Source organism: Akebia trifoliata, chromosome 4 (genome assembly GCF_017979445.1).
Source record: "Akebia trifoliata isolate Shusen 1 chromosome 4, ASM1797944v1, whole genome shotgun sequence".
Taxonomy (NCBI): Eukaryota; Viridiplantae; Streptophyta; class Magnoliopsida; order Ranunculales; family Lardizabalaceae; genus Akebia; species Akebia trifoliata.
The window spans coordinates 27299229-27371317 of record NC_141378.1 but is presented as its reverse complement, the minus strand read 5'-3'; the positions used below and the strand labels follow the sequence as shown (position 1 = coordinate 27371317).

At 34.7% G+C, this 72089-nt stretch overlaps 1 protein-coding gene across 3 annotated transcripts; it reads left to right on the top strand.

The window, feature by feature from the left end:
* The first annotated feature begins 37134 nt into the window (after positions 1-37134).
* PFI (tubulin folding cofactor E / Pfifferling (PFI)) lies at positions 37135-67957 on the top strand. Of its 3 annotated transcripts, none has more exons than XM_086440666.1 (15): positions 37135-37635; positions 39378-39548; positions 47465-47511; positions 53177-53323; positions 53412-53486; positions 55374-55483; positions 55639-55715; positions 55806-55867; positions 58864-58971; positions 59058-59092; positions 60601-60666; positions 65837-65928; positions 66024-66100; positions 66246-66323; positions 67700-67957. In XM_086440666.1, exons 1-15 carry the CDS (start codon positions 37263-37265, stop codon positions 67796-67798), a joined length of 1617 nt encoding a protein of 538 aa, XP_086296792.1. In that variant the 5' UTR covers positions 37135-37262; the 3' UTR covers positions 67799-67957. The 3 variants fall into 3 exon arrangements, with proteins under 3 accessions (XP_086296792.1, XP_086296793.1, XP_086296791.1); XM_086440665.1 differs by having other exon boundaries at positions 37136-37635; positions 55573-55715; positions 67700-67956; XM_086440667.1 differs by lacking the exon at positions 66246-66323 and having other exon boundaries at positions 55573-55715.
* Positions 67958-72089: the final 4132 nt, after the last annotated feature.

Genomic DNA, 72089 nt, shown 5'->3' with positions numbered 1-72089 from the left:
GTCAATCAAGTAAGACTAAAGTCAAAATCTTAAAGTCAATCAAGTGAGACTAAAAGTCAAAACCCTAATAGAGTTCTAATTAAATAATAACTCTATTTAAAATAATTCTAATTAAATAATAACTCTAGTTAAAACAATTCTAATTAAAATATAACTCTACCTTAAACAATAAACCTCTCTAAAAGAATTATAATTAAACATTAACTCTATCTAAGAGGATTTAAAAAAATCTATAAATAGGGGTCCCTACAATCTATTTTGGTATCAAAAAATAAACTCTAGAAAAAGTAGGTCAAAAAGCTTCCTTAGCATTCCATAAACCCTAATTTTGAAGTCCTAACTCCTTACCTAACATCCATACCCAAACTTTAGCTCAAAAAATACCTAGAAATCCTTCCAAAACACCCTAGAAATCCATAAAAAATTTAGAAAAATTCAGAAGGAGATATTTTATTTTGGAGATCCAAAACGAATCCGGTGACAAAACGAAGCGATGAGTGCTGTACGAAGGAATATTCTACCAAATCTGAGAGAATAAGACCGTTATCTTCGTAAAGGTAAAGATTTAATTTTTTTTCATCGATTAGGTCTTTTTTGCAATGTAGTTCTATTTGGGAATTAGTAGAGACCGACGTTTGCCGGGCGGGATTGGTGCCTAACACCTTACAACCCCATAATGTGATCCCCGAACTCAGTTATTTTTTAAGTAGACTAGTTGTTTTTATTCGTTTAGAGTTGATGTTCAGTTCATAGACCGCAATAACTAGGTGACGACTCCCAAACCTCAAAGGTCAAAAGTGGATCCGCGCACGAAGCGGATCCTCGCACGCCGCTGATCGAGGGCGTTTTCATTCTCTAGATTGTTAGTGATCACTGACCAATCATCTTCGTCTATGCCTATCAGGCGTGCATGTGATTCACAAATTATACAAGTCCATTCATATACGACCACCTTTACAATACACGTTCACTAGTAAAGATAGAGGGGAATGGACTTAGATTCTAGTTATGACTCCACTCTTATATGCGTCCCATACCACGTATGAGCTTGGTGGTTCCTACTGTACATCCAAGGATAGTATACCACTCCGGATGATATGACGCACTATCCCTTGAGACATTCATAGATCTTTAACAGTTCACAAAATACCCATATATATTATTTTTCTTAAAAAATAAAAGAGAAATTAACATAACAAGGTTGAGAATGGATATCTAGTTTCTTACCATGCAATTGTGGCCACCTAACCTAAAATAAATAACAAAACTCAGAGCCTTTACACCAATATAATTTAAATAAACATGCAACCATTCATTATCCTCGAATATCCTTTCACCAACCTACACATAACATATAATGTACAATATAGACATCACCCTTCGGGTGTGATTCTGACATTTTACCGATTCATCCCTTTCCCATTTTTCGGTGTTTTCACTTCTCAACTTCGCAACCAAAATCTTTCTTCTTCAAACTTTCAAATTTGCTTAGATCATTCAATCGAAAAACTATCAAATTTTTGTTAAAATAGGGTCCCAATAAGTACGCTAAGGCAAACTGTCAAAATTGAAAAAGCTGGTAGAAATTTGACAAAGTATCAAAAACTCAATTTTTTAAAATTCTCGAAATTGAAAATGGGTTTTTGTACTTGAAAGCCTTTCATATGAGATTCGACATCATGTAATTTTTATTTCATAATTCATAGAGACGCAAAAGATATTCGCTTTTGAAAATTGGACGAAAACGTCAAAATTTACATTTTGTTATTGAAACCAAAAATCAAATTTTGATCCTTTGAATTTTGGATTTTAAAACTATTCATATTTTTTCGAAATGGGGGGGTAAAACCTTAGTTTCATTAAAGAATTTAAAGTAAATGGAAAGAAAAATTAAAGAGGACATGGAAAATAAAAAATTAAAGGGTGGGAATACACCTACAAGTGATAGGGAGTTTAAGGTTAAAATATGATACAGTTTCGAGAAATATGTTTGAGCACAGTGGCACCATGCTTTTTCACGTTCGATCACCATGGCACTGTGGCCCTTCACGGTGGAACCATTAGAAACTCGCAAACTTGTGATTTTTTTTTTTTTTTTGGTTTTTCGCTCATTCTTCAATCATACCAACCTAACCACGAATTAAGGGTTTAAATCATGATAAAATACATCAAACACAACAATTCTAGCATAAATTTGAAATAATTTAAACGATGTTCTAAGATTTTAAAACACACAATAAGTTTCGAAAAATCCTTAAATGCAAGTTCTCAAAATCTACAGCTACTAATAAGAATTAAGAGTCCCCTACTTGGTTTGTGATTGTTGAATATGTGAAGCTAGCAAGGAGGTTCAAGTGAGACCGCGATGAACTCAAAATTTGGTGAACTTGGGTGTCAATGGTTGAGTTGATTCTGAAACCCTCGATGAATGTGTTCTTCTTCTTCCTATGACGATGAATGACCCTTCCTTTAGATGGATGAGAATTCGAGTGGGTAATATCGAACCTACACGCTGATTTCGGGTGAGAGAACAAGAGAAAGAAAGGAAAATAAAGGTTAAACAGGTTGAAGATGCGGAGCTCATCGATGCCGAGACTTTCTCTCCTCTGCCGATGGTCAACTCGGACTCGCTTGTGATAGAACTTGATAGAAAGGATTGAAACCCTAAGTTTGGGAAGTGGGCTGATTCTTTGTGAGTTGGAGAAGAGAAAGTGAATAAAAAAATGAGTTGGTTCTTTTTATAAAAAAGATGGAGGGCACTTTTGTATTTTTCCTTCGTTTATATTTTCGATGGAATCCTAACCGTTCGAACTTGAAAAATGACACATAAGTATTCATTTCGAATAATTTTTCGTTGCGGACCTAATGGTGATGTTTAATTTTTTTTATTCTCGCTCTAACAACATTTCACTATTTTCGATCCCACTCAACATGAAATTTGAGGTTTTTATAACTTTCTCATCTGAACTGGAATTCGAGCATGCTTACAGGCTAATGTATGTGTTTCGACTATTTTGAATCCAACGGCGAAGTCTATTTTCATTAACAATGAATGAAGCAAAATTTGAGTATTTTATCCTTAATCTTTCGTTTAGAAGTTTTCCAAAAATTTCACTATTAGATTCCTTTGAGATACGAGTTAAAAACTTGGGGTATTACAATTTTGCCCATCTTGTAATCCTTCAATAAGCCTATCATCATGGTCTTCTTATAATTTCTCTATTCTTTCAACAAAGACCTTTGGTCAAATTGATCCTCACATCAATGTAATTGCTACCTTAACCCCAATTTGTTAAAACTAGACCAATGAAGATTACATTATTTCCTCCAAGTTCTTCCTCAATCTAAGAAGGGTCAATGTAATTAGACCAAGTTCAATGGGTTTTGACAATTTTGCCCAACTCGAAGAATTCTCTAGAACTTATGAGCAAAGACATTCTTAACTTTTGGTTGTTAGAGGATTAATTAGGCTAGATGAACTTAATGTCCAAAATCCAAGTCCATATTTGCATGTCATTTAGCCTAATTTTCTAGGATTTGACTCAAAGCCAATGACCCAGGTCCTCAAAAAATTCTCTAGAAATTATGACATTTTACAATTATATCCTCTTGATCATCGTGATTAGTGAGACTTATAGGTGAGTAAAAGACTATCAAGTCCAAGGAGAAAATATGTAATTTGAGTTTTTCCTAGAGATTTTATTGAAAATATTGAGAATCCTATGATTTAAGACAAGTTTATCCCCAAGGATCTCCCAAAATCCTATAAATAGGATCACATCCAAGGCAAAAAAAGAAGGATGAGTTCAAGTAATCTAAAATTCTATCCAAATCTCTATTCCAAATCTTTTAGCCTACCAAAACTCTGTCCTAATCCCTTCCCAAACTTTCAAAAAACTCTAACCAAGAAGAAGAAAAAAAAGCAAAAGAAACCAAGGTGGGGTTTTAATTATGATTTTCAAAATTTTCTACTTAATTCTCCTTCTAAACCTCCCTCTTTTGCCTATCCCTCTCTTTACATTAACCAAGTTTATTTCATGCTTTCTTTGCTTGTAATAATATAGATCTTTATTTTCCTTAGTGAGGCTAGGATATTGAAAGTAAAACCTCCTAGAGAAAATTTCCACCTATAAGCCCTCAATATGCTCTCAAGAGTATTAGCATAATGATTTATTTACTTTTTACAAGTTTTAAATTCTTACATTAGTTGTTCTTTACTTTCTTCATAAATTTCAATTTATAAAATAGAGATTTTTCTTTTCTTTTTTGATGGCAATAAAAGTAGATAGTAAACCCTCATTGGAAGTAATCTTCCCTTGATAAGTTGACAACATGTATACACTTTGCACGCACTCACGTCTAAAATGGTTACAAGCAAGAGTGTAGGCCCCTATGGACCTATATCAACCTTTAAAGCCAATAAAAATAGTTTAAAATGGATAAAATTTCATGCAAAATATCCCTAGTCTATTCTTGGTGGTGTCCAACTCATGGACACCTTCTAAAGGCTAAACTAATAAAAAGATGCTCTCAAGTGAGTACATAACCAAAAAAAAAAGCCTTGGGATCTAAGAAGATGAAATCTATGTGGATTCCCACCAAAATCCTAAGCTCATAAAAATTTTCAACAAGCAACTTTTTCATTCTAACTTGCTCATTAGTTTAATTTTTTAACTTTCTAAAACTAGACTATAGTTTTTTTGCCTCTTATTTTTTATAATTTCTCACTTTTAAAATAAAAAAATGTTTCCTAATTACACTATTTGATCATCTACCATCTTAGGATGGGACAAGGTGCTTAACCCATTTCTTGTCCATCAATCGAACCTCTTTACCTTAGATTTCTAGGTAGACTATTTTCCTGTATCTTTTGGATATATGAATCACTACAAGCCAAAAAATAGAATTTTATCAAATCTTTTAATGGTGCCCATTTACACCTTAATTGAATGGTGGCGACTCCTAAACCCGTATAGATGAGCTCAAAATCTCTTCAAGGATTTCGAAACCCACGTATCTACAGCTTGACTACTCCACTAGAAAAATTGAGGGTTCAAACTAGAATTTTAATGACCATTGGTGTAGATATTGAAACATTAACTAACTAATTTTTTTCTTATAGTTAACATTATTTTCTTTCCTTTGTGTTTATTATTTTGAGTAGTGAATGTTGTAATAATGATGGATTGATTTGGGTTACCTTTTGGAACTGATTTCATTATAAAGTTGGCACACCTTTGTTTTAAAATACACTTGTGCACATATTGATCATAGTCAATGCACAAACCACTCGTCCTATAAAAATTATCTAGTCCCGAATCCAAGTAATTTTACACCTTGAGGTCGTTTACCGTAAGAAACTAAGGTAAAAATATCCAATTCAATTACCAACCTATGAAACACTTACTTCGACTTGTGTGGATGTTTGAAGATTTGAGAACCTTTAACCTACCTATCGTCAATCATGCATAGACTTTAGTTAGAGGTTTAGGACACATATTTTGAAAAAAAAATCCCAACAAACTGTGTGCCAACTTCTAAAAGCATTGTAAGTCCAAATCGACTCAAGAAGGTCAAGTTGTAAGGTTTTGTTTCGATTGGTCCATGTAATAGAATAGGGTATCTCACCCTTGGTAAGGGGGGATTTTCTTTTTTTTCTCATTCTTTTAAGCCTTACAAGACATTTCCTAATGACCTAAACTCCCCAAAGCCAATTTTCAACTTGAAGAGGGTTAAAACCTAATAAAACTAGTTGAAAATTGATGTTGGGAAGGAAAATTTTAGCAAAAAATAAGTTTTGATCCATGGGTCAAGACAAATATTGTGGGTCCGTACCTTACCCTTGGCTAGGGCAAAATTTTTGCTTGGCCAGGGCAAAATTTTTGCTTGGCCATACCTTATCCTTGGACAGGGTAAATATTTTGCCTAACCATACCTAAACCTTAACCAGAAATAGACTATTATCGAGATAAATTTTTTATATTAAATAATGAATTAAACTTTTGATGAAATATGAATTATTTTTTTGAGAGAAATCAAGATATAAGAGATTTGATGAATGAAAGAGAAAATAAGATTTTATAGTTTAAAGACAATTTATGATCTTTAAAGTGAAATAGAGTAATTGATAAGGTAAGATAAAATATCTTACTAGTAAACAATTAATTAATTATTTGAATTGAAATAGATGAATTGATCGAGTATGACTTATTAATTGTTCGAACTAAAATGAAAAAAAATGGATTAATTGTGACAATGATTTTTTTAGAACAATATAAGTTATGATTCAATAATGATTTGATGAGTATCCAATTGATTAATTAAGGGTAAAAGAAAATTCATGATAATATAGAGATTTATTATTTAATTTGATGTGATACTTAAAAAATATTGATTTATTATTTTTACTGATAATATTTAAGAGATATGGTGAAAACTATGAAATAATGTTATTAAAGACATGCATGTATAGATGAATAATTTGTGATTACTTACATTTATTTAAATTGTTGGAAACATGATATTATAAAACAACTAAATATTATCGGTAATAGATATATTATCGAATTAATTCATAAAGATTTTATCAAAAGGATAGTTGATCAGAATATGATTATCGATTGTATTTTTCTTAAGAGTTCGTGATTCAAATTGATTCTAAGCATATTTTGATTATAAAAAAATTTGTGTTATTATGTATTATTTGGGGAGAATGATAACGTTTAAGAGACCATGATGTTAACAATGATTTTGAAATTTACGATTTTTATTTTAAGTGTAAAGAAATTAATTGATTTAACATTTAACATTAGTCAAAGTGAGAAAGAATATTATTTATAATTTTCAAATGATACATTGGGTTATTTATAATTTGAAAGGATATTGTGATAAATATACATATTTGAATAATGAATGATGTACTGTAATGTAAAGCTAATTGAATTATAAGGGTGAAAATATCAACGGAAAAAAATACGAAATAAGATATTTAAGATATTATTATTAAGATTTTTTAAAAATGATATTATTTTCAAATAATCGATTAAAGATAAGATTGATGACAATGTACCAATAAGTGCCAAGGAAATTGAGATGTGCAAGTTGAGAATATAGTAAATTTACGCATTTTGATATTTTTAGTAATATAGATAATTGATTTTCTAGGTATATGAGGAAAATATTTATTTAGGTAAATTAAATAGTATTCATGAATTGAGGAATATTATTTGATATTGGGATTGACTATAATAAAAAAAGAATCGATGAAGAATCTTGTCTGAGAAGTCAAGTACAAAATAATCGAAAATGGGTAGAAGGTAAACTTATAGAAGTAAATTTGATGATAATTTTAGGAAGAAAAGTGAATATTTTCTTAGTGACTTAAAATTCAATTAATTGTATTTCATGTATGCCTCAATGGTGATATTGACTTAAATTTAAATATCCAATAATTGTATCAGTTAGAAACAGGATTAGAATTTTGAAAACAATTAGGTACTTCTTTAAAGAGGAGAGTTTACGTTGATTATAAAGATTATGTTCATGAATAAGGAGTCAATCATAATGATCTGTTAGGAGAAAGTTTTGCAGGGACATTGTTATATCAAACGAGAATTGAATATGTGAGAGTATTTTTGATCCAAATGATTGAATACTATTTGAGGATTGAAATGTAGATTCAAATTTCGAGAATAAAATTTTTTTAGGGGAGGAGATTTTAACGGTCCTAGATTTTTAAACATGTAGTTCGAAAAAAAATTTAGAGGTCAACGAAAAGAAGAATTTTTTTTTTAAGTTAGAATTTTTCGAAATCAATTACACAATTAGATCTGCATCAGAATAGAATATAAGATCATAAAATCGGAGTCAGGACACAGACTTTTTAATTAAAATAAAATAAGTTGAATAATGCCCGTTACGTCCTTTTTACTATTATAAATATTAAAAATCACAAAAATTCTAGAATTTATCCTCTATTCACATTCTCTTCTTCTAAAAAATAAAATTCTAGAGAATCCTAGCCTCCCTCCATCTTTAACCTAAGTTTTCATCTATTTTAAGCATTCGTTGGACTAGACATAAAAGAGAAAAATGATCAGATCATCGCAACCTTTGAGGAGAAATAAAAACTTAGGTTTTTTAATAACATACGATACGAAACCTCCGACCCAACTCAATTTTCTACGCTTTTCGAATATTTTTAGGCATAAATTTAAGAAAATTGAGAAAAAGTAAAATAAAGAAGAATGAATCGAATTTTGTTAACAGATTTCAATATTGTAAGGTAAGTTCTCATGACACATCTATTTTATATACTTAGTAAATAAAAATTAATTATATAGTATGGTTATGTGTTTATTTTGTGATTATCGATTAATAATGTGATATATGAATGTATAATAGATTTTTATGATAAATCTTTTGTTGTCGTGATAATGTTTGTATTGAAACTGTATGAAATATTCTTTTAGAAGATGAATATGAAATTACATAATCATGGAGACGTTTTTGAATGATGAATTGAACAAATTAGAACTTTAAGTCTTTGGGTGAAAGACCCTTGAGGAAGGTTTCACGTTTTGGAATAGAGAATTTGATTGAACTATTAAGAAAATTGGTGATGATAGTTATGGTCAAATCGGTGGGAAAATTGATCATCATTGCATGCATTGATTATTTTGGAATAGAGAATTTTACTAAGCTATTGAAAAAAGTAATTATGATTATTATGGCAAAACCGTTGGAAAAAGTGGTCATCATTGCATCCATTGATTGTTTTGGAACAAAGAGTTTGACCAAGTTGTTGGAAAAATCAGTGGTGATGGTAATGGCCAAGTCGATGGAAAAATTTATCATTGCATGCATTGAATATTTTGAAACATATTATTTTAGAATGATTTTGTTACTTGATAATAACATGATCATATATTTCTTTTTTATTTGTATGTATGAATACATAGATGTTTATGTGACATTGACTTTCCTGCAAGCTTTAGCTTACCGATTGTATTGAAAAACATTTCAAATAATGACCATTGAGATAGGAGTTGGGCGATGAAGAATCATCAATGAAGATAGTTTATATTTTTTTTTTGTTAGTTGTTTAATCTCTTTAGGATTTAAATTTAAAATAGTTTTATTTTATTTTGTTATATTTGGTTTAAATGTAATGAGTACCCAAAGAGTATTATTACATTTGAAATTTTGATCGGGTTCTAGGAAGATACTCTCCATTTTGATAAGCATTAATTTATATTTATTTTAAATTTTTTTTAGATATTTAGTTGATAAGATTCAATGGTTCTTATTTCTTCTTATACCCTAAATTAGAATCTGAAAGCGCTCTCGATCCGCGGGGTGCGCGGATCCACTTTTGACCCTTGAGGTTTGGGAGTCGCCACCTAGTTATTACGGTCTAGGAACCGATCAATGACTCTAAATGGATAAAAAAAAACTAATCTAGAACCAACAAAGCTGAATTCGGGGATCATGTTACGAGGTTGGAAGGTGTTAGGCACCAACCTCGCCCGGCCAAAGCCGGTCTCTACTAACTTCCCAAATAAATTACATTGCTAACAACCTAGATAATAATAAATAAATAAAATAAAAAAATTATACCTTTCCGATAGTAAACTTTATTCCCTCAGATCCGACAAAAATAGCTCCTTGTACCGTACTTCTTGCTTCGTTCTGTCTCCGGATTTGATTTCCGATCTCCGAGGCGATGTATCTCTTCTTTCTTGGATCTGAATTCTTCGAGTTTGTTAATGGATTTTAGGATGTTTTTGGAGGGCTTTTAGGTGTTTTCTAAGCCAAAATCGAAGGAGGGATGTTAGGTAAGGAGTTGGGACTCCAAAACTAAGGTTTACGGGAGGCTAGGGGGGCTTTTAGACCTACTTCTCTTAGGGTTTATGATTTGATACAAAAATAGGGTGTGAGCACCTCTATTTATAGATATTTTTAGGGGTTGCTTTGGATAGAGTTAGTGTTTAATTAGAGTTGTGTTTTAGTTAGACTTGTTTTAGGTAGAATTGTGTTTTAATTAGAATTATTTTTTAGTTAGAACTCTATTAGATAGAGTTATTATTTAATTAGAATTCTATTATGACTTTTGGTCTTATTTGATTGACTTTTAATATTTTAACTTTAGTCTTAATTGATTGACTTTTAATATCTTGACTTTAGTCTTGCTTAATTGACTTTAATTTTGACTTTAGTCTTGCTTGATTGACTTTAATACTTTGACTTTAGTCTTGCTTGATTTACTTTTAATTTTTGGAGACCCCTCCTCCATTATTTCTTTAATTCTTTGAATCCCCAAATGGAGGGGTCCTTAAAGAAATATCTCACGAACCCTCAACAATTTTACTTGAAAGCCCGATTGATCGATTTTTTTAATTCAAAATTTTAAATTAATTTTATTAATGTTTCACTTTAATTATTTAATATTTTATTTATTAATTTCAAAATTTTTAATTATGAAAATTGTGAAATTACCGTTTTACCCCCGGAGAGGACTTTTCACGTTTTAAGTCGATTTTTAATGTTCTAGGATGTTTTAGAATCGATTTTTCATAAGGAATTCAATGAAAATATTGGTTTGTGTCATTTATGAAATTTTGTGTGTGAAATGGTCATGAACTTTATGAGGGGCATTTTCGTAATTTTGTTGAATTCTGTGAAAATTGGTAAAATGATTTATTTGGTTCCGATTTGTTATTTTATGTATTCGAAAGAGTTTTCCTAAGCGTAATGCAGGCTCTAGGGTTGTTTTGATGTTAGGGGTATTTTGGTAATTTGGTCAATTTTTAGTGATTTTTATCGTGAAACTTCTTTTTATTTGCAAGATGATGATTTCTATGTTTTTGGGATCGTATTTTCCTAGCGTAGCGTGATTTCTAAGATTTTGTCAATTCGAGATACCTCATCCGGATTTCTAAAGCACATCTGGTAACAAAATAAAGCAATGGAATACACATCCATCATTGGGAATCATTGCGATCGGGTTGACGAGTTGATTAATCAGGCGAGTACAAAAATGAGGTGTCTACAGATGCCCCTCTTTGGCAGAGGATTGAAGCAAACTAGATAGCAAATCTATTTTGGTAGATAGTGCAATATCCGAATGCCAAAGCTAGTGACAGTTCATTTTGCAGCCTGATTTAGCAATTCGTCGGGGTGTTCGGATCCTTGAGGGTAAAGCTCTCCCCGAATTAAAAGGTTGTCAGGTCCTTGAGCACAAACTCTCACTGACGGTGTCAGATCCTTAAATTTTATAAAATTCTCCTTGACTGATGTAACAACTGTGCAAGTGTGTGACTTAAAATCTGTGATAAATTTCAAAAAGTTTAAGTTAGAACTAAGTAAAATCTGAGCATAAAATGAATATAAATTGAGCATAATTTGAGCATAAACTGAGCATCGACTGAGCATAATTCTGAGAAAACTCTCGGCGGTAACTGGGCAAAATCCAAGTTAACCCTTGGCGGCAACTGAGCAAAATCCGAGATAACCCTTGGCGGCAACTGGCTGAGCATAATTCGAGCAAACCCTCGGTGGCATCTGGCTTAGCATAATCCGAGCAAACCCTCGGTGGCATCTGGCTGAGCAAAATCCAAGATAACCCTTGGCGGCAACTGAGCAAAATCCGAGATAACCCTCGGCGGCAACTAGCTGAGCATAATTCGAGCAAACCCTCCGCAGCAACTGGTTGAGCATAATCCGAGCAAACCCTCGGCGGCAACTAGATGAGCAAAATCCAAGATAACCCTTGGCGACAACTGAGCAAAATCCAAGTTAACCCTTGGTGGCATCTGAGCAAAATGAATAAATCTAGGAAAGAGTGGATGAATCTAAGAAAGAATGAATAACTTGGGAAAGAGAAAGTAAGGAAAAGAAATATTAAATCTGTGAATGAACAAATCTGGGAAATAATGATGAATTTGGAAAGGAATGATTGAATCTAGGAATGAATAAATCTGATAAATCATTAGTGAATTTGGAAAGAATCATGGAAATAATGAATGAATCTGGGAAATAAATTCTAAGTAGAATAAAACTTAAAGGTTGAGAAAATCTCTGGGAAAAGATCTGAATTATCAACAAGTTTTGTGATACTTTTATCCCAAAAAAAAAATTTGAATAAACACTAATGGAAAGAAAGTTTAAAAAGAAAAACCTTGAAAACTTCTGTTCAAAACATATTAGGCATCTCATTCTCTTTAGGCACATGTTCCAAAACGATCTTTAAATCAGAATTTATTTCTTTTTGATAAACCTGGTTTGACAATATCTAGATTTATTGAGATAGTTAATTTTTATTAAGTCAAGATTGCTCAACAGACAATTCGAACACATAAAACATAACAAAAACTTCAACGACTGAGATAAAAAAAACGCCTTTATTTAAAGATGACAAAGAATAGACAAACATGCTTGACTCAAGTGACCTCATCCTTTGAAATTCTGAGACTTTTAAGAGCATCATATGTGCAACTTTGAACATTATTTGAAAAACTCAAAATTTGATGAACATTGAAAGTTTGAATTTTTCTTTTGAAGTTTGAAATTAATCTGTCTTTCTCCCTTTCAGATCATTTAATCTAATGAACATTCCTTCGAAAATCAAAGATGATTTCGATGTCTTCTGAGTTTTTGTCCTTCGTCTAATCTTTCTACTACGGCATGAGCCTTGCAGGAAGTTTCGTAGATTCTCCTCTCGGATTCTTCTTTGATGGTGCCTTAACTTTTGTCAGAATTGTCTTTATGGGTTTTCAATCGAGTAGGTTAGGAATTTTATTTTTTATATGCTCTTCTTTTTGCTTAGACCGTCTTTTCGAATTTTCAATCTAGCGAGCTTGCTCTGACTTTTGCCTAAATCGCCTTTTCAAGTTTTCGATCTAGCGAGCTTTTTTTTTTTTCCTTGACTCTGATTATTACCAAAGTTGTCCTTTCAGATTTTCAACCTTGCGAGCTTGCCTAAGTCGCCCTTTTCGGGTTTTCAACTTAGCAGGCTTTTACTTTTCTTCATTAAGAGATCCTTATTAGCGATAGCACGAACTTCCCTTGACCATTTTACGTAATACCCAGGAGGACTTTTTAGGTGGGCTTAGGAGGGTTTAGAAAGAAAGGATATATGGTTCAAAATCCCAAAAAAAATACCCCTAGTCTAATGTACTCTCCATTTCTAAGTATCTTTTTTCTTTGATTTTTTTTTTATTTAAAAAAACTAGTTTGGCATTCTTGATTTTCTTTCTTCTATACTTCGGATGAAAGAAAAATACTCCATTCTTTATTCATTTTTTTTTCTAGGAGTAGAAATCTCCTTTTTTTTTTTTTTAACCGGGACTGAAGTAACTTCTTAAGTTGTCTACGTACCCCAATTTAGTTTGGGATCAGGTCTAAACGTAGTTCGAAATACCCTCCCCTAGGTTGGTTGGTTGGTGTGGTTTAGAAACAAAAATGATTATCTTTACATATTGGATAGAGGGGCTAGCGAAGGAAAATATATATATATATATATATATTTTTTTTTGAAAAAGGGTGAGATTGGGAAAAGTGCATGGATCAAATAAAGGCCTCCTTAAATGGGGTATCACATAATTTGATTGAGGTTAGTTAATACTTTGCCTTATACGGTCTCTTTAATTATAACTGATCTGCCCTAGTTGGGCTCAAATTTCTGAACAAGTGATTTTATTTTTAACATTGAGTACTTGAGCTGGTCTTCTCTTATAGTGTTGATTCTAGCTCTTAGAGATAGTATTTTTTCTAAAGGAAAAAATTTTGCCCCTTACTTGATGTCCACTTTTTGGCCTCCATTATATAATGTTCATTTCCTTAACACCCGGGATGGTAAATTCTGAACGCTGTGATCTTGAAGTGTTTAATCCGATTTGATGGATTACTTTGAGTATTTGAACTCATTGGTGACATTTGATTCTTTTGAGTATAATTCACGCTCTAAATTTTTTCTCTCTTGACCATGACTCCCTCGCGATGTGATGTGTCTTCGAACTATCAGAATAACCTCTAATTATAGAGATATATGTCGTACCCATATCATTAGACCAAAGATTCATTGTTGAAAAATATTAATGTTCACATTAGGCGTATCCTCATAAGATCATGCAAAAACATCTCTGAACTCCTTAAGTAAGTCCATTATTTTCTCATGTTCTTCTAGGGATTGGACAGTTTTGATTCGCACTTCTCAAGAATTATCCTTATATTCAATTTTTAATCAAATTCATTTTCAACATTTGAAGACTTGTTGCACACATGATAATCGAAAGAATTTTTTTATTTCATTGGAATGGAAGGATTCCATTATTAACCTAGAACAATGACTCTTGTAAAAAGAAATATTCTTTTTAGGAAAACTTATATCTCTATAATTGGTATTTTATAGAGACAAAAAATAATGGAAAGATTAGGAAAATTAAATGGTATTTTATCCAGCAGACTCAACATTTCACTTAAAGGTTATCTTCCTTGCGTCGATGAGGTCTTGAATAGCATGGCGGAGAGATATACATTTGTCGGTGTAATGACTTATAACCTGGTGAAACTCGTAGAACTGGTGACTTTCGCCATTTCTTTGAGAGGCATTGGGTACGGATTTAGGCTGTAATAGTCATTTCTTTATTAACATCCTCAAGGCTAAAGTCATCCCGAGATTATCAAACTTTCTTCTAGGCTTGGATTGTTTAATAACATTAACTGTCGATTGTATTGGATTCGAGTTAGCGACCTTCAGACTAAAATGCTTCGTAAACTCTTCCATGATTTCTTCCCAAATATGAAGTTGAGACTGTATTAACAATATAAGCCTTTCAAGAGCGGGTCCTTTGAGAGTGGTACAAAATAATTGTGCCATTTGTTCACTTCCTAAACCTCGAAGATGCATGTCCCCAACATACGAGCATAAGTGAGTTCTTGGACAGGAAATTCCGTCATATTTAGGCATGCTTAGTAATTCATATTTTTTTGAAGTATTGATTCTAGTCGTTGAATCCCCTCTATGTCTGTCTTCGTTATCTTGGAATGCCCCTATCGGGTGGCATTGGCAAGCATGATTCATCTGGTTCTCAAAATCTTGCATGATTTGATGTAGATTAACCGTGTTGAAGATTGATAATCCTTTGGAAACAAATTCGAGTTCACGATCAATAAAGGCAAATGATTTGACTAAACAATAGAGACTATGCTCAGGCGACAAGTTAGATGACTTGACAGAATGACCGAGGTAAAGACACAAAATAAGATGGTGTAGAATGTCTTAGAGCAATTTCGACCAAATAAAATATTTCCTTTTTCATTAAATTCGGATGTAGACACCCCAATTTGCACGAACCCATAGGAAAATCCAAATTTTCTCGAATTAATTTCGATTTAGAACTCAAGTTCTTCGACGGACCCACATTGCTATTTTGCATCATTTTCATGCATACATGCATCATCTCATATCATTGCATGCCCATGCCTTGTCCCTAATCCACTTAAACCTATGCCCATCACCCAAACCCAAATCCAAATCCATATCCCAAATCCAAATCTAAGTCCATGTCCTAACCCAAAACCAAGTCCATCCTAAGCCCCAACCCAAGTCCACATCCCTAACCCAAAACCAAGTCCATCCTAAGCCCAAATCCAAGTCCATATCCCAAACCCAAACCCAAGTCCATTCTCTCACCCCTTATATGATGACACATGTTGATACCTCATAAGCCCCCAATACCCAATGCATCATCTAATTGGAGGGTCAACTTTCCCTTTGTGAAAACTCAAGAATGCCCTTCTCAAAAGGTTTAGTCAAACCAAAAAGGTTGTTTGGTCTTTGGTAATAATCCATAAAGGTGAGGGAACTTCCCATTATACCCTCAAAAGGTGGGAATCTTCAAGTACATACATGGAGTTCTCCCATTGGTCCATTTCAAAATTAGACTTCCACCCTTGCTTTATTTGTTATTTACAAATGAACCAAAGTCTACTTTTCACCTACCACTTCACCTTTACACATGTCATCCTCTTATTCACCCTCCCAAATGTGCTTTTGTTTTCCCATTGGTCCATTTCAAAACTACACTTCCACCCTTGCTTTATGAGTTATTTACAAATAAACCAAGATCTACTTTTTACCTACTGTAGACACCCCATTTTTGCATCCGCCTGATTAATCAACTCGTCAACCCGATCGCAAAGGTTCCCAATGATGGATGTCTATTCCAATGCTTTATTTTGTTACCAGATATGTTTCGGAAATCCGGATGAGGTATCTCGAACTGACAAAACTTAGAAACCACGCTACGCTAGGAAAATACGACCCCAGAAACATAGAAATCATCATCTTGCAAACCAAAAAGAAGCTTCACGATAAAAATCACTAAAAATGATTAAATTACCAAAATACCCCTAACCTCAAAACAACCTTAGAGCCTACATTACGCTTAGGAAAATCCGTTCAAACACATAAAACAACAAATCGAAACCAAGTAAACCACTTCGCCAATTTTCACAAAATTTCACAAAATTACGAAAATACCCCTCATAAAGTTCACGATAATTTCACATAAAAATTTTCATAAATGACACAAACCAACATTCTCATTGAATTCCTTACGAAAAACTGATTCTAAAACATCCTAGAACATTAAAAATCGACTTGAAACGTGAAAAGTCCTCTCCGGGGGGGTAAAACGGTAATTTCACAATTTTCATAATTAAAAAATTTGAAATTAATAAATAAACATTAAATAATTAAAGTGAAACATTAATGAAATTAATTTAAAAAGTTGAACCTAAAAAATCGATTAATTGGACTCTCAGGCAAAATTGTTGAGGTTCGTGGGATATTTCTTTAAGGACCCCTCCATTTGGGGGTCCAAAGAATTAAAGATATAATAGAAAGGGGTTCTCCAAAAATTAAAGTCAATTAAGTAAGACTAGAGTCAAGTATTAAAGTCAATCTCATTAGACTAAAGTCAAAACCCTAAATCAAAACCCTAATCTAAACTAATCGAGTCAATCTCATAAGACTAAGGTCAAAATCCCAAATCAAAACCCTAATCTAATCAAGTCAATCTCATAAGACCAAAGTCAAAATCCTAAATCAAAACCCTAATCAAGTCAATCTCATAAGACTAAAGTCAAAACCCTAAAACCCTAAAGACTAAGTCAAAACCCTAATTGAAACCCTAAAAGAAACCCTAATCAAACCCTAATGCTTCTAAAAACTTTATAAATAGGAGCCTCCACACCCTATTTTCGTATCAAAGAAAAAACCCTAGGAAAAGTAGGTGAAGAAGCCCCCACAACCCCTCCAAAACCCTAATTTTGGAGCCCCAACTCCTTCCCTAACACCCCTACTCCGATTTTAGCCTAAAAAATACCCAAAAACCTTTCAAAAACACCCCAAAAAACCACCACAAATTCGAAGCATCCAGATCCAAGAAAGAGACACCTTGCCTCGGAATCAGAAATCAGATCCGGAGACAAAGCGAAGCAAGGAGTACGGTACAAGGAACTGTTTTTCAGATCTGAGGGAATAGTACTTTGTGCAGATCGAAGGTAAGGTTTTTTTTTATTATTTTTTAAATCTAGGTTTTATCATTAGCGATGTAGTTATATTTGGTATAGTAGAGACCGGCATTGGCCGGGCGGGGTTGGTGCCTAACACCTTCCAACCCCGTAACATGATCTCCGGATTCAGATTTCTATAGTAGACTAGTTCTTTTTTATCCATTGTAGGGTCAGTTTGGTTCCTAGACCACAATAACTAGGTGGCGACTCCCAACCTCAGGGTCAAAAGCGGATCCGCGCACCCCGCGGATCGAGGGCGCTTTCACCTACCACTCCACCTTTACACATGTCACTCCCCCATTCACCCTCCCAAAAGTACTTTTGTTCTCTCACCTCTATTTACCAAAAAACCAAGGATCAAAGCATGCTTTTAGGGTTTCTTCACAAATGTCATCTTTACCCCTATACAAATGAAAAATTCAAAAAGAAATAACCTAAATCTCATGTCCATTTTCTTCATTTTTAGGGTTGGATCACTTTATCCCCAAAAGTCTTCTAAAAACTCTATAAATACCCTCAATTTTCATGAACAACTCATGCTCTCAAGCCCCCATCTCTCAACCTAAAACTCTACAAAAATTCCTACTCATTCTCTCATCTTCTAAACTTCAACTCAACCCTTAACCATCTCATTCATCTCTCAAGCCTACTCTTCAAGGTCCAAGTTCACCATCAAGGGACAAGGTAGGGTTTAAGATGTAGTTTACTTATTTCAAAGTTTGCATTCTCTTCTTCTAACCCTCTCTTTATTTTATTTTTAGAAAGTCTTAGGATGTAACGTATACCCTCTCCCGTCCCCGGTAGATTGGACTAAGGTTCGATCGAAAGGATGGGGGTTGAAGCCCTTTTCACCTCAATCTCATGCATCATATTGTACACAATGCACACACTCACCTATGCATGGCAATGATGAAGAAATGTGTCACCCTCTTGATGGGGTGAAACACTAAGTTTCTAGCCATGCATACATGCATCATGGTTGTGGCCTTAAGGGAACTCCATCATGGAGTCTCTCTAAAAGTTCAAACCTACATTCATATTCATAAATTTAATGTGGCTACATGGGTCATTCTTTTCCATAGAATGCCCCTAATGCCATGTTAAAAATCAAAAACCCTTTGTTAAGGGAATATTCCACTTAATGCACACACCACTCTTACCATACATTCTCATGCATTTTAATATTTGTTTTCTTGAATTTTTTACAAAATAAAATGGCCAAGCAAGGTAACCACCTTTGGTGGAGAGGAGGGGTGCCTAACACCTTCCCCATCCTCTATCAGACCTCTTACCTAGATCTTAGGTAGACCTTGCCCTTTCCAACAAATGAGAGTCACTACAATGCCATGGAAAAAAATGATTTTCAAAAAAAATCAATTCGGGTGCCCATTCACACCCATTTCCAAAAAAGAATGGTGGCGACTCCAAACATGTAGTATTGAGGTTCATTGTGAACATTTCATGTCTACATCGGATGCATCTTTTATCATTTCTAGGTTTACCAAAATAAGAAATTAATATAATGACCTACAGTCCGATGGGCAAAGTGATGTGACCAATTTAATTCATTTGATCATATGCAAGCATAATGAAATAATAGGAACCCGTTGATTTGACTGGCTCCACGAATGACATCACGCATCCAATCAAGTTGTTAGTTCTATTTAGATCGATCTAACCGAATTGACTAAATTAGACTTTTCTTTGCTTGTAATCAATTGATCCATTTGATCATGTAAAAGTTAATCAAAAAGCTTATTCCAAATAGGTCAATCGATTTACTACAAATTAACTAGATCCATAGGTATTTTAGTACGTTTCCAAGGTCCATGCAAAAATAGATTTTTTGTAAGTCATTTTCTATGAAAGAATAAATCATTTTGTAAATTATTTGTCCCTTATTTTCTTTTGGAAAATATTTTCTGAAATTTTTTTTTTTGGAAAATCTTGTTCTTATGAAAAATATTTTCTTGGAAAATATTTTTTCTCTGAAAAAATTTTTCTTGGAAAAATTTTTTCTCTGAAAAAATTTTTTTTATTTGGAAAGCATTTTCTCTTAGAAAATCTTGTTCTTATGGAAAATATTTTTTGGAAAACGTTTTTTCTTAGAAAACATTTTTTCTAGAGAATAACACTTTTTTCTGGAAAACACTTCTTTTGAAAATATTTTTTCTGGAAAATACTTTCCCTTTGTAAACGATTTTTCTTCTTTGAAAATTTGATTTCTATTTCAATTTAAATGGCCCAGTCCATCAGGATTGTTGGATCGAGTTGGGCTGGGTAATATGCAAGAGATGGATTCTTTATTGGGTCGGTACACACATTTTAATTTCAAATCAGGTTAAACAACAAAAAAAAAAATTATCCTTGAGGACAAACCCGCACATTCCTGATCTCATCATTCATATCATTCGCATACATTCACCAAGCAAAAGGTTCTATTCAATAAACAACCCGGGAACACCCACGATAAGTTCGAGTCGTGACCTACAGGGAAGGTTTCTAGACTCTAGGCTTACTACGTGCAATGCATTTTTATCTGGCCACCATTGCCCAAGCACACCTATATATCTCTCGATACGTGGTGACTTGGTTTGATATACCGTATAGGTGATGATCTAAAACCTCAACTCACTTCTCTGAAGTCAAAAACAGCTAGCTTGATCTCCAGTTGAGAGGTGGCGCACAATGCTGAGCAAGGGCCCACTTAAATACCTCTCGTCTAGAATAGACGTAGTCTATCCCCCTCGTACAGTAGGGTACAGCGGGGCAAGATCTTGCTTAGGCATTGGTTTTGACCAAGAAGTGCAATTGATATACTTAGATTACCTTTTACATACCTATGGGTACGAGTCAAGAGTTGTAGCTTTCATAAATGGTTTGGCATCCCACGAGGGGACCGACCACGTACTAGTACTACGTTGGCAATCGGGACATGTGATTGTGTGGCTCATATTAGGTCAAAGGCTCAGGTCGCTCCAGCCTGGGTGCATCAATATACCTCTCAGAATCACCTGATCAGACGGTATTGATGCCCCAGTTTGATATACCTTAAGGTACGTGACTGGAGTTGTGGTTTTCATGAATGACGTCGCATCTCCGAAGAGATCGGGCCACGCACTAGTGCCACGTTGGCTATATGGGACGTGTAAGTGTGAAAAGCAGTAAACATGCTAGTGGTGTGTGCAAAACAGGGTGGGGTGTGCCCGGGGCCTTTTTCAGACAAATGGGCCCGTGGGCCAGATTAGATCATCAATGGGCCACAATCATAACAAATGCAAATATCAAAAAAATTATTAGAAGAAATTAAAATCAATCAATCAATCCAAGCCAATCAATTAATTAAAATTAAGCAATCAATATGTTAGACTCAATGGTTCAATCAATCAATATATCCAAGGGATATGATCACATTAATCGGGTATCAAAAGGAAACCATGCACCCTAATGTAGCACGTAACCTATTCAAATGTGAATTTATTAAGTTAACTCACACATAATATTCAACATCATCTAACATGAAAAAAAAAAATCACATGGAGCATCATTATATCATATGGAGAGAATATATGAGAACCAATAAATTGTATGAAACCAATAACTTTAAATAAGTCAATTCGACTCATTACATTGAGAATTGAGGTATCATAGCAACACATTATGGTAAAAATCACTCAAATAAGTAGCATACAATTAGCTCCTCTCGTGAGGGAGGATGAGTTCACCTAAGTTGATTCAAAAAAATTCACCCTAACTTTTTTATTTAAAAAAATGAACTAGAACAAAGACTTTACTTATTTATTATTATTATGGTCCAATCGAGGATCGCTTTGGATGACCCTAAATTAATCAAGATTCTCAAAGGATATGGAATTGAGGATAGAATATTGAGATGAGGAAAAAAAAAAATTTAAAACAAGTTGATTGATTTTTTTTTTTTTTTAAAGAAAATAAATTCTCTTTTTTAAGATATGAGAAAAAAATTCCTAAAAGAAATCAAAGAAATTTATTATTAACTATTACTAAACAAATTAAACAAATTGATTTTTTTTTTCATTTTTTTATTATGAAAGAAACTTAAAAAAAAACTATCCAATAAACAATGAAACTATATTGCCACGCCAATTACATGTATGGAATCAAAAGTAGAATCTCAATGAAATGTTATGGGTAAAAAATTGGTGTGCCGATAAGAAAAATTATTCTCTCTTTTAACACCATTGGGGCTGCCAATTTTTTTTATATGTTGCTGCCAGCAACACTCACAACTAAAAAAATTACATTTAAAAAAAAAAAAAAAAAAAAAATTGATTTCTCCAAGGAAAAAAGAAACTTTTTTTTTTAAAACAAATGTTGCTCTCGGCAACTCAAAATTTAGGACCTTATACATGTGGCTGCCCCAACATTACTTCAAGAATTTCGTTTTTTTTTTTTTTTAAACATATGTTGCTGCCGCAACATACTTTCAAACTTTTCATTACGTTGCTGGGAGTACACCCTCTTAAACAGAACCCTTAGTTGTTGCTGTTGCCATGAGAGAAGAATAAATAAAAATAAAAATAAAAATCTGGAATATCAGATTGCCCATAGAACCCATAAAATAAATAAGCTTCCCAATTTTACAAAATCAACGTTATTATCGATGTTATTTTTTTTTTTTAACTCACCGATTCAAAACTCATAAGCTGGGATACCATATTTAAACCTCTAGATCATATCTAACGATCCTAGATGAAAAACCAAGGTAATTAACCTCTTTGCCATTCTTCTCTTCTCCGGGTGAAGGAACAATTGGAGGAAAGCCAAGTTCATCCTCTTAAGCTCCTAGAAGGTATCCGAAATCTGGTAAATTTATACCGGAATCTAAAAACATGTTTCTCGTTATGGAGCTACAAAGATCTCTTCTTGGAAGCTTGATGAATAATTATCAAAAAGAAAATCTGGTCTTTGGAAACAGAGAGAAGGGTAAATAACCTCTATTTTGAGAAAGGGCACCAAGCCCAACAATGGCGTTGCCGATATTTCTGTTTTGGACTCACCTTTGCAGGAAATTATTAACTTTAGGTTGAGATGAATCTTAAACAAGAGGTTGGGGTTTGCCATTGAATCCAATCAGACTTTTTTCTTTTTGTTATATTTTGATTAAAAAAACTTAGTCTCTGGTTGTTTTTTCTTCTAAAAAAACCGTAGTAAGGTCTCAAATAAAATATTGAAATAGACTAAAAATAGATTCAGAATTTAAATTCTTCTGTCCAAAATAAACGGATTCAAGAATCATCACAAATCACCAATGTTCTCTTTAAATTAAACCTCACAAATGCCTTATAACAGAACGTCAAGATCAAGGCTCTCCATCGCCTTTTGCAGAATGGATTAGAGTTTTCAGGTTTAAAAACAAAAAATCAATTTTTTTTTTTAAATTCGAAAAAAAAAAAACCTGGATTAAAATTTATCAGAAATCTGAAACTCTTTAATGGAGTTTCGATGAAGATCAGAAACCAAGGAAGAAAACACATTTTTCTTGAATCGCACAGGACGCTAAATCGTTTGAAAAAAAAAATGAAAAGGGTTTAAGGCTTCAAGAGGTTTCCGATATCGACTCTTTAATTTAATGTGGATTGATGAATCACCTCACACTGTTCAATGACTCCAAAACAGTGACGATCCATGGCTTCCGGTCCTTATTCTCTTTCTTTACCTATAATCAAACAATGCTCATGGACAGTTTACCGAGCTTCATGCTTCGAATTATCCTTCCATTGCCATGATTTCTCTTCTTAAAAGAGGTGCAAAACAGAGAGAGAGGGAGAGAGACGAAGAAGAAAGACGTTCTTTGTTGTTTCTTCTTTCTCAATATGAGAAGAAGATAAAAATAAGAACAAAGCCTCTTCTTCTAATGGCACACCTCAACTTAAATAACAATCATTAGGGGTTTAGTGATTAAAACGAATTTTTATTAAGGGCACACCATCCCCAAAATCCAAAAACGCTTAACAGAACCTAAAAAAAACAAAAAAATTTCTTTAAAATTTGTGTTGCTGTCAATAGGTAGCACGTCTTTGCCAAAACATATATATATATATATATTTAAAAAAAAAACCGATAGACTAAACACACATTTTGTTTTTTTTTTTATTTTTTATTTTTTTCTCTTGCTGCCAGTAGACAGCACGTTATAAAATTTTATTTATTTATTATTTTGCTAATCTTCTTCTTGCTGTCAATGGACAACATGCTATTTTTTTTTAAACAAATAAAAAAAAATGTTGTCGAAGGATGCGTCACACCTTTAAACAAAAAAATTTATTTTTATTTTTTTTATTTTTAAACAACGGTGCTTAGAAATAGAATCCTAAAACAAACATAAAAAAAATAAAACTTCAACATTAATCATCGTTCCCTCCTTAATTAAACCTCATGATCTTTTTAATTACTTAGAGCTATTTCAAATAACCCTCGATTAAACCATAATAATAACATAAAATAAACAAAAATAATGCGAACATGCAATAGCAGAATATTCATGATCCAAACATACGATTAATGATTGAACCGAAAAAGATGATAAAAATAAAATAAAAACAGGTAAACTAACAACGAAAACAATCTAGGTTATTCTAGCAATGCTCCCTTACTTGGGATTTTTCAAGTTTGATCCTCGAAGGTCCCCAGTGGAGTCGCCACTGAAAGCGCCCTCGATCCGCGGCGTGCGCGGATCCGCTTTTGACCCTTGAGGTTTGGGAGTCGCCACCTAGTTATTACGGTCTAAGAACCGATCAATGACTCTAAACGAATAAAAAAAAACTAATCTAGAACCAACAAAGCTGAATTCGGGGATCATGTTACGGGGTTGGAAGGTGTTAGGCACCAACCCCGCCCGGCCAAAGCCGGTCTCTACTAACTTCCCAAATAAATTACATTGCTAACAACCTAGATAATAATAAATAAAAAAATAAAAAAATTATACATTTCCGATAGCAAACTTTATTCCCTCAGATCCGACAAAAATAACTCCTTGTACCGTACTTCTTTCTTCATTCTGTCTCCGGATTTGATTTTCGATCTCCGAGGCGAGATATCTCTTCTTTCTTGGATCTGAATTCTTCGAGTTTGTTAATGGATTTTAAGGTGTTTTTGGAGGGCTTTTAGGTGTTTTCTAGACTAAAATCGAAGGAGGGATGTTAGGTAAGGATTTGGGGCTCCAAAACTAAGGTTTATGGGAGGCTAGGGGGGCTTTTAGACCTACTTCTCTTAGGGTTTATGATTTGATACAAAAATAGGGTGTGAGCACCTCTATTTATAGATGCTTTTAGTTTGGATAAAGTTAGTGTTTAATTAGAGTTGTGTTTTAGTTAGACTTGTTTTAGGTAGAATTGTGTTTTAATTAGAATTATTTTAGGTAGAATTATTTTTTAGTTAGAACTTTATTAGATAGAGTTATTATTTAATTAGAATTCTATTATGACTTTTGGTCTTATTTGATTGACTTTTAATATTTTGACTTTAGTCTTAATTGATTGACTTTAGTCTTGCTTAATTGACTTTAGTCTTGCTTGATTGACTTTAATACCTTGACTTTAGTCTTGCTTGATTTACTTTTAATTTTTGGAGACCCCTCCTCCATTATTTCTTTAATTCTTTGGACCCCCAAATGGAGGGATCCTTAAAGAAATATCTCACGAACCCTCAACAATTTTACTTGAAAGCCCGATTGATCGATTTTTTTAATTCAAAATTTTAAATTAATTTTATTAATGTTTCACTTTAATTATTTAATATTTTATTTATTAATTTCGAAAATTTTAATTATGAAAATTGTGAAGTTACCGTTTTACCCCCGAAGAGGACCTTTCACGTTTTAAGTCGGTTTTTAATGTTCTAGGATGTTTTAGAATTGATTTTTCATAATGAATTCAATGGAAATATTGGTTTGTGTCATTTATGAAATTTTGTGTGTGAAATGGTCATGAACTTTATGAGGGGCATTTTCGTAATTTTGTCGAATTCTGTGAAAATTGGTGAAATGATTTATTTGGTTCCGATTTGTTATTTTATGTGTTCGAAAGAGTTTTCCTAAGCGTAATGTAGGCTCTAGGGTTGTGTTTGATGTTAGTGGTATTTTGGTAATTTGGTCAATTTTTAGTGATTTTTATCGTGAAACTTCTTTTTGTTTGCAAGATGATGATTTCTATGTTTTTGGGATCGTAATTTCCTAGCGTAGCGTGGTTTCTAAGGTTTTGTCTTTTGAGATACCTCATCCGGATTTCTGAAACACATCTGGTAACAAAATAAAGCAATGGAATACACATCCATCATTGGGAATAATTGCGATCGGATTGACGAGTTGATTAATCAGGCGAGTACAAAAATGGGGTGTCTACAGAATCTTGAACCGGGTCATGGATCGGATCAAGGCTCGAAATATTGAGGGTGTGACAACTTCTCTAAAAATGTAAGAAAACTCATCAATATTAAATAGTTTTGTTTGATTTTATACTGCAACTCGATTTTCCCTTATTGACGATGCTCCCCCTTCTTTACTTGGCCAGTAAACAAGAAATAACCACAATATCTTAAGTATTTTTTAGTATGGATGACCTTTATTTCTCATGTTCGATTTGATGATAAAGACATGATTGTTCCATCATGACATTTGGAACATATAACTTTCTTTGGACATTCTGGTGCAAAATGACCAGGTTGTTTGCAAGACCAACAAACATAAATTCACTTTTCATTTATGTTGAACCTAGTAAAAAATACATACTTAGCAATATACTATATCTAAAATCACAACAAAGTATAAATAATATAGAAATTTAGCAATAAAATATTTCTTACAACACAACAAAGTATAAATGATTCAAGTGAGAACATACTAATCTAACTTTTCTTCCACCATAAAGAGAGAAACACATTAAAAATGCTAGACAATTAACACACATGAGACAATTACAAGCTAAATTAATTACAACCATTAAAAATGCCCCATTGAAATGTTCATGTCTAAGTCCCTACAAGCCAAACCGAGATTCTCAAGACCCTTATCATTTCCATTGGAAATAGATCAATTACAGGTGATTGGGAGGAACACAAATTAAATACATTATAATCGTATTAATCCATCAACATTTTACTCATCAAACACACACAATTCATAGGCCTTAATCCATTAGATTTCATAATGAAGTTGACAATCGAAAACAGATACCTCCACCTCTTGGAATGAAAATATGCCAATCATCGAATGAATAAATCGATTACAAGTCAATCAATGCTCTCCAAGATTCAAGAAATTACCAATTTTTGGTGTCAACCAATTGTCCAAATCAATGAGGTTAGGGTTTTCAAAGGTTTTGTCGAATGTAAAAGTTACTTTTGATTATGAGTTGATACAAAGGTAGAACACAAAAAAAAAAAAAAGGACAAATTGAGATGAGAGAAGATTTTGGATTCTAGGGTTACATGTGTGACGAAGAAGACTATACAACGATGATGGATAGATGATTTTGAAGTTATGAGTTTAATCATTAGTGAAGTTTGTTTTTCCGTGACAAGTGTGATAGTTTGTCAATTGAGCAACAGAAAATATGTGAAAGAGAGAAAAATATGAAGTTTAGAAACTGAACTGAACTCATTCAAGAAAGAGATATGAGATTGTAAATTGCAAAGGAGGGGGGCATTTTTGTCCAAATAGTAAGAAATCGGCCTATTTGTTATCAAGTTTAAAAGTGTCATTATTTTCTGAACTTTAATACTTGTGGAATTAGTAGCTAAAATTCCCTTGTTAGAATAATGATTTTTTGATGCCTCCCTCTGACATGTGCTCCCATACACTCCCTGATGTGGCATGGGCTAGAACCATAGATTTTTCTTGGGATACACGACTACAAACATCAGGGAACTGAAAGCGCCCTCGATCCGCGGGGTGTGCGGATCCGCTTTTAATTTTTGAGGTTTGAGAGTCACCACCTAGTAATTACGATCTAGGAACCGAGCATTGATTCAAGATGGATAAAAACAACTAATTTACAAAATAAACTAAGTCAGGGGATCATGTTACGGGGTTAGGATTTCAAAATCAGGGTTTTTAGAAGGCTAGGAAAGTTTTTTGACCTATTTTTTCTAGGATTTTCTTTGACCTGCGAAATTAGGTTGTGGAGGCTCTCTATTTATAGAGTTTTCTGGGTAGAGTTAGTGTTTGATTATGTTTCTTTTAAATAAGACAAATTAGGGTTTTGACTTTAGTCTTATGAGATTGACTTGATTTTTTTAGATTAGGGTTTTAATTAGGATTTTGACTTAAGTCTTATGATATTGACTTGGTTTCTTTAGAATATGATTTTAATTAGGATTTTAACTTAAGTCTTGTGAGATTGACTTGGTTTCTTTAGATTAGGGTTTTAATTAGGGTTTTGACTTAAGTCTTATGAGATTGACTTGGTTTCTTTAGATTAGGGTTTTAATGAGGGTTTTAACTTAAGTCTTATGAGATTGACTTGGTTTATATTTTTCTATTAATTTTATTAAGGTTTTACTTTACGTTAATTAATATTTTATTTATTAATTTTGAAATTAAAAATTTTTAAAAATTATCGTTTTGCCCCTGAAGAGAATTTTTGAGTTTCAAGTCGATTTTCGATGTTCCGGGATGTTTTAGAATCAATTTTTCGTAAGAGATTCAATGAGATTATTGGTTTGTGTCACTTATAAAATTTTTTGACATGAAATGATTGTCAACCCTTATTAGGGGCATTTTCGTAAATTTGTCGAATCTGGTGAAAATTGATGAAATAATTTATTTGATTTTATTTCATTGTTTTATGTGTTCGAATGGATTTTCCTAAGCGTAAGGGGGCTCTAAGGATGTTTTGATGTTAACGGTATGTTGGTAATTTGATCATTTTTTAGTGATTTTTATCGTAAAGCTTCTTTTTATCTACAAGATGATGATTTATATGTTTTTGGGGTTATATTTTCCTAGCTTAGTGTGGTTTCTATAGTTTTGTTAGTTCGAGATACTTCATCTGAATTTCTGAAACATATCTAGTAATAAACAAAAAAATATTGGAATATTCATCCATCATTGGGAATCGTCGCGATCGGATTGACGAGTTGATTAATCAAGCGAGTGCAAAAATGAGGTGTCTACAGGAATGTATGTCAGAGGGACGTCAAAATATCATGACTCTTATTGTTATTTTTAACTAGAAGGTGGCACGTACAAATGCACAAATATCTGAAAAACTTAGTTGTAAATTAAAATATTAATTAAATGATGATTTTGAAGAATATATGGTAAAAAAAAAAGATATTTCTATAATTTTGAAAAGAATAATGATTTTTTTACTCCCCTTTTGACATACACTCCCATACGCCCTTGATGTGGCATGTAATAGAACCATAGATCTTTTTTCCTTGGGAACACAACTGTACATATTTATGAAGATCTGCCCATAAATAAGATTTATCTTGGGGAAAAAAGATTTATGGTTCTAGCACATGCCACTTTAGGGGAGCATAAAAAAATCATGACTCTTTTGAAAACTAGCCAATGTGATTTCTAGTCATATAAGATTGCAAATTTCTTCATTTTTGACTAAAATGACAATTATATTATGTTTAAATATAAATGGGGGGGGGGGCATTTATGACCACTCAAATTTTGTTGACCAACCACTTCTATTCTGGTTTCTCTCATTATATTATATTGTAATTATAATTATAGTAAAGATTAAACTAAGTAAAAATATACTAAAATAATTCATACTGGTTGACTCTTGTCGAGTTTTCAAAATTATGGAAGGTATCAATTCGAAGTGAAAACTGTTGAAGTATGGCTCAAAAATCAATTAGGCTCGGTCTAAATGTGTGTATTGTAATTTGGGTTGGCTTGTAACTTATGTAAGTTGCCCACTTTGTGGTACTTCTAAAAAGGGATTTTTATTTTCTTTTGTTGTAAGAAGTCAAACGTCAAGTCTAAGTCTTTTTAAGAGAAAAGAGTAGAGAAAGAGATAAAACCCAAGAGAGGAGAGGTTGAGAGGTTTAAAAAGATTAAGATCTAGAAAAATGTGAAGTTAAGTGATAGAAGTAACTCCTTGTATCGATTTGTCTCATTTTCTTCATAGTAAAATCGAGCTCCAACGCTCATACCTCCATGGACGTAGCCTTCGGGTGAACCACGTGAGGTCTCTTGTTGTGGATATTGTGTTCTTACTCTTTTCTTTGTATGGTTGCTTATTTTCTTTGCATTTGCTATTATTAGTTGGGTTATCCATCATTGACATTATCAAACAAGGTCTTTGAAGGTGTGGCATACAAGGTTTTTGGTAAAATACCTAATAAGTATTAGATCAAATTATTAAGTGAGTTTCATAAAAGTGTTCACATGCACAACAAGTGGTATCAAAGCCTAGGTAATCTAGGGTGTTTACAATAGTGGAAAAGGGTACAATGATGATAAAAAATTCTGGTAAGATGAAGTTTGAGGTGAAGCATTTTAATAGAAAATCAAACTTTACATTATGGCAAAGGAAAATAAGGAACATTATTATCCAACAAGGGCTCCATATTATATTCAAGGCATTAAAGCAAAGTCGAAAAGCATCTCCAATGAGACATGGGAGGAGTTGGATTTGAAAGCTATTAGTTCCATTGAGTTGCATATTTCTGATGAAGTCATGCACAACATCATGGAAGAAAAGATCACAAAGGAAACATGAGAAGCTTTACATGAGAAAAACTTTGTCCAATAAATTATTCTTTAAGAACCAACTCTATAGCCTAAGGATGGAGGGAGGATAAGATATCATAGAGCATTTGAACCTGTTCAATCGATGTTTTAATGATTTGTTAAAGGTAAAAGTAAAGTTTGAAGAAGAAAAGAAAGCATTGCTTTTGTTGAGATCACTTCCTAATTCCTTCAAACACTTTTAGACCACACTTATGTTTGGCAAGAAAACTCTCAAGTTTGAGGAAGTGGTTCAAGACCATATCTTTCACATGATCATGAACAAATCAAGCGAGAAGGATGCTCAAGGAGAAGTACTCATTCCAAAGGGTTCAAGTGAGAAGTCGGTTGTTGGTGACAAGATAGTTACCAAAATTCCTATTAGCATGGAGAATACTACAAGGGAAGAACCTCAAATTCAATTTGAGAAGGGTATCACATCTGATGGGGAAGAAGAACAGCAAGAAAAGGTTTATGATGAGCCTTCTAACATAGCACGTGAAAGGCCAAGAAAGACCATCAAACCACCACAAATATTTGGATGGGAAGATGATGTCCATTTTACACTAGTGGCAAGTAAAGGAGATCCAACTACATTTCAATAAGCTAGTGAGTGCAATGAAAAAAAAGCTTGGATGACTGCTATGTATAAACACCCCATTTTTTGCATCCACTTGACTTGGCGTTCCATCACCCGGTTACTATGGATTCCTAATGATGAGCGCAAAGAATTCGAAAGCTTGTGAGAAGCTTCCTTCCAATGCCCTCTATCTTCTAGTTATATTCTCTTCTTTTTCCTGGTCACGTGACATAGAATTACGCACGTTTAGGATCGTTACATTTTCCACCCGACTTAGCAAGTATATACACTTAGGTTCGCTACACATTTGGATAACTTAGAGATCTCGCTACGCTAGAAAAATATGACCTCAAGACATAAAAATAATCATGTTGGGACTTAAATAATTTCACGTCAAAATTCACAAATATGGATAAAAATTGATAAAATGATGAAAATGCCCCTCATGAATTTTTGACCCCCGAAAAGTCTCGAAAGTACCTTCATTGCATTTAGAATATGATTTCGAGTCTAACGGGACCCAAATCGACAAAAACAGAGAAATTTATGAAAAAATCGTAAAATAACCAAAACGCTCCTTGACGTCCAACTTGTACATAGAGACCTTGACTCTTAGGAAAATCGAAAATAAAACAACCAACTTTAAAATTTTTAAATCAAAATGAAAATTCAAATTCAAAAGATCAACTTGAAAACTTTAAATCAATATTCAATCCAAAATTTAATCAACCTATCAACATTTAAATAAAAATCCAATCAATCGATTAACATTGAAATTAAAATCTAATTGACCAATTAACATTAGAAATAAAATCCAATCGATCAACTAACCAAAAATAAAATCGACCAACCAACATTTAAATTAAAATTCAATCAACCAATTAATATTAAAGTTAAAATCCAATCAACCAATCAAATTTAAACTAAGACGCAATCAACCAATCGAATTGAAATTTTAATTTAATCAACCAATCAAGATCGAAAAGTAAAACAAAATTAACTCATCAAATTGAAATTTAATCAATCAAAATTGAAAATAAAAAAATTAATCATCAATGATCCACCAATGTGCCATGGGTTGTGAAACATGGGATTATGGTCTCTTTCCCTTTTCTTCCATTTAAACTCAATTAGAAAGAGAAAGTCTCTCTTTAGTTCGGTTAAAGAAGAAACAAACAAAAAAGAAAAATAAACAAATAAAAGAAAGAAAGAGAAAGAATAAAAAAAATAGAAAGAATATGCTATAAAAGGGAGAGAGCTCTCTCTCTCTCTCTCTTGGAGGAGGAGGCTTACATTCTTGAAAAAAAAAGTCTGACGTTTTTTAGATAGTCAAAAGGGGAGATTTTTTTTTGCAGCAAAAAGAAGAAGAAGCAAAAAAGAAGCCCTTTTCACTATCGTGCCCCTTTTCTTTTTGATCTCCATCTTCTTCTCTATTAAACTTGCAACAACTTTGCTACCCCAACGTCCCAACCTTGCTGCCCCCTTCTTATTCTCCATTAAACTTGCAACAACCTTGCTAAACCAACACCCCTTACTGCACCATTATAGCCCATTATCGTCTCCTTTTCAACCTGCAGCTACTTCAACCCTAGTCTCCAAACAGCCCATGTTCTCTTCTTCTTCCTCAGCCATTAAAGTAACAACAACCACCTTATTCGCCCTCCTTTCCTCTAAACAACCCCAAGCAGTAGCCCCCTTCTTCGCTTTTCTTTCTTAACCTCATGAACTAACAGCCCCCTCATTCGTTTCCTTTACTCTCTTCTCATGCTGATAATAGCCATATTTCTTTTAACACCCCATAGCAGCAGCCAACCCTTCACTTCTTTCTTTTACTGCCTTGTAACAACAACCATCTTTATTCATCATTCTTTTGACGTCCCATAACAGTCATCTCTATTCATTTTCTTCACGTCCCGTATCAGCCCAGAACTATCACATCTACTCCTTCATCATTGCAACCATGACCACGACTTTTTAAAATTATTATTTTTTCATTCACCTTGCTCTCACAAACTAGCATTGAGTTGATCACTGAAGGGAATACATTGTGGCAACGCCCTCACCATGGAAGCTCTCACCCATAGATTTCGAAAGTAACACTCACACAGCTTGGTTGAAGTTCAAATACTCTGAAGGGATCCCATGTAACTAGACTTTTGCAAGTGGTAAGTTTGTTTAGTTTCCTTTTCTTACTCTCCTTTAATCGTTATTTTATGTGTGGGTTTTCTTCATGAGTGTTAATTTGTGAATTTGCACAAGTCAACTCACTGATTTTGTGCATAGGAATTTCAAAATCGGTTTTTTTAATAAAATTGACACGTGAGTTAACTCACTGATTTTTGTGTGCATAGGAATTTCAAAATCGGGTTTTTTTAATAAAATTGACATGTGAGTCAACTCATTGATTTTTGTATGCATAGGGAGTTCAAAATCAGATTTTTTTAAAAAAAATTGGCACGTGAGTCAACTCACTGATTTTCGTGCATGTAGGAAGTTTAAAATTGATTTTTTTCAATAAAATGGGCACGTGAGTCAACTCACTGATTTTGTGTACATAAGAAGTTTAAAATCAAATTTTTTCGATAAAATTGGCACATAAGTTGACTCACTGATTTATTGGACATAGGGAGACGAAAATTTATTTTTACTTTTTAAAATGCCATCAATGAGTCGACTCACTAATTTGTGTGCACGCGGCATTAAAATTGATTTCATTTTTTCAAAATGATATCGAATAATCCATTGATTTTCGATACCACATGAGTATTATCAATCGTGTGATTCCACAATGCGAAATTCAAAGAATTCACGTGACAAAAATAAATTTGAAAAAAATCATAGTTTTCCAATTTTAGAGATTCGTGTAAATTTAGTTTATTTATTGATTTAGTGACTTTCCTAAAATCATAATTTTCTATTTTAAAAAATTAAAAAATTAATATTTATAAATTATTAATTTGAAAAATCTAATATTCATGATTTTCTATTTTGGAAAATCATTTTTACAAATTTCTAATTTGGGACTCGTCAGATTTGAAAATTTCTGTTTTGGGAAGTTTATTTTTTTAAGTTTCCAATTCGAGAACTTCTCATGTATTCATCAACTTCTAATTTAGGAAATTTCAAATTTCTAGTTTAGAAACTCCATGAATTACCAAATTAGAAATTTCATATTCGCGATTTTATAACTTAGAAAATTTTCATAAATTCGTATTTTAATTAATTGGGAAATTATTTGCGTATATGGGTTTTAATTAAAATATTGCCACGTGAGTTTTGGAGAATGAGTTAGAATTAAGGCTTTTTCAAATATTTCCATTTTTGTACAGAATTCGAGAAATCATGTAATATTTGAAAAAATATTTGTCATAAGATTCATTTAGCACATCCGATATAAATTGATGATGATGTGACCCTAGCTTGACTTTAGTCTTTGTCCTTTGACTATAGGATAATTTTAAATCGTAGTAGAGACTAATCATCTTGATTGGGTGGGTTCGGTGCGTAGCCCCTTCTGAATCCCATAATTTGATCTCTTACCCATTTTTCTTGTCCGTGCACCAATCTATTTTAGAGTTATTTATTATTCCTAGACTTAAACTAGGTGGTGGCTCCCTATTCCCTAAAAATCCTCAATTTACTAATCAGACTCCTATTCACTATTTAGTGAAAAATCGGTCAAAACGATTTCATTATTATGGATGAAATGGAATCTTCACAAGAACTCCATTTGGGAGTTAGTTCCTAAGTCCAAAGAAATGAAACTTGTTGGTTGCAAATGAGTATTTAGGAAGAAAGAAGGAATGCATAAAAATGGGGTACTAAAGTTCAAAGCAAGGTTGGTTGCAAAGGGGTAATCACAAAAGAAAGGTGTTGATTATAATGAAATCTTTTCTCCAGTAGTAAAACACATATCTATAAGGGTGTTGTTAGCTATGATAGCACATTTCGACTTATAGTTGGAACAACTTTATGTGAAGACAACACTTCTTCATGAGGATTTGGATGAGGTCATCTACATTGTACAACCGGAAGGGTTTATTGAAGTTGGCTAAAAAAATCTTGTTTGTAGATTGAAGAAGTCACAATATGGGCTCAAGCAATGTCCAAGGCAATGGTACAAACGATTCGATTCCTACATGTTGAAGATTGACTACAAAAGGTGTTCGTATGATTGTTGTGTTTATTTCTATGTGTTTGATGATGGAACCATTATTCTCTTGATGTTGTATGTTGATGATATGCCCATAACATGTAAGGATATGATGAAGGTTGATGAACTCAAAGCACTATTGAGTAAGGAGTTCGACATGAAGGATCTTGGGATGGCTACCAAGATTCTTGGGATGGAGATAAAAAGATATAAAAAAGTTGGGAAGTTGTGGTTGTCTCAAAATAAGTATATCCATAAGGTACTCGTGCAGTTTAGTATGCTTGATGCTAAACCGATTTCTACTCCTTTAGCTTCACACTTTATTTTGAGTGCAAAATAATGCTTTTCCATTGATACTGAAATAGAAGAGATGATGAAGGTTTCATATGTAAATGATGTGGGTGACTCATGTATGTTATGGTATGCACAAGACCCGATCTTTCTCAAGTCATTGGTATGATTTCTAAATACTTGGCAAATTCGGGTAAAGAGCATTGGAAAATAATAAAATGGGTTCTTCGTTATTTGAAAGGCACAAGAAACTTGGGAATAATGTTTCCAAGACAACATGGGGTTGTTAGTGCGGTTGGCTATGTGGATTCCGATTATACTAGAGATTTTGACAAGATGATGTCCACTACGAGTTATGTTTTCACATTGAGTGGAGGTCTGGTTTCTTGGATATCAATACTACAAACTACAAGTGCATTATCCACTATCGAAGCAAAATGTATGGCTATAACAAAAGCATCTAAGGAGGTTATATGGTTGAACGGGTTAGTAAACGAGTTGGGATTGAAGCAAAACTTGGTGGAACTCAAATATGATAATCAAAGTGCTATTTGTCTTGCCAAGAATTAAGTGTTTCATGCTATAACAAAACACATTGATGTTAGATTTCATTGGATACAAGATTGGGTCAAATCGAGGGAAATCAATGTTGAAAAGGTTCACATCGTTGAAAATGCTTTGGATTTTCTCACTAAGCTGGTTATAAGGGACTAGTTCGAGATTGCTTGAACTTACTTAATCTCATTGCTCGTGGAGATTGGAGTTTAAGGAACTTACTTAAAGTGTATAGAGGGGAAAGGTTTCTCATCAAGGTAGAGGTGTTCTAAACATATTGATGTTCCAACATTTCTAAGGGTTGAAGAGTTTTTTCACTAAGGTGGAGATTGTTGAAGTATGGCTTAAAAATCAACTTGGTCTGGTCCAAATGTATGTATTTTTTTGTTGATCCAAGGTAATTTGGGTTGGACTTGTAACTTATGTAAGTGGCCTACTTTGTGGTATTTGTAAAAAGGGATTTTTGTTTCCTTTTGTTGCAAGAAGTCTAATTTTAAATCTAAGTCTTTTCAAGAGAAAATAGTAAAGAAAAAAAAAGAAAATCCAACAGAGAAGAAGTTGAGAGATTTGGCAAGATTGAAATCTAGAAGAAGGTGAAACCAAGTGATAAAGATGATTCCTTATATCGATTTGCCCCATTTTCTTCATAGTGTAATTAAACTCCAACGCTCATGCCTCCGTAGACATAATTTTCGGGTGAATCACGTGAGATCTCGTGTTATAGGTATTGTGTTCTTACACTTTTCTTTATGTGATTGTTTATCTTCTTTGCATTTACTACTATTAGTTGGGTTATCATTCGTTATTAGTATCAAACAAAGTCTTGGAAGGTGTGGCATACAAGGTGTTTGATCAAATTACTAAGTCAGCTTCACAAAGGTGTTCACATACACAACAAAAACTCGTTGGGCTTTAGAGTCCGTTCGGCTCAATGAGTTGACTCGCAATCGACCGAATTTAAAAGCCATTCCGGTCAGGGGCGGATTTACAGTGGGGGCAGTGGGGGCAATTGCCCCCACAAGAATTTCTAAAATCCATAGGGAAGTATTAATAAATTTAAATTTTTTTTTAACATTCTACTGGTTTGCCCCCACAAAAGTTCTGAAAATTTTTTTATTTGTAATTTGCCCCCACAAAATTTAACATTCTACTACTTTGCCCCCATAGAAAATCAGAAAATTTTTCTATTTGTAATTTGCCCCCACGAATACAATATCCTGGCTCCGCCCCTGATTCCGGTAGTCATTTGTTCTTGAAAAAGTTCTCCAGCGTCATGTAGAGATGATCTCACTGACTCAAGAGTGTAGGCAAGAAGAAACCTCCTAAATGAATTTCGAAAAACCTTAGAAAACCTAATCATAGAAGAGAAGAAAATGCAGGAATTCTCAAACAAAGTTCAGATTACTGCATCAAATCCAGCAGAAGAACAACCCATATCTTGTGATATTCAGGATTCCGAGTTGGGATTCAGAATCAATCAAAGAGTTCACATTGTTGGTGATCCTCGAAGAATTGGGACTGTCAAGTACATTGGACCTGTGGAAGGCTATTCGGGGAGCTGGATCGGTGTCGATTGGGACAATGGAGAAGGGAAACACGACGGTTCCATTAATGGAGTCACTTATTTTAAGGCAAAAGGCGAAAAATCAGGCTCATTCGTTCGGTCCCAGAATTTGAGTCGTGGGATTTCGTTCTTGGAGGCACTTGAGCTTCGATACCAAAGTGATTCCACCAAGGAAGAAGAGGGTATGTTAGAAAATATAAAAAGGAAAATAATTATAATTCAAGTTCTGATTTTTATTTTATAATCATGGTATTGACTGAATCTCGATATTCATGGTAATTTGTTACAATAAATATGGTTTATTTATCGTGAGATGTGATGTGATGCTTATCAACAAGTAATTTGAGATACTTTTTTTTTTTTTTTTTTTTTTTTTGGTGTTGAATGGATTTAATGCATGGAAAATGGAAGGTGAGTAATATATGGGAATCTGAATTTCTGAATAGAAGTTGGAGATATGTTACTTCCCTAAATATTAATATAGGGAGTGTAATCATAATTATGGGTCATGCTACATAGTAGGAGATTCATGGTTTCAAAACTCGTTCAAGACCGAGATGTATCACCCGAGTTGTCTCGATATCACCCAGCAACGAGACGGACAGACAAGTCAATGTATCGGTCAAGATTTCAAACCCAACGTTCATTTTTCTCATTGTTGAATGAGATGTCACAAACATATCGGAAAACTCATCTGAGACAACTTGATCTCGTTCACGGATGAGATGAGACGTCGAAATGAGTTTTAAAACCATGAGTAGATTAGTTGATGAGATTAGAATTAGGATTGGGGTAAGGAATTGCATTTGGATTTGGATTGTGATTAGTTTGAATTTGAATTTAGTTATGATTGGGATTAATTGGTCAGAATTGGCCTCTATAAATAACTTTTGTATTTTGGTTGTGAGAATCAATGAGAAATATTTCCTTAGTGTAAAGTTTTTGAGGAGTTTAAGGGAGTCTTCTTTGAGGTCTTCATGGGGAGACGGGATTGGGTTTGTAGATTATCTTAATAACTTTTCTGGTTTTCTTGTTTTGCTCTCTTTGTTGGTCATCTTGACCATGCTTTAATACAAATTACATTTACCCATCAAATACATATATCGATGAGAAAATTATTTGAATCCTTTTGGATTTTGGAGATTGAAAATCTCGAATTGATCCAAGAGGTCTGATCTGCCTCGAATGAGAACATTCTCTCATCTTTTTTTATTTTTTGTTTTGGTGATTTGATTATCAAGTTACTAATTGGGGTCCTAACAAGATGGTCTTTGGTTGAATGCTATCATCATAGTCCATAGAATATGTTACAGTACATATTACATATTGCCTTTTCTGAAGGTTTTCATACGACATGTTGTGGGATACTTTATTGTATGATAGACATCATATTTATTGATATATTGTTAGATGTCTATGTGTACCTTTCCTTTCAGGTCATGCGTTATGATGATATCACTTTACGTTTACGTTTGAATGCATTGAAGACAACATTGTAGGCACATAGCGACCATTCAATCTTTGCTATTGTAACTGTAATTAGACTGAGTAACACCATTATAGGGACATCTCTATGCAGAGATTGAGAAGATAAAGTAGCCTAACCTCTCGTATACCGAGTCAAGATTGTGAAGTGTGGGAAAGCAGACTCTTCCACCAATAGAATATGTAGATCTGGCTATTTAAGTCTAGATTGCGACATCGTGTTAAGGATTCTTGAACTCTTCTGTTTCAGTGGATCATGTGTTATTTGACACTCAACTTTTCCTTGTATTTTTTTTTCCAAAATTTATATTATGTTTGGTTAAATATATTTGATGGTGTCAACAAAACCAATGAAATTTATATTGAATATTTTGTTTATTATGAAGCCGACCCCAAATCTTTGGGATAAGTCTTTGATGATAGTAATGTTAATTTGCAGAGGAGATGTACATTCTTTCGGCAAGAAACAAACGAGTAATCGTACAACTCGTGGGGAAAGATAAAATCCAAGACAAGCTGAATCGATTTGAAGAGTTGTTAGGTGCTTCACTTTCCTATTTGGGTGTTAGCTCCACGGCCCCCCCACATCAGATCAGTGCTAGAGTCCCAAGTGAGTTGGGTTCTCTTTTACTCATTAATCTATTATACTTTAGTTGAAGTTGAAAACTTGATATTTTGCCCTAGTGTGACTTAAACTTTAGCAATGTCTCATCTATGGTGTTTATTTTTTTTAATTTAATATGGAGAAAGATATATGTTTGCATTTCAGAATTGTGTAGTATAATTTTCCAAGGTTTAAAATATCATATCATCTTTTCCTCGACTTTTGTCCTAATAAACATGATTTAAATTTTTTTCCCTTTCAGTTCGTGTCGGCCAAGACTTCTTCTTGGTCATGGAGGTGTTTGGAATGATAATACATTCAGGTTTTGACATGCAATGTCTCCATTTTCATCACTATTGTTATGGTTTGTGTCCTATACCCAGTTTTTAGTTGAATGAAGCGTGGGCTTAAAATTATGTTGGTAAGGTAGTGCTACGTATTGTGTAACTTAGAAGAGTGTTCCTATTTAAAATTTCATGGTGTTAGTCAATTGAGAGAATTCTTTGGGGGTTGGGTTTAGAAGGAACTTCAATTGTTGAGAACTGGAGTCTATTGCTAACCTGATCAGTTTGATTTCTCTTATTTTCATTTCTCTTTAGAAGGAAGGACTTTGTTTTTGGTTGAGGAGTCAAGATGGAATTTTCTTTGCTAAATCATTTTTATTCATCCCTTGCTTTAGTTTCCTTTGTTGGAATTCCAATTCTGGTTTGTTGGTCCAAAAGTCACTTTCATAGGATCTTTTTCTGTTTTTGAGAAATTATATTGGCACCCCAAATTTTACTTATTACTCCCCAATTACAAAAATTGTTATCAATTCCCAACCAATAAGTAACACGTCATTTAAAATAAGAATTAACATTTCCACATCAAAAAATTTCTTCATAAAACTTGAACAAGATAAAAGGCCATGAATTCCCACTATCGATAATAACCCATAAAAAAGAATAAGTTGACATCAATGACGAATCTACTCCAACTTCTTAATGTTGGTAGGTTCAATGTACAAGATTATCTAAATTATTTTGGCATCTAGGTTAAGACGGTGCTTGGTAACATCATTAGTTTGGCTCAAGGAGTGTTTGTTGCGGGGAGACAGATTTTAGATAGTGTGCTTATAGCTAATGAATGCATTGACTTTTTCTGGCATGGCATGATACGAAAAATAGTAGAAAGTATCATATGGTAAGTTGGAGGTAGATTTGTTTGCCGAAAGTAAGAGGGGGTTTGGGGATCCAAAGTTTTGCTATGATGAATTCTGCTTTATTGTCTAAATGATTGTGGAGGTTTGGTGAGGAAGATGGTAGCTTGTGGAGAGAGGTAGTGGCTAATAAATTTGGGTTGCAAAAGTTGAGTTGGAAAACTAAAACAGCGAAAGGGGCTCATGGGTGTGGGGTTTGGAAATGCATTCTTCGTCGATTACCTTCTTTTTGTAAGAATGTGAAGTTTAAGGTGGGAAGGGGGAATGGTTTGCTTTTGGGAAGATAGATGGTGTGGAGATATCTCATTGAAAGAACTTTTTCCAGATCTTTTCGCGATGTCGGGCAAAAAAGGCATGAAGATAGATAATTTTTTGGTGGGTGCTAGTTTGGAAAGAGCGTGGGATTTGTTGAGTTAGTCCCATATTGGACATTCATTGCCTTCTCTCTCCTTGTAAGCTCTGGGTCTCACCACTCATTGCCAATTGGTTTTGAGTTGAACCCCCAAATTTATCATGGTATCAGAGTGGGCCTTTCTTTCCTCCATGTCACCTAGTTCATATCTCCACATGCTTTGGTCCAGTTTGGCCCACACGTGCAGGGGTGTGTTGAGTTTAGTCCCACATCGGACATTCATTGCCTTGTCTCTCTCCTTATAAGCTCTTGGGTCTCTCTACTCATTGCCAATTGGTTTTGATTTGGACACCCAAATTTATCAGGACTTTGGTTTTAGGAGAGAATTTAACGATTGGGAATTGACTAGCGTGTAGCATTTCTTGGAGCAAGTTGATGCGGGCACAACTCTTGTTGTCAATGATGATCGTAGGTTATGGGTTGGCACAAGAGAGAGAGGCTTTTCTATGAGGTCATTGTACATGGTTGATTTACCAAGTTCAAATTAATTATTTCCTACTGGTATGATTTGGGGCACAAAGGTTACCTAAAAAATTTTAATTTTTTTGTGGCAAAGCATCTTTGGGTAGATTATCAACTTTGGATCAATTTATCAGAAGAGTTTTTCAAATGGCAAATGAAGAAATGTCTTGTGTATGAGAAATGAAGAGACGGTTGATCATCTCCTTTTACATTACGGAATGGCAGTTCGACTGTGGTCCCATTACCTTGGTCTCTTTGGTTTGGTGGGTTGCTTACCAAATACGTGAGCTTTATGACTTGTGGCTGTTTTGGGGTATCGTTTTTTGTTTTTCGTCGTTCGAAGTGAATGCTTTGGAGTCTTTTGCTTTTTTTTGGTTTGTTGGAGTTTATGGAAGGAAAAGAATCATCGGATTTTTGAAGGGAAGGAGTTATCTTATAAAGATCTCAAATTCGATGCGTTGGGGCTGCTATTTTTTCGGGGAAAGGCTTTTAAGAATTTAAGGGGACCTTTTTTGAGGATTTTGTTGTTAGATGGGATCTTGTTTGTAATTTAGGAGATTAGTTACTCTTTCTTTTTTGTTGTTGTGTTTGTTTTTTCTATTCTTTGGGACTTCTTGCCCAACCTTTCTAATAAAATTTCAACTTACAAAACAAAAATAAATATGCATATGATCATGTTAATTGAAATTCTGTGAAGTATTTGTCGCGGAGAATGGGGTTCGGTGGATTATAAAAGGCATTTCACCCCTACTTTCTCAATTATGATGAGGGACCACAATAGATTACTTTAGAAGTTCGAGCGGGCTATGAAAAGAAGATCCGTTGTCACCTTTTCTGTTTGTGGTAGTTATGGAAGCCTTAAGGAGGTTGTTGTTCAAGGTAGTGGAGATTGGTGAGCTCTCAAGTTTCACAATTGAGGCGGGTGAGCAATTTGATTTTGCATCTTTAGTTTGCGAATGATACTTTGATTTTCTTGGACTATTCACCAAGGGAATTGAGTTTTAAAGTGGTATGCTTGGTTGTTTTGAGGCAATTTCTGGCATTCTGGTAAATCTTTGTAAGAGTAAACTTCTTGCAGTGGGCGATGCTGAAGGGGTAGAGGTAATAGCGGCGTCTATTGGTTTCCAAGTGGGGGTTTTACCATCCACGTATTTGGGGCTCCCTTTAGGTGCGGGGTACAGAAGTAAGGAAATCTAAGAACAGTGCTCGAAAGGGCGAGGAAGAGGTTAAAGTGGACGGAAAAATTTCTTTCAAAAGGGGGGACAATTACTCTCATCAAGAGCATGTTGGCGAGCATCCCTATCTAATTTCTCTCGATGTCCTCTTTACCAAGGAGTGTTGAGATGCAGTTGGATAGAATGTCTTGATTTCTTTTGGCACGATAAGGATGGAATGAAGAAACAACATTGGGTGTGTTGGAAAAAGTTGTGTTTGCCTAAGAAGAATGGTGGTTTGAGTTTTAGAAATTTTAAATCATTGAACTCTGTTTGTTGGGTAAGTGATTATGGAGGTTTGGGGAGGAGGGTGGGAGCCTTTGGAGTAGAGTGATTGTCAAAAAATATGGGGTGAGTGAGAAAGGGTGGGAGAGTGGGTTGACTAGAGGGTCTTTTGGGTGTGGGGTACGGAAAGGTATCTTAAGTAGGCTACAATTATTCAAGAAAAATGTGAAATTCATGGTTGGGAGAGGGATCAAGGTGAGATTTTGGGAGGATTTGTGGTGTGGGGACAAACTGCTTAAGGAATTTTTCTATAACATTTTGATTTTTTATTATAAAAAAGATCAAACAATTTCTCTTTGTAGAACCATTGGGAATGGGGAGATCAATTGGGATTGAGTTTAGAAGGGCCATCAATGATTGAGAGTTGGAAGGTTTGGGGAGAATGGTCTATTTGGTGGAGAATAGTCATACGGATGCTACTTTGGAGTATTGTAGACTATGGGGTGGTGCAAGGGATGGTCTATCAAATCATTATACCTTAACATTGCACCAAAAAGCTTGACAACTTTCCTTTAACACATTTGTGTGGGGTGGTAAGGTGCCTTCAAAGATCTCTACTTTCATTTGGTTAGCGACTTTAGGGAGATTTCCAACCATTGACCAATTAATTAAACGATGCTTCATTTCTCCGAATCAGTGTTGTATGTGTAGATCTCGTGTGGAAACTCTGCACCACTTATTCTTTTGTTGCCGGGTTTCTCGTCAGATTTGGTCGCATTTCTTATCCCTCTCTAGCTTAGTGGGCTATTTTCCTTATTCGGTTAAGTTGTTATTGAATTTGTGGCTTGCTTGGGGAGGCATGTTTTCTTTATCTAAGCGGATTCTATGGTACTTGGCACTGTTTGCAATCTGTTGGGGTATTTGGAAAGAATGTAATAGTCGTATTTTTGAGGGGAAGTTTTTCGAGATGGAAGACTTGGTTCTATCAATTATGACTTTCTTATTCTCTTGAAGCAAACTTTACAAGGAATTCAAGGGGTTTTTGTTGAAGATTTTATGATTAGATGGGATAGGGTTTGTAATTTGTCGTGGGAGTAGCTTGTTTGATATTTTTTGTTGTTTTTTCTTTTCTCTTTTTTGCTTTGTCTCCCTTGTTTTTTGGGTTGATCTACTCGACCCCCCTTTCCTTATCTTTTTTAATAAAATTATCTTTATCGATCAAAAAAAAAATCCAGACTTAATGTTGTTTCCTAAAATGTGATAATGATATTTTCACCCTATTATTTTTTAAATTTATTTGGGATGTAATAAAAAATCGTTGGGGTGCCAATGGAAGTTCTGTTTCTCTTTCTCCCTCTCTATCCCTATATGGTAAACAATACTTGATGGATTTCAAACTATTAATAATAGTATGGCTTGCGGAGTTACATCTGCTAATTTATATTCCACATGTAAGTTGATGGGCACATCAAATCTTGAAGAGTAGATTTTAGTTTTTATTTAAATTTATGTTTTAGGGCTTTAATTTTATGTTTTTTGGGCTTATTTTGATGTTTTATTGGCCCATGGTCTTAGTATAATATTTAGGGGCAATTTGATAACTTTAATTTGTCTTATATTTAACTTTATCAGGGTATGAAAATTAGCAGAGAGGAAGTTACGAAAATAAGGTTAATTTCTTTGGGATTTTAGTTTGACTAGGATTCTTGATTTATTTTCTCTATATAGATTGTATTAGGATCTTTTTTTTTATTAATAATGAAGAAGAATGATGAATGAAAAGAAAGTTTGAGCTTGATCTTCCCAATAATAGGAGTGGTGTGAGTCCATTTTGAAGTGAGTCCAATATAAATTTTTTTCTTCTAATCTTTATTTTTCTTTTCTATTCTTTTGTTTTTCTTGATTTTCTTTTAGTTCTTTTCTTGATTCTTGAAACCCCTTTCTTGATTCTTGATTCTTGAAACCGACAAACTTCTACCCTTAATCTTTTTCCCATTTTCTTTAATCCTTATTTCATTAATCTTTTTTCCAAATCTTTCACCCTTAATCCTTTCCTTACCCTACAAACCTTTAACCATTTTCATTGAGATTGTGGTCATGCCTATGATCATTGTTTTCATTTTACTTTTTGGGTTTACCCAATCCTAAACCAAATTCCCTAAACCCCCCATATTTTCTTATCTCCCCTCATTGTCTTGTATCATAAGTCTAATTGGGGATCATTCGATAAAATTCTTCATTGTTCATTTGCCTAGGTCATTTAGTCTAATTTTTCTTATCCTCATTTTGTGATCATTGGGCTTTCCCTAGATAGTTTTTCTTTCTTTTTCGAGGATGGCAATCTCGATTTTTAGGGCTAAAGAAAGGATTCTTCTATTGGAGTTTGATCTCCTTTGTTTTTTTGGGGGGCACTTGAAAGGAAATAAACAATTGTGTATTCTTGGGGAATGAGCTTTGTCTAGGAATTCATCATGAATGTTTGGGTCTCATTTTCTATTGGAGCTATTTTTTTGTGAAAACGCAAGGTATCTCACATCCTTGTTGGGATGTGAACTAATTCCTATAGTTGCATGCCCCAATCACACAGCACGATTCTTTTGAAGAATTTAAGGGTTCCTTTTTTGAGAATTTTCTGTTTAAGTGGGAGCTTCTTTTTATGAGTGCATGTAGGGCTGGGATTTGCATTGGTCATTTATTTTTCCTGTTTTTTTTTGTTAGTATTTCTTTTGTTTGCCTCTTTCTGCGTCTTCTCGACCTCGTCATTCTTTCATCAATAAATTTTGTACTTAAATTTTTTTTTCATGAATTGATAAAAACATGAATAATATCCATAGAATTGGAATCTACTTAAATCTGCTTTATTTATTCATATAAAAACTTCTATGTTTCTTTGTAGTTCTTAATGCAGTGTGCTAGTAAATATTGACATATATACCAAAGACCTATATTTCAAAGAGAAAAGGCAATATCAAAAGCAATCGCCTCCCCCCCACCCCCAAAAAAAAAAAAAAAAAAACAAAGTTTGTTCTAGCAAAGTAGAAAAGGAAACATGGGAAAAAAAGAAGATGAATTCTTCTTTGTGAATTCAGTCACTCTGTATTTGTGAGTATTGTTGGTGAGATATTTATCTGAACCAGGGTTCCCTCCTCACGTTCCTTAGCTTCCTCGGACAGCTGTGCCTAGGGAGGATCCTTTTGTAAAAGTGACATTACATGCTTCTAATGAAAACACCAAGGAAAGTTGTGAAAGTGGAACTAAAGCTCATCTTTGTCGAGGTAGTAGAGTTTGGTCCAGGTAAAATCCGTTAAGATTTCTAAGGATAGAGAGAAGTGTGGTGATATCTCTAAATTGAGGAAGGTCAATGGATTTTCTTTTTTCATTCAAGAGAGATGGAAATGAGGGAAGAAATTTGTTTAGAAGATGTTCTATTCAGGACACACAAATCATCGAGGAGGAATCAAAAGATCTTGGTAGATTTTGAGACTTGCAAAATTTAATCCTAGAGGAAAAAATATTGGTTTGTATTTTCTTATGGAACTGCTATGCAGAAGGGGGGATAAGAGAAGATTTTGGGAAGACATTTGGTGTGGAGACACATCTTCTAAATATGTTTTTCCTACACTTTTTGTTATGTCTTACAAGAAAGATTTTGTAATCCGAGACCTCACAGTTTGGAATGGTGAGCAAATTTTTTGGGATTCTTGTTTCAGGAAAGGTTCTGAATGTTTGGGAGGTCGCAATAGGATACAAGCTTCTAACAATCTTATCTTTTACCCCATTGGTTCTTTTGTTTGAATAGGAGACCATGGTTTTGCATTAGAAAGGCACTTTTGCTAGTAAAATTCTTTTGCAAGGGAATGAGAAGAGATCAAAGGGAGCATTTCCCTGCATTTTTCATTTGGGGTTCTAGGTCGACTGTATTGTTATTACTACAATCTATTGAGACACCAGAGACAATCATGAGCCTCCTAATGAAGAGAGAGTCCCCACTCCTTGATGCTTATGCTTACTCGATCAATGGCTCCCCCAACTATTCAAAATTGTTTTGGAGAGGAAGGCCCTAAATCAGAAGCTACCTCCTCTCTCCATAGATGTCATCTTAATTCTTCATGCCTCTCGAGCTTAAAAATCTTAAGCTTGATGGTTACTATCCTTCGTTAGTTCATTCCATTGAGGACACTTTTCTCATTCTCCTCTTTCTCAGACATCACTTTATTCCTTTCCCTTCTTTCTTTCTTCTCTTCTCCCACTCCGTTTCTTCTGTTTAATCAATCCACTTTAAACCTAACATTTTAAATTAGATGATCTTTGTATTTATAAATTTTGAGTCTACTGTTTATCTCGCATGGTTATTTGGTTGTTTAAAAGACATTCATTGCTGTGATTAATTCTTTGCTATGTTTTATTGCAGACCTGAAGGAGCTTGATTTAACTGGGAATTTGCTTTCAGAATGGGAAGTAAGTTTTGTATAGGGATATTATTGATCATCTCATATCCATCTAAGGGTTGTGTGTTACTAGTATGCTTAGTTATATCAAATTGGAATTGCATTTGTTAAATAGTGTATGATTTTTGTTTTCCATTTAGCTGTGCCACCTTATTTTCTACAATGCAAATTGCCTTACGGGGCATTATTATCTAAAGAAAAAAAGTTAACTATTCTAGCATGCCCCCTGCTATTTGACTAATATGTGCTTGCTAAAAACTACTGTTTTTCTAGATTCTTTAGTTCAAGGAAAGGTGAGTTAGGCATTAGGAGAATCAAGCTGACAAATTAGGCTTTCCTTGCAAATGGCTTTGGAAGTTTCAGGAAGAGCAGTCAAATCCTTTAGAAACATTATGTATAGAAAGTTGGGAGGATAGATTTGGTAGGGGGATGGTATTAGCAGTAGACATTTTTATGGTGTGGAGTTTGGAGAGGTATCTAGATAGGGGTGAGATGTGTTCAGTAAATTTGCTAGGTTTTGGGGGGACTATGAGGTGGAGAATCCCTTTTGTCTTTTCAGTTCCCGAGTATGTTACTACCTATCAAATAAGAAAAAACAGCCCATTCAAAATTTTATGGTTGGGTTGAGGGATGATATCTTGGAACGTTGGTCTTAAAAGAAACTTGAATGCTTGAGGAGTTACCAACTGCTTGATCACATTGCATCCAGCCCCATAACCTTTGGAAATGAAACTTTCTTGGTAAAATCTTTCTATAACATATTAAATCCTACAATTGCTTTTTTTCTTTCCTAGGATCCTGTATCTACAGCTTTAGGTAAAAATTCTAAAAATGACCACCTCATTGGCCTCTTGAAATATTCTGGCTGCTTTTATTTTATATGCAAAGAAAGTCTGAAGTCCTATTTATTCATTGCTTTGTGGCCTCAAAGGTCTAATCTTGTTTTTCTCTCCCTTTAAAATGTTCTGGATGTAATTGCAGACTCCCTACTTCCTTATCAAGAGATGCGGTTCACAAATACTAAATCAAGACATAATTGAACACTCAAACAGAACAAAGTACTTGATGTGATTCATCCTGAGCACCACATTACTGACTCCACTTGTAGCATCTTAATCTTCAATGGCTTGCTTCTGAACTACAAAAACACCTCTTTCAAAGTCATTGATAGTAAGCCAAAATATTATCTTCCTACTCTCTTAACGTATGCTAGCTACTGTTACTTTTCCTGTTATTCTTTCAGAAAATGATAGAGATTGTGAATGTATATACGTTTGCAAATATTTTCTATTAATAACATCTGATTGGGGCCTGTTTAAGCCCAAGCTTTCCCTCCAAAAGAAAAAATAAACTGGGGTTGGTTACGTGAATCATGTTCCTCACTCCAATCAATCCAAAACCATATTATTTGTTAAAACATGGGCCTGCCCTCATTTTAGAGCCTTAATATGCAGTCTTTTGCCCCTTCTCTGGTGCTGTTATGCAGGCATGATATATATATATATATATATATATATATATATATATATATATATATATATATATATATATTTGTTACTAGTACTGAATTTGGAAGTCATTTCATACTTTTAACAGGAAGTGTCATGTGTCAGAAAGTGCAAAGTCATTACTAATTAATCATTTCACATTCGCTACCTGAAGAGCTTTCTCTTTCATATTAGGGCTTTTTTTGGTAGGTTATTATATTAGGTTCATATGGGACCAATGTTGTTAAATAGCCTATGCGACCAGCATAGGCTTTGCGCATATGCGGTTGCATATTGGTCAGCATTTTAATTTTTTTTTTGAAAAATCAGAAAAAATAAATAAATCCAGAAAAAAATCATAAAAAATGTCAATAAATTATGTAAGACTCATAAACATGTATATACTATAAAAAATCAAGAAAACTTTATGAAATTTAAATAAAAAACCTCAAATCTTTATTAAAATTGTAAGTTAAAAATTACAAATTACAAAGCATAGTCTTTAATAAATCTGATTTGCATCATGTTCCACACAACATCCCTAATCCATTGGGAACAACATCTGGATTAGGACCGCCCCCTTTGCTATCATCACTTCTATTCCCATTATCATCTTGGTCACCTTCTTCCACATTCATCTTTTCCTCTTTTGTTTCTTCATCATCTGTTCTCACTAACATCTCATTAACTCCCAATGGTTCTTCAGCTTCATCTTTATCCTCTTCCTCTTATATCTCGTCTTCATCTTGTAATCTTGAGCGTCCTCCCCTTCTTTGGCTTGAGCTTTCTCTAGGTGCCGGTGCAAAAGTTGTTTGCTCAACTTGGTCCCAAGTTAAGTCTTCTCCTTCAAACACCAGCTCTTCTCGTGCATCGGTGAGCCACGGATGATCTCCACTCAAGTCTTAATAAAAAAAGTAGGTTCATAAAATCCTGGATTCTCCTTCTTTTACTTGAATCTTTCATGCAGTTTTTGATTGTATTGCACGAAGATCAAATCATTGAGCTTCTTCTGCTCAAGTCTATTTCTCTTCTTTATATGAATCTGTTCAATGCATAATAAATTTTAACTTAAGTTAGTAACTAGTAAATAGTAGCTACGAACTACTAACTAACAACAAGTAACAAGTTAAGTTATTAATTTGTTATATCATCTCAAATGTGCTCCAATTACGTTCACATCTTGATGCTGAACATGTTAGGTCAAGTATTCTAATAGCCAATCTCTTCAAGGTTGGATCTTTTGTGATTGGATCAACTCCATAAGCTGATCACCAATTGGTTGTCTTTAATTATAAGTTATAAGTATTTTAATTTTAAAATACAAAGAACAAACAAAGACAAAATATGTATTTATTTTTTTCTAATTATTTATACATACTTGGAATCGTCATAGTTCTATGTCTCCTTACAATCTCTCTTTTAAAAATTCCTTCACAGTTCTTGTATCGAGCTATCTGCGACGAGATCCTATCTTGTTCTTCCTACATTAGAATCATTTTTTTCAAGACATGAAGGATTCCAACCATATGCGTTGAATCCGACTCATCACGATTGGCGGATTGGAAGCATACAACTAGATTAAGGATGTAGGCAGCTGAATATAAGGCAAATGACATTTGGCTACCCCATCTCTTATTTATAATATCAACTATTTTATTATAATTTCTTTCTCTATATTGATTATTTTTCTTAATTTTGTCAATTATTTTTTCCATAGTCATAGTCATCGCCATCTACCAATCTAAGCACAATAATTAAAGACATGGAATCAGTGTTTTAACTACACCTGCCCAAAAATTTTGGGACAAGATAATTTGGACAACCAATTTGCCTTCGGGTTTTTTAAACCAAGGTTCATTGTTCCAATTAGCTGACACTACAAAACTTCAAAGTTTTGCCTTTTCCCATGAAGGCTTTGTAGTGTCAGAAAGGTAGTAGTAAAACGTGTTATTGTAGGTCTAAGTAAATTACCATTTATATGAGCATGCATTCTTTGTCAAAGTAAAACATGTTTATACATAAAAACAACTACTTTCTACCTTTAACTGCAATACGTATATGTAATTTACCTAGATCTTCTAATATGAGAGCTATGCAATGTGCCGCACATGGTGGCCAATATAAGTGAGGCCTCTTAGCCATTAAGAGGCGGTCGGTGGCGGCATTGTCCATTACAACTTGGACAACATGTTCATTACCAATTTCATCAATTGTTTTGTCTAACAATTGAAATAAATACTCAATCGTATGAGAATGGGCCGAAGCATTCACAGATTTAAGGAACATTGTTCCTGTAGGACAGTTAACGAAAATGTTAATTATAATTATCGTTCGACCGGTTCTATTTGTCCATCTGTCAGTCATTAGAGTACATCCATAGGTTTTCCAAGATTCTCGATATTTAGTAATTAAACCTTGGGTAAACTCTATCTCCTTTCTTAGACATGGTTATTGTATTTCATGGTATGAAGGTAGTTTGAGGCCAAGTCCAAATTGACCAATCGCCTCCACCATTACTTTGAAGCTTTTTAGTTTAACAGTGTTGAAAGCAATACCGGCTTGGTATAACCATTTAACTATGTATTGACTGGTAGTTTTCCTATCTTTAGTACTATATTCTATGGTTGTTTGAACAAGACCTTTACCTTTTGCTCTTTGATTGATCACGTCCTCTGGATGTAGTCTACACCACTTATCAAGTGGACCACGTGCTCGAGCTCTTTTAGTAGCTCTTCATGGGGGAGGAACCGGTGGTCGATTGCATCTCGTCAATGTAGGAGTATCATATGTGACGATGTCATCGTCGTCCTCATCAATCCCACTACCTTCAATTTAACTTTCTAAGTTCATTGCATCAACTTGTTTTTTCTTAGAATTTTTATCCATGTATTCCATGATCTCTCTTCGGATCTTGGGTGTAACCTTGTAACATGTCCTTGCATTTGATCCCGACATAAGCACGAGAGATGTTGTTTGTGGTGTGTAATGCCACCGTGGCTTATGCAGTCGCATAACTCACACAAAACTTGGCTTTTTTTTTTGCACTTCGATAATGCCCGTATTCCAACCGGGATCATTAGACTTTGGCCTTAGGGAAGAGTTGGCCAACGAGGAAGACATGATGGTGGTATAAGTGATAGTGAATGTGTAGGGAAATATGTAATGTTCTTCTAAATTCTAATGTGTTAATGTGTGAATGTGACTTTGTTCTAATTTAAAACTATGTTCTAACTTCAAAGTTCAAAGCTCTAGGTAATCAAAATGTGGGTCAAAGTATGTTTTAAATTCTATTTCTAATCTAACTTCTAAGTTCTACTTCTAATTTACAACGAGTTAATAAACTAACAAAGTAAGTAACAATAACAAATTAACACAAAAAATATATATAAATATCTCAAGTCAAGAGTGGAGAGTTGAGATTGATAAGATGAGATTTGATTTTGGAATGAAAAATAAAGATGGTGGTGAGTTGACTTGAGAGTTGAGACTTGAGAAGATGATGATATTTAATTGTCAATTGCTTTGAATGCTTGATGAATTGATGATGTACTAAATCTTTATCTTGAGTCTTGATTTCTTGTAATGCTGTACAACTTGTACTTGTTGTATTCTTGTTTCTTAAATCTTGAGTCCTGATCTTGATTCTTCAGCGCTTGAGTTGAAGGCTTGAAGCTTGAATGCTTGATGATGAATCTTGAGTCTTGATCTTGAGACTTGAGAGTTGAGAGTCTTGATTCTTGAATCAATTCAAGACTCTTAGTCTTGATCTTGAATTTTAGAGATGGTAGTAGAGTGTGGATTGGAGACTAGAGAGTATTAGAGAGTAGATAATATGTTGTAGTAGAAGTATTGTTGGGGGGGGGGGAAGTAGAGTTTAAAACAAAAAAACCGTTGGATGTAATGCCATCGCACAAAAAAGTATGCCATCACATACTGAACAAATAGCATATTTTCACATATGTGAGTGTGGCATATGCAAAAATATGCTTGGAAATCGCATATGCAATGGTATATGCCATATGCGAGCATTTGACAACACTATGTGGGACCAAGATGTTGAGTGGAACATGTATTAGTATTTTTGAAACTGCTTTGGAATATATTTATATTGGGTGTTTTTTAACTGCTTTGCTAGCGTGTATTTCCGCAAACCATTTTTAGTTATTTGAGACTAGTGTTTTCTGCTAGGATGTCAGTACCATCTGTGAAGAACTGGCATATCTTGAAGTTCTCGATCTAACTAACAATACTATGGCTCATGACATACCTCATCTACCATCACTGAAAAACATCCATGTTTTGGTTCTCAATAATTGTGGCATAATGTGGACGCAGGTACTCCTTTGTATTTTTAATTTTGCATTTCTTCTGAATTATTTTTTGTTGTTATTTATTTTTAATTGTCGAATATTGGTTTGGACAGATTGAAATACTCAAGCAATCTCTTCCAGCAGTTGAAGAACTTCACTTAATGGGAAATAAATTGAGGACAATAATGGTTTGCCTCACCTTCCCTTTGTCAACCCTTTTTAAAATCCCACATATTCATTCCACTTTTCTTGCTAAAGAAAATATTTGAATAAATTGAAGAACATGTTCAATATTTTTAGTAAACACCCAATTGATGTTGCATGACGACTAATGCAAAGCATATTGGACTTGGTACCCTTAAACATCAACTTTTTTTATCAGTAACCTTAAACATCAACTGTTTTTCTTGTTTTCTTAGTGTACATGATGCCAAACCTAGGATATTGATATTGGATCATACTCAGGGTCTCATTTTTTATCTCTTATCAATTCTATCTCAATATCATGATCTGTCTTTATGATATCAAGAATTTGAGTCTCTTAGTGCTCAAGAATCTATATCACTAGGGAACATATTGCAGAACATGTTGAGTGGCTAGAACGTTGAAAGGGCGGAAGTCGAGGCACAAATCCCATGAAAATAGGTGTGAGAGCCCATCTGCAGTTGCACATCTCTGGGTTATTAATTGGTTTAGGAGTATTTCTGTCCTTTTTTTTTTTTCTTAAATATTGGGTTTGGGTATAAGTTTAGATTGAATTAATAACTGTGAGTGGTTAGGATTACTGATTAAGAGAGAAGATTAATAAGTAATAGTAGAAAGACGTAATAATTTGGTCTCCATAGATCACTTACAAGGAAAAAAGAAAAGAATTAGAAAAAGAATGAAGATAATTTTCTCTGTTCATTTTTTATTATTGTTCTAGCCATTGTCACCAAAGTCTCCGACTTACTGAAAAAGCCACTATTAAATCATGACTGGTTTCTTTACCAATTTAATCACGATTTAAATGCAACATTTTAATTAGGGCTTAAAACGGGTCGGGTTCGGGCCGGATATGGGTCTACTCATATCCATGTCCGGATTTTTATTTGGGGCCAAATCTGGATCCGATCCGACCGAATTAATTGATTAAGGTTGGTCGGGTTGGATAATTTCAAACCATTTCAAAGTAATTTATTAAAAAATGTGGCTTAAATGTGATTTGAACTCAAGACCTCTCCCCTTTTGAAAAGAAGCTTTGACCACTACACCTAATACTCATTTGTGATGAATGATAGACTATCATTCGGATATAGGTGGATATAGGGATGGATCCGTATTCATCTCAGGTCAAGGGACATCAACCCATATCCGACTCATATTTTAATTCGGATATACTTGAAGGAACCAAACCCTCTAAAAATCAGATTCGGATCACTCAGATTTTTGATAAAATCCGACCCATTTTAAGCCCTATTTTTAATGAGACGGCTTTTACGAGCTTGGCGATTAAATCACAAATTTCACAATTAAATCACAAATTTTGCAATTAAATCAGGAAAAATGAAATATGACATTGATGCACTAGTAAGAGAATATGAGCTTGATGAATATGATGGTGACCATATTACCAATAAAACATAAGATAATAATGATGTAAATGAGGATGCCATTGATTTTGATGTTTTTGACTGGTTGATGAATCCTAACTCGGACTTATCATTGTTATCTCTTTTTATATTTTGAGTTATATAAATCTTGGCTATATTGTAGACTTATGGTAACTAGTTATGCATGCATGGATGAAATCGATTACACAGCCCTAACCTAACCCTAACTTTATTATTATTTTCTTATTTTTTCCCAATGTTATCTTATTTTTTGACTTTTTCCTTTTGCTGACTTATTCCAGAACTCCAACTTGGTGACTATGGTTCTAGCTATGAATTATTGGATGTTTTATTAGGCAACTTAGCTTCAAATTCTAAAGCATAACCAGTGAACTATTATACATTTTGTTGCAACATAGCTTCGTATTCTTAATCACCATACTGTATGCATGACTAGTCAGAAGCTTCTATTCTTTTCTGCAGCCTTCATGCTCCGATTATGTTCAAGGATTTGATTCTCTACGGATTTTAAATTTGGAAGATAATTGCTTGGCTTCTTGGGATGAAATTTGGAAGCTTTCTCAGCTAAGAAGGTATTTTAAAGATAATGTGATCTTTACTAACTCTTACTTCAGAGTTGCCTGTAAAATGGGAACTATTATAACATGGTTCTTGTATCCAGTTTGGAGCAGCTTCATTTGAACAAGAACAGTTTGAACCACATCTTTTACCCTGATTATGATCCCAGGCATGATTCAGTGAATGGTTCTGAACTGCAAGAAAAATGCTTTAAGCCTTTCAAGAATTTGTGTTGCCTTCTTCTAGGTAAAATATATAACATTGATTGGTAAATCGCTTACTTGGTTTTGGTTATCTTACAATTCGTTATTGTTTTTAATTTATAAAATGCTTCAGGGAGTAATAAGATTGCAGATCTGGTATCCATAAATTCCCTCAATTATTTCCCTAAATTGACGGTGAGCATATTTAACTTGGTCATTGAATTGTTAAAAAAAATTTGATCTTATAGTATTCATTTTTAGCATCTAGCCGCAAAATGTGATTGTAGATAGTTCTTCATCATCATTGAAGCCTTATCCCAATCAGAGATGGTTAATCATTTACATATTTTGTAATTCCAAGGGAACTCTCCTTGACCTCCTAGTCTTGCTGTAGTTCTCTTTCTTTATTAAAAAAAAGTCACAAAATGCTTAATGTTACTTGTATTGAAGCCTCTCTGTTATTTGATTATTTGCTGGCCATTATTATGTGGCTAGTACATTGTAGTCTTTGTTGCTGATTGGAACATGTCCACACACGTATATTTTTGTTTTGACAAGTAAAGATGACCATTTAATACCAAAAAATACGATTGGATTACTGAATCTTTCTAGTGAAACTGCAGCGGAGAAGAATTTCCTAGTGTCAATCTCCTTTCGAATTTCCACATTTTCAGATCCCACATGGTTTTGGATTGAGATGAGGTACCCATGGGTAAGCCAAAGTTGTAGGTGAACAAGTTTACGGTGCTACGCTCAAGGGTACTTTCAATCTCATAAAAAGTCAGCAACATTCCCCAATCCATATCTCACTTGAGGTTAATGTGGGAGTGCTGAAAAGCATGTCGAGATACATTTTTAAGCAAGGTTTAAAATCTCGTTTCAATGTAATTTTTCAATTAGGAAAAAAGCCAAAAGTCTTCCAAGACATTGCAAAACATTCCTGAAACATTCAATATTTTGGATTCATAGTTTCATTCCTATCTTGACCAAAACAACAATGTTTTAGTAATGACATGAAACTTTGAACCATGTTTTTGAGTGCGTGTTTTGACGAGAAGAGGCTAAGCACAAAGAGATGGTGTTGTCTGCAAATCGTAAATGTGATATCAAATGACCATTGCCCCCTAAATAGAAGCCCTATATCATCCCCTACTATTTGTCTTGATGTTTAACTTGGGACTTCCACCGCCGCAATTGAACAAAAAATGAGGGGGAACTGTTGACAACCATTTACTTCAAAAGACCGATCTGATGGGGAGGCGCAACTATGAATATAAGAGAGTCACAGGTCGAATTGGAGTGTGACACCCGAATTCAAGTGACACTCAAGAGCGGAGGTGGATAACACAATACTCAACACTCCCCCTTACCCATAAGGGTGGAAAATTCCATCGAGGAGACTTGAACCATTGACCTATTCACCTAGCGCTCTAATACCCTGTTGACAACCATTTACCCCAAAAGACTGATCTGATGGGGAACGCGCAATTATGAACATAAGAGAGTCATGGGTCGAATTGGGGCACGATATGTGAGCAAGTGACACTCGAGAGCGGAGGCGGATAACACAACATTCAACAGGAACAAAGGGTCCCCTTACCCAAGGCCTCTAGAACAATGAAAGCAAATAGTTGAGACGAATTGAAGAGTAGCCGAGGAAATGCAACACCTCGTCCATTCTTTTTGTAACACTTTTTTTGCCTTAAAACTCTTTCTTCACTCAAACTATTTCATTCCGAAGTTGACTTTCCATACTGAGTTCCCGACACTTAAGATCAAAGAAAGTGCCATCTAAAAGACAGTCCAAATCCATGAATCAACAGTTCAACACTACATGGTTCTAACGAAGGCCTCTAGAACCATGAAAGTGGTGACAAACCATTTACCCCAAAAGACCGATTTGATAGGGAAGGCACAACTATGAATATAAGAGGATGATAGGTCAAATTGAGGCACAATACGTGAGCACGTGACACCCGGTAGCGGAGGTGGGTAATACAACACTCCCCCTCAACCATAAGGGTGGAAAATTCCTTCGAGGAGACTCGAACCCATGATCTATACGAACTTAGCGCTCTGATACCATGTTGACAAACCATTTTCACCTAAAGACCGATTTGATGGGGAAGGCGCAACTGTGAATATAAGAGGGAAACAGGTTGAATTGGGGCACAATACGTAAGTACGTGACACCCGGGAGCAGAGGTGGATAACGCAACTCTCAACAGAAAGTAAATTGTTAGAGAATTGAAAAGTAGCCAAGGAAATGCAACAGCCTATCCATTTTTTTTTCAAACACTCTTTTTGCCTTAGAACTCTGTTTTCACTTGACCAATTTCATCCCAAAGTCGACTTTCCTTCTAAGCCTTAGATTCTTAGGATCAAAGAAAATGTTATCTAGATGAAGGTCAAATCCATGAATCAACAGTTCAACACAACTTGTTCCTAACCAAGGTTTACAATCTTGTCTCGAGTTAATATCTCAGTCTAGAGAAAAAAATCGAAATTTTCTCGACCGTGACAATGTGAGACAGTCTGAAACGTTCTCAAAACACTCAAGATTTCGGGGTCAATATTTTATTTTGGTCTTGGCCAAAACAGGCAAGTCTTGGCTGAAACATTATGAAATGGTATGAAACTTTGAACCATGGTTTTAACTGAAAATCCAACCCAATATTAGCACCCCAAAATACAGTACTTTTATTTGTCTCAAGAGATTATAGAGCAAAGGTTTTTTTCTTTCAGTTCTAGAGCTACAATTCGATAGTGCAAGGAAATTTTATAACTAGAATAAAAACAAATGAGAAGGCTAACCATAATGACTTGAACCTCAATATTCATTAGGTTGGGAGGTCAAAATATCATAGGTAGAATTGCCATAAATAATCAAAGCACAATCATTAGACAAATCGGAGGGGTTTGCAGTTCAAAGTTTCGTTCCATTTTGGAATGTTTCGGTCCGAGAGTGGAACGAAACACTGATCTCAAAACATTCAATGTTTAGACTGTCTCATAATGTTTCAGTTGAAACCTGTCTCAGTTTTTCTCCTGACAAGCACTGCCTTGAGAAATTGGTTAGGGTTTTGTGAGACTTAGCTCTTGTGGAACTTCAATATGTTGCCATTGAAATTGTATAATATCCTACTAAAGCCACCTTTGCTGATTGGTCTACTTATTGAATTTATGTGAAGGACATTAGGCTTTCTGAGAATCCGATAGCTGATCCAGGAAAAGGTGGTATACCTAGATTTGTTCTGATTGCATGTCTAGCGAAAGTTGAAATACTAAATGGAAGTGAGGTAGAGACCAAATTTTTTTCACAATTGTTTTTCAATGCTGTTTTCTGAGGTTTTAGTGATCTGACACACCCTCATACGTCTTTTAGGTAAGCCTTCGTGAACGGAAAGAATCAGAAATCCGGTATGTATTTTCCTTCTCTACAAATCCATACATTTTCCACTTTCTCTTTCACTAAGGCATTCATTAAATCAATCTTACTCTTGCAATTGTTTGACCTTCATGGTTTTTTGGGTTAGAGCTAGCATTGTAATGCATTCAGTTTTGTTCTCAAGGGTTATCTTATTTGGATTGTTTTCTGATCAACATAGTTCTTTGGATTTTGTTCTTAAATCTTCTATTCATCTTTTTATTTGCTAAAACATGCATGTAAGCTAGCTAATTGATGTAGTTTTTTTACTACCTCTAAATCCAGCTAAACTCCTTATGGATGGACCATTATTTCGAAAGAAGATATGATGAAGGACCTATTTCATCTTGGTTGGATGTCTTGTAAGAGCAATTAATGTCATTTTAGGAGTAATAAGAATTTCTTAAGGGTGTTTTGGGGATCTTGAACTTTCTACTTACACATTTCATGAAAGGGTAACTATCAAATAAAAAGGGTGTTGTAAGAGTTTGTCAGTTGTCTTCTTTTGTGTTAGGTTGCCTTAAGCTTATTAGTGAACTACTCTCAAACTTTTGCCAATTTAAGAGTGATGTTAGACTCTTCTTATGGTGTGTTATGGGGCATCTTTCCCTTTGCTGTGTGTTGGGGAATTTGGAAGGAGCGTAATTGTCATGTTTTTGAAGGAAAGAGTGAATCGATGCAAGACTCGATCTTGTCAATAACAGGTCTTTTTATTCCTTTGGTGTAAAATTTTATGGAGTTTTGGGAAGGGGGGTTTCTTTGTGCATTTTGTGGGTAGATGGGATTGGGTGCGCTCCTTGTCAATGCCTTAAGTCCTTTTGTATCCTTTGTGTATCTTTAACCGGTCACCTCACCTCTATTTTAATGAAATTTTACTAATCAAAAAAATGGTTTTGAAGCCCGCAATGACAATCAAAGTTGTTAAGTTTCTGCTTCCTGCGTCTTGTTCTTGTTCATGTGCTTGTTATTGTTTTCCTATGGTTGTTACTAACATTCTTTCTATATTTTATGTATTGAAATGTGACCTCCACAAGATGTCACTTTAATCGGATGAATTATGTAAAAAAAAATACTTAAAGAATTACCAAAACACAAGTATAGTTCAATTGAGGTTTCTGGACAGTTCTAGCTATCAGATGTCTAATAGTGTTATATAAAATATACTTTTCTTTATATCAGAAACAATATTCTACAAGAATTTCTAGAAATTGATTGGAAAGGACGTGTTAGATACAATACTTGACCCTTTTAAAGGGAAAAAATCATTTTTATATTGTTGGTGCAATCAGAAAGCAGTACTACTCGATAGTCATGGTAGATGATTCGACTGAATTGCAGTTTTAGTTGTGTGGACAAGCAAATTGACTGTAGAGAAATTGAATTCACTTTATGTGGTATGGTATCTAGCTGCACAGTTAATGCAGATTTTTCTGTTTTTTTCAATTTTTATGTTGAGTATCACTTTATATGATATTACACCTAACTCACAAGCTATTTACAGGTACATCCGCTTTGTTATGACCAAAATGCAAGACAAGCCAGAGGAGATTAAGACGCTCCATCCAAGGTAATATTGAGAGTTGATGAGCAACGCATAATCCATTTTAGCTTAACCCTTGTGCTTCTGAACCAAATTTGATGGATTTTACTTTGTTCCTTTGCACTTGTAGGGAATATTAAGGAACCTTGATAAATTGTGTAGTGTTTACAATTTTTAGTATGTAAGAAGAATTTGACCAAGGCTGAGGCCAAGGCACATCAGATACTCTGCATGACACCCATGATTTTTAACACGGGGTTGGTGCAGCCGATTATTGATGCAACTAACTGGGGCCATCACTTGGCCTAATATGGGATTACAGATATTATGGAGGTTTGCTGAGTTTTTGTTGAAAGTTTTAGAAAATTTTAGATGCTTTAACATATCAGGGAAAGACATTAGTACATGGTTCTAATGGTTATTAGGTTGGGCTCCTATAAGGGGGTGAATGACTTAGGTGATGTAGATTAATCTTTTTGTCCGTATTGTTCACAATTGTCATCCCTAGTCATTATAGAGATCCCTAGGAGTCGTGAATCTCTTCTCCAATCTTTACTTTTCAACTTGGTATGAAAGCATAGAAGATCCAGAACACCTGGAATAAAAAAAAAAAAATAGCATTCTAGAATGCTGCAAATGACATTCTTGTGATGTGCACACACCTGTGGGTGGTGATCCAGTATTTATGGCTTCCATCTAGGAGTTCTACCACAAACAAGGTGGATATATTGATCCAATTAAATGAAAATACAGCTAGTCACACAGAAACGAAAATAAATAAACATGGACTATGTTGTTGCTATTGTCTAATCAAGTCTGTCCTCTCTGTTGAAGATTTGTTAAGTAGGACCCATTGGTGCAAATGTGCCATATGCCTTTGGTAACACCATCCTTATGGTCTACTACATATGTTGCTTCAAATTTCTCGTATTATAAATTGCAATTAATATGTGCTTGCCATTAATGTACTATATTATTATTATTTTGAAAAGGTAATAGAAAGAAGTTGTTGGTTGAGGAGATGTCGAAATGGATCCTAAACTATATTTTGGACATTGGGGTGGCAAAATTTGACAAGCTAAGTGGGGGAGAGATTCTGACTAAGTTCATTTTGGGCAATAAGAGGGAGTTTGGTATGTTTTTACGAAAAGAAGAAAGAGTGGGGATTAGTGGTGTGTTTGAGTCAAGTTGCTCTCAGTCTGAGGCAATTATGGATTTAGCTTGTGCTATGAATGAGAATTTCCTATTGAACCATAGCCTAAGAGGGAAAGAAATCTTTTTTCCTTGTACTTATTTTCAGGAGAGGTTGAAGAACCGCTGAAGAAGAAGAGAGGAAGAGGTAAAAGATTGAAGGAGGTGGAAAATCTGAAAAAAGACGTGAATGATTTTCCGTTAAAATCAGGAGGAAGCAGGAGAAGAATTAGGGGTCATTCGTTACCCGATTTTAGTTGAACTTCTTTCTTGGAATGTTAGGGGGTTGGGTAGCAAGCGCAAAAGAGCTTTGGTGAAGCAAGGAGTCAATTACCATACCCCATGTATTGCTGTTGCAAGAGTCTAAGCTGGAGTCTGTTAGCAATGCAGATGTTTCTGTTGTGTGGCGTGGGTCTTCAGTGAGTTGGTTGGCTTTTCCAGAGATAGGTTCTGATGGAGGGATATTAGTTTGTGGGAACCAGATTTGTTGCAGTTACGGACCACCTGATAGGGGCTTTCTCGGTGTCCATTTTTGTAATTACGTCAGATCTTGCGAGTCTTGGGTGCTCTCTGGAGTATACGGCCCAATTAAGGTGTGGAAACATGATCCGTTTTGGAGTGAGTTAGAGAATGTAGCGTATTATTGGGACATGCAGTGGTGTGTGGGAGGAGATTTCAATGCCATTTGTTTTGCTCATGAGAGAAAAGGGGGTCGTATTTGCATCTCAAGTTTGAGGAAGTTCGCCAAGTTTGTTAATGGAAATGAATTAGTTGATCTTCCTATGGGGGTGGTAGTTTCACTTAGACTAATAATCAGGATTCTCTGACTTTGTCCAGGTTAGATAGATTCCTTGTGAACACTTCGTGGGAAGATCTGTTTGGTTCTATGTTCCAATTGGTTGCCTTAAGACCGATGTCGGACCATTCTCCTATCTTACTTGAGACCGGAATTAATTTTAGTCTCCAGCTTCCCTTCAGTTTCAAAAATATGTGGTTAAAGCACGAGGGTTTTCTTGAGCTTGTTAGATCTTGGTGGACTTCTTTCAAGATTGTTGGTAGGCCCAGTATGATTTTTAGAAAGAAGTTGAAAGAGAAATTGAAAGTGTGGAATCAAGAGTGTTTCAGAAGAGTTGATGTTAGGAAGAAAGCTTTGTTGGAGGATATCAATGCTCTAGATAGGGAGGAAGAGGAGTTGGGGGTGCTTGAAGATGAGAAAAAAAAGTCTCGTCTAAATTTGAAAGTCAAGTTTCAAAGAACGGCCTTGTTGGAAGAAATCAGTTGGAAATAATTTTTTTTTTTTTTTTTTGAAAAGTAGTTGGAAATAAAAATTGCAGGTGAGGTGGTTAAAAGAAAGAGATAATGATTCTTTAAGTTTTTTCATCAAGTTGCTATTTCCCATAAAAAAGGAAATTCCATTGGGAAAATCTTGGTGGATGATAGAGTGCTTGAGGATGAAGAGAGCATCAGGGATTCGATTGTGGATTTCTACCAAAATCTCTACTCGGAGGAGTTTGAGGAGATACCCTTGTTAGATAATCTGGGTTTTGAGTCTATTCCTTCGAATGATATAGATTGGTTAGAGAAACCGATAAGTGAAGATGAGATTTTTTCCGCAATTAATAGTATGAGTAGTGATAAAGCGCCAAACCCTGATGGATTTTACAATGGTTTTTTATAAGTGTTGTTGGGAGGTTGTGAAGGGAGATTTGTTGTTAGTCATAAGTGACTTTTTCGAGGAAGGTTTTTTGGATCATGGGTCTAATACAACATTTATAACTCTGTTTCTCAAGAAAGAGGGAGCGGAAGAGTTGAGGGATTTTAAGCCCATTAGTCTAATAACGTCAGCTTACAAGATTTTAGCCAAAGTCCTTGATTTGAGACTGAAAACGATTATCCCTAAAATTATTGGCAAGGAACAAGGTGCGTTCATTAAAGATAGGCAAATTTTAGATGGTATCTTGGTGGCTAATGAATATTGATTCCAAGAAAAGATCGGGCAAGGCGGGTTTGGTTTGTAAAGTGAACATTGAAAAGGCTTTTGGTCATGTAAATTGGAACTTTCTTTGGATGAGGAAGTGTGTATCCACAACTTCTTTATCTATTTTAGTGAACGGTAGTCTAGCTGGTTATTTCAAAAGCTTTAGAGGTTTAAGATAGGGTGATCCTCTTTCTCCTTTCATATTTAATCTAGTAGTTGAAACTTTGGGGAGGATGTTTGTTCGTACCACTTCGTTGGGTGCACTGTTCGATTTTGGCGTTTCTGAGTTGGGCCCGAAAGTCTCTCACCTTCAGTTTGCCGATGACACTAGTCTTTCTGGATGTTACGATTAGCCAGGTGTGTATCCTTAAGGGCGTTTTATGTTGGTTCGAGGTTGTATCAAGTTTGCCCATTAATTTGAGGAAGACAGATTTATGTAGTGGTTGAAGTTCCTGATATTGAGGCATGGCAGAATTCATGGAGTGTCAACTAAGTAACCTTCCTAGTTCCTATTTAGGCCTTCCTTTGGGTGTGGCATATGGTTCTGTGTCGGCTTGGGACGATCTAATAGAGAGAGTGAGGAAGTAGCTTGGATCGTGGGAAACTAAGTATTTGTTAGGGGGGGTTAACTTTGATTAGGAGCACTTTATCTAGCATTCCAAACCATTTCTTATCTTTGCTCTCTACGCCTAGGAAGATCGAATTGCATCTTGAGAGATTTCTTGTGGAACGACAATTTGGGTAACAGAAGATTTCATCTTGCTAATTGGAAGCTTGTTTGTAGGTCTAGGAGATTGCGTGGTCTCGGTATTAGAAGGTTCAGATCCATGAATAGAGCTTTGTTGGGGAAGTGGTATTGACGTTTCGGCATTGAAAGAGAGGAATTATGGCGGAAGATTATTGTGGCCAAGTTTGGGGAGGATCCTTTAGGTTGGTCTAGTATGCTGACTAGGCTTCCTTTTGGGTGTGGTGTGTGGAAAGGCATTGCAAAATTGGGAACGGTGTTGGGCGGGCATATTAGGTACAAAGTGGGTAGAGGTAATCTTATTCGTTTTTGGGAGGATAGTTGGTGTATCAAGACTCAACAAATTTTATTCATAGGTCTGTATGATTTATCCACAAGGAAAAGAATGTTTGCTTGGCCTCTTCTTTTCGGGTTCATAAGGAGATAGGAGAGTCTTGGGATCTTGGTCTCAGAAGGAGATTGAATGATTGGGAAATCGAGAATGTGATATCTCTATCTTAGAGATGTTAGCTTCTATGGGTCCTTTCTCTGGATAGGGAGGATAGCCGGATTTGGAAAGGTAGTAATGATGATCGTTTCTCTATCAAGTCGTTTTATGCCTTGCTTGAAGGTAATCAAGAGGTTTGTTTTCCTTCCTCAATCATTTAGAGGTCTATGGTGCCTTCAAAAGTGTCTTTTTTTCATGTGGTTGACGGTCTTAAATAAACTTCCTGCAATTGATCTCCTTAAGTGCAAAGGTTTCGTGTTGGTTAATTATTATTGTCTGTGCAAAGAGAACAGGGAGTCTGTAGGTCATTGCCTCATCCATTGCAATGTTTCTTTTAGTGTTTGGTCTTATTTTCTCTCCTTGTTTAATGTCTCATGATGTCATCGTTCCGTTGCTTCCCTATTGTTTGGTTGGAGGCACCCTTCCTTTTTTGGCAAAGCTAGGGTCATTTGGAATTTTTTACCTTTTGCCATCTGTTGGGGTTCGTGGAAAGAGAGGAACGTGTGCACGTTCGATGGGAAGGAAAACACTCTTCAAACAATAATTTTAAGTATTCTTTGGGTGGTGGTTTCATTGGTGCAAGCATTTCTTTGATTTTAGAGGTGTGTTCTTCGAAGACTTCATTTTTAGATGGGAGAATGTAACTAAGTGGTAGTTGCTTTTGCTTTGCTTGTTGTTTCCTTGAGGACTTCTTGTCCTCTTATTAATAAATTTTCACTTATCATAAAAATAAATATTATTGATACTTTACAGAAAAATGAACTCTTCTCTTGCTGCGTGATGAAACTCATTGCAGATTTTCTGAGCTTAAACAACAGCATGGAATTGAGGATGAGAAGCCATCAACTGGACTTGCTGGCCCTCAGAGAATGGCTTCCGGACTTCTTTGTATGGATCATAACTTTATCGAGATTTCCTTGGGTGGTGGTTGGGGGGGGGTTCATTGTGTCCATGTTCTGACAATATGCTTTTACTTTATGCAGCTGTCACTCTGAAATGCGTTGGAGCTTCCATTGGGGAAAAGCCACCTCTTACAAAGAAATTGCCAGCTACTACTACGGTGATATGCCTTACTAATTACCTGTATATACTTTCAAAAAAAAAAAAAAACTAATTACCAGTATATGCCTAGAACTCCCTTCCGATGAGTGGCTGGGTATGTATCACCAAAAGATTGCATCTAAATACCCTATAACATATGGTAGGTTGGCAAGCTAAAGATTCTGTGTGAGAGCTTCTTTAAGTTGAAGTCAATCAAGCCAAAACTGTTTCTTCAAGAAGAGGTACGTACTCTGTTACTATTGATAATAGAGAGTACCTGATAAGATGAGATCTGCTTACAAAAATCTAGAAAATTGGATCATAAATCATTGCAATTTAAACATGTACAAAATTGGTAAGGTTGCAAAGGAAATTGATCTAAGTTCATTAACAGTTTGGACAATTTCTTCTATTGGATTACTGATGTTGTGAAGAGTCTATTCGGCTTAGACTGTTGACACAAAGTGTTGGTTACTAATACATGTCCAATATGTTGTTCATACCACATTACCACTTAGCACACTATTTGACCAAATAACCCAATGAATGTTGTCTCACTCCTTAGTTGACCTATATATCAAAGATCTTCTCTAGAGGTTATTCTTAGCCATTCAATTTGAGAACTGTACATGATCAAACCATATCAATCATCTCTAAAGGGTTCCCCAACACACCATAAACGGAGTTAAAAGCTAAAGGGTTCTTTTGTGAGAGATTTCCCATCAATTTCATCTATATGTGTTAATTGCATGGCATTCTAGAAGCACATATCTGCTTTAATGGCCTTACTCTAAATTTGTGGATAATGAAATGGTCTCTCAGGGATATTTATTGGTGATCATTTCTCATAGCACATCATTTCTGTGTCCTACTCTTAGTCAAAGTTGCACTCCGAGGACCTCCAGAGCTCTAATTTAGCTTTTATCCTTTTTTTTAATTCTTATCAACTAACACTACATCGGAAAAATGAAATGCACCAAGTGCCTCCCACTTGAGCAGATGTTTTGTTTATGACTATAGTGAAAAAGACGCATATTCAATGGTGATCCATAATGTAAACCAATTGTAAATCAGAACTCATTTGTTTCATCACTGTTTTTTTTCACACTAATGTAATCCACCCAATCACTTGCTTCGCCTTACTAATGTAATCATATTTATTTAGGACTACTTTCTTTCTCAATACCCCTCCAGATTAACTCTCTAGGGATCCTCTCTTATATTTTATCTAATTTAATGGAAACCATGTGGAAATATTCCTCTTCTCCACAAATTGTCCCATTATTTATCCAAGTAAGAATACGGCCTCAATCTTGCTAATTTCTTTGCCAAATTGATTTCTGATATTATAGACCTTAGCACTTTCTACCGTAATTTCGTAGTATGACTCAAAAGTTTTATACCAAGCTACTCGTTGCAATTTCACACCTATACTGTTTTCTTATAAATAGGTGTCGTATTCCAGACCATTTTGGTCTCATGTAAGGCTATCAAGTTGGATGATTTGTGTTACCTGGCTTTCACTCCTTGTTAGAGGAGTGATTCTGTAGATTTTAGCAGAAATATAGGAATTGTCATTCTGTGCAATTAGTTATTCTGATATATTGATCTTTTGCAGGGTTCCCCATTGCCTCTGCTGCTCAATGATGAAATGGGTTCTCTAATGGACTTTGGAGTCAGCAATGAAGCAACCATTCTGGTTGACGAAGAGGGATAGACATCTTAAAGTAAAATGAATCGTCTTTCTTAGGTGTGCTCATAATCAAAGGAGCCTATATTAATTAGCAGGCATCTTTCGAGGACTTTTCCGTGTGTGTGTGCGTGTGCATTTAAGGAGAGAGAGAGAGGGGGGGGGGGGGGTGGTCGGGGGATAAAATATTAAAATGTTGGCTTTAGACATCATTCAAAAATTTGAAAAATGGTTTTAATATGTGATTCACACATTATTTGGTGATTGTTTTGAAAAGGAATTTAAACGACTTTGGGGTGATGTATGTATATATAAAGTTTAAATTGTGATATGGGAAGTTGAATTTTTTTTTTTATTTTAATAAGAGGGTATCCCTGTAGACAGGGTACTGGGCTTGTATCGGGGCAAATCCATAGACCATGGTCTTGTACGAGGACTAGTCATGGGCAAGTCTAATGTCCGCACATCACACGCACCAGGTAAATGAGGGTGTGCCCTTGCGGGTGGTCATGAGGAGTTAATGCTCGTATTGGGTATTGAACTCATGATGTTCGGGCATTAAACGCTTCTCCGTCCAAAATTGTTATTGAGCTAACCCCTTGGGGTTAAAGACTTTATGAATAGATTTTAATATGCAAAATATGTTAAATGCCTCTAGACCCATACATGTAGATGTATATATATATATATATATATAGGGAAATGTTCAGCAACAAACATTTTGGCAAAACATTTTTCAAAACATGGGTTAGAGGTTTTGGAATGGGCTGATTTTTGGTGAGGATGATCTCTACGGTGAGGAGATCATCATCACCAAAAATCAGCCCATTCCAAAACTTCTAACCCGGTGAGGAGATCATCCTCACCAAAAATCAGCCCATTCCAAAACTTCTAACCCCATTAAAAATGGTTTACAAAAAATGGACGGTCCACGATTTTTCAACTTGTAAACTGGGGCTAGAAGTTTTGAAATGGGCTGATTTTTGGTGAGGATGATCTCTACGGCGAGGAGATCATCATCACCAAAAATCAGCCCATTCCAAAACTTCTAACTCCATCAAAAATGGTTTACAAAAAATGGATGGTCCAGGATTTTTCAACTTGTAAACTGGGGCTATAAGTTTTGGAATGGGCTGATTTTTGGTGAGGATGATCTCCTCACCGTAGAGATCATCCTCACCAAAAATCAGCCCATTCCAAAACCTCTAACCCATGTTTTGAAAAATGTTTTGCCAAAATGTTTGTTGTTGAACGGGACCATATATATATATATATATATATGTGTGTATGGTTAAAACCTAGACAACATTCTAGACAAAGTTGTCTTATATGGTTAAAAAGTTTCGGAATGGACTGATATTTTGTGAGGATGATTTCTATAGTCAGTAGATCATCTTTAAAAAAATCAGTCAATTCTGAAACTTCTAAACCCATGAAAAGTGGTTAAAACTAATAGTAAAAATTGACAGTTCACGATTCATCTTATAAACTAGAGTTCGAGATGTTAGAATTGGCTGATTTTTTGTGAGGATGATTTTTTTCACCATAGAGATCATCCTCACAAAAAATCAGCTCATTCTGAAAATTGTAGCCCATGCAAGACAAAATTCTTTGTCTAGAATGTTGTCTCGGATTTTGTAAAAGAAAGCCACCCACATATAGATAGATACTTAGGAAAAACATCTCACTTGTTTAACTACTAAACCACATTAAAGTTCAAAAATGGGAAGCTTTGGTTCATCTTAATCATCAAAATTCAAAGTTTTGTAGTTAAATAAATCATATTTTTCCAATAATAGTAGTATTTGCGTCTTTTGTTATTGAACATGTATTCACATTTGCTAACACATTGTACCTCGAGTGGGTCATAAACAAAAGATAGGAAATTCAGAAGAATTGAATGTCACCAATTAGTTCAGACACTCAAATTGGATCAAACACTCCAAGACATGAAATTTATCATTTTAGATGCAAGGTACAATGTTCAAAATCAATTATCTTAGGCATTATGAAAAAAAAACATTACACTATGGATGTCAAAGAGGAGGATATGAAGATAACAAAGGGGCAAAGATTTTTTCCTTTAAAAAAAGTACTCTCTTTTAAGAGTTAGAATTGAATATCAACACTATAAGTGAAAGTTAGCTCAAGTACTTAATGTTGGAAATGAAATCTTTTGTCCAAAAAGTAGAGTTCCACTAGAGAAAGTTTAAGTTCGAATGGGATAGATCAGTCATCGTCAAAGAGACCTTACGAGGCAAAGTGATTAATCGATCTCGACCAGATTATGCGATATCTCATTTAAGGAGGCTTTTCTTTAGTAGGTGCATTTTTCTCCATGGGCAATAATCAACTTTCCAATTAAAGTGCGCATGGATAATGGAGGTCCAAAAATTAAAAATTGTAAACTATTTTATTTTAGATTCTTGTGGAGAAAGAAAAGAGCTGCACTGGAGTAACATTGAAATTAAATCGTTTGGGACATTGGTGTGCAAAGAACCATAAATACTTCTAGCTCGTATCTCGATGAAAAATATTTATGGTTCTAACAGACACATCCACTTCAGCAATGTATGAAATGATGATCAATCTTACTTCATCAACATTTTCTATTGGAATTGTTAATGTCGCACCTAGCAGCATGTATCCCAAGGTATACATGTGGCATTGCTTGGATGGGATTATATCAGTGAAAGGAGGGATATTCTTAAATGATGATTACGGAATCTTGATTAGATTAGTTTATTAATCGGATCCAGCAATTAAGCATAAATGGTAGAATATTAATCTAAGAACATGCAACTACATAAATCATGCAACAACAACACACGCACAAAATAGTAACGATTGGTTAAGGTCTTTGACACGTGACTAGTGTACACGCAGTAGTATACCAACTGCCGCCTAAACTACGATTGCAGTCGTACGGTTATGATTTTGTCTTCTTCCACAGTCGGACCCACCAGAATCGGAAGTCTCATCTTCCAAGGTTAGTTGCAAACTTGGAGATGACTCCTTGTAGGACGGTGAATGAAAGGTGCACCAGCCAAAAGAGAAAAAGCCCCCTCTTCATCTTCATCATTACTCTCTCTTATTTATAGCTTTCCTTTATCTCCTAGATGCAAATCAAGTGGCACTACTTGTCACACACCCCTTTTTCCTCTTTCTTTTATCCTCTATGATGCTCCTTCTTTCTTTGAGCTCGCTCTTTTCTTGTGGGCACACATTAGTTATTACAAGTGATATCAACAAGGAAGAACACAAGTTGCTTCACCAAAACCTTATTCTGATGTGGCACCTAGTCTTCATCCCATTCGCTAGGTCTCCTTGCCTTGTCGCCATTCACATTTAGTTCCCAACCTGCTAGTGGAGATGCACCTTTACTTCCTTAGTCCCCTTGACCGAAGGTCTCTCTCGAGTAGATAATATTGGCAGCATCTCAATTTGCGATCTTTTCGAGATGGGATAATGCTTTTCCTTTCTCTATGCCCCAACAAACACCTTGTGATACCAACCCTCCTTCACATGATCCATGCGTGCCCTTGTCTTGATTGTTTGGTTGGGTGTCTCCTTGCATCCCACATTCACATACTATTATGAAAGAAGTTAAAGAGAACCATAAGATGGCTATTGAACCCCCTCAACTACTCAGCTCTCAAGTATTTCGTGTTTATGTGTGAGGGTTATACATTACAACACCTAGAGTTAGGTATAACTCATCCTAGAATCACCCAAGAGCACCCATGTAAATCTATGTAAGGCTCACCTATGAAGTCATATTAATCCCGTGTCAGGGCATATCTATTAGCTTAATGGTATTTCTATAATAAAAGAGTACGACCGACATCTATTTTTAATATTTTCTTCTGAAAACCTAAGAAAGACTTAGCGTACTCTTTGTAGGAAGGGTGCCTTTAGTCCCAATCCCCGACCTACATCCACGTTGACTTTGAGCTCTCGCCCAAACTACGTGGCATCTCACGTATACTAGATCACCAGTTACTTGTAACATACCTTATTTACTTTTATAGCGTGTTATTCCGTGTAATTTGCATAATATATCAACAAAGTTACCTCCGATCTTTGCCTCATGTCGTCCCCGTTCTCTTGTATTGCTAGTAACATTTTATGTGTGTGTGAGCTATTTTTGACAGGCTTACTTGTGCGCTATCACCTCAAGCGTCGTACGACCTCGCTTCGAAAGAACACAACTGTGACACTATGTTAGATAAAGGTAGAATTTCGTGTAGAGTTGTTGAGAGTGATTGCCAAGATTCCCCTCCTTTGAACAGGTACATTTCCTCTATAATGGCTAAGA

Excerpts from the sequence above, each read along its gene's own strand:
- PFI (XM_086440665.1), top strand. The coding sequence starts at position 37,263 with ATGCAGGAATTCTCAAACAAAGTTCAGATTACTGCATCAAATCCAGCA. Across the intron at positions 39,549-47,464 it reads GATCAGTGCTAGAGTCCCAA|ACCTGAAGGAGCTTGATTTA; the intron begins GTGAGTTGGGTT and ends GTTTTATTGCAG. Across the intron at positions 55,484-55,572 it reads AAGCTTTCTCAGCTAAGAAG|TTTGGAGCAGCTTCATTTGA; the intron begins GTATTTTAAAGA and ends TCTTGTATCCAG.